Source organism: Pezoporus flaviventris, unplaced genomic scaffold (genome assembly GCF_033815535.1).
Source record: "Pezoporus flaviventris isolate CSIRO_AGI_PZ_B2104156 unplaced genomic scaffold, CSIRO_AGI_Pfla_v1 ptg000003l, whole genome shotgun sequence".
NCBI classification, from domain to species: Eukaryota; Metazoa; Chordata; class Aves; order Psittaciformes; family Psittacidae; genus Pezoporus; species Pezoporus flaviventris.
Genome location: NW_026892551.1, coordinates 7,575,705 through 7,647,793, shown reverse-complemented (window position 1 = coordinate 7,647,793; position 72,089 = coordinate 7,575,705). Strand labels below are relative to the sequence as shown.

At 39.3% G+C, this 72,089-nt stretch overlaps 1 protein-coding gene across 1 annotated transcript; it reads left to right on the top strand.

The window, feature by feature from the left end:
- The first annotated feature begins 17,840 nt into the window (after nt 1-17,840).
- NDFIP2 (Nedd4 family interacting protein 2) lies at nt 17,841-65,374 on the top strand. The gene is made up of 8 exons (XM_061445235.1): nt 17,841-18,014; nt 36,884-37,043; nt 38,508-38,635; nt 45,323-45,410; nt 54,687-54,811; nt 57,945-58,011; nt 61,545-61,650; nt 63,513-65,374. Exons 1-7 carry the CDS (start codon nt 17,979-17,981, stop codon nt 61,646-61,648), a joined length of 708 nt encoding a protein of 235 aa, XP_061301219.1. The 5' UTR covers nt 17,841-17,978; the 3' UTR covers nt 61,649-61,650; nt 63,513-65,374.
- Nucleotides 65,375-72,089: the final 6,715 nt, after the last annotated feature.

Below are 72,089 nucleotides of genomic sequence, written 5' to 3'. Positions count from 1 at the left end.
GTAATTGCTCAGAAGTGCTTCTTCCGTTGCCCATTTGTACATAATTTATGCACATGGAAAGACTTAGATCACCAGCAAACAGTTCTGACAAAAATAGCAACACGAATGACTTGATGTGGTTTGCTCCTTTTCCTTTACCCTCTTTATTCCAACACTGCATTTTCAAGCAGGTTTTGTCTAAAAAATAGTTGATGAACTAACAGCTTTCAGGCTGCCAATATGTAAAATAAATCCTCATGTGAGATGCTCAAAGAGGAAACAAAAAACACTGCCCAGCTTTCACTCCTTGAAGTGCACTGCTTCTTTCAGCTTTAATGAGCCATGACAATATCAGGGGGATAACTGGCACCTAAGTATTCTGATGCTCACCATTCCTCAGATTGCTTTAGTAAGAAAAACAGTTGTATCAGTGTTGTACAGCATAGCATCACACATTTGTAGTTCATGTTTTTCGTTGGTATGGCCATCTCAAGTTTTTAGTCCTGTTAAACGACAGATTCTTCAGCAGTCATTGCACAGTGATGATCCCTCAAAAATCCAGTGGAAAAATGTGCAGGGCAAGTGAAAGACTCAGCCTGTTCCTACAAAAATGACGCTTAAGCATGTCCTTTCTTTTGAACCTAGTGACCATTTCAAGGTATTCTGGAGGAAGGGATGGAAAAATTAAATTACAATTCCATTCCTGTAAGTTTAATGAATAAAAAAGTATATCACAAACATAAATTGGTACTTTATTTTATAATATACTGAATTGTCCTTCTTTTTCACATGTTCCATCCACAGAAAACAAAACTTTTAAGAATCTTTTATATGAGACAGTTGTCTGTAATTAATTTTTTGAGCTAAAATTATCTGATGAATAATTATAAGCATTCTGTCTGTGCACTCAGGCCTTAATTCACTGTCCCCAGATCATTCTCAGTTAATGCTTGTAGGCATTTACTTGCTTTAACTTACTGGTATATATGTTTACATGCTGGTGGATGATATAATTCATCAGTTTACAACAGTAAGTTTTTTCTTCTTGTTGATCTTAAATTTCTTTTTCTTCATCCAGTAATTCTTTTTTCTACATCTTACGTATCTCCCATCACAACCAAATTATAAGCATATCTAAAAAGATGGCAGAACTTTTCTGTAGTTGTGGTAGTCTGAAAATTCTACCTTCTTTTAAACCATTTTTTCCGTAGTCACTTTAAAGAGGATACTGTACATCCCAGAGTACTTGTAAGCTGATACAACACTGAAGAGGAATTTCTCTCTTTATCTATATAGTAAACTTTTCAGCTCCAAGCATCTAATTTTATCATTCAGATGTTTTGAGATGCCAAATGTTTCATCAAAACCTGAGGCTATTTTACAGAATGTCTTAACATCCTTTTTTTAGATTTGATAAAACCAGTATATTTAATAGCGTTTTCCATCTTTTTCTTGAGTAGCTGACAAATGTAAAACAGTTGATCCCCCAGGTACCTTTATTCTAAATCCCATATTGATGTTCTCTTCTCATTTCCTTTAGTTTTGGGATAATGTAATGAAGATGCCATTAATGGGAGAGATGCCATGATAATCTTTCAATTCAATCTCATCATGCTTTCTTATAAGTTGGTATGTGTTAGTATTCATCTGTTCCACTGAGATATCTTCAGACTACTAAACATAGCTTGTTATGTCTTTTTATCTTATGCACTTCATAATTAATCAAGAGATTTACCAGTATCTGTGATCTTGCTGTTCCAAAGCATTCTCTTTTCCTCTTCAGTTTATTTTAAAAAAATTTTCTCCCATATTTGCTTGTAGAAGTTGTTTGCTTTTAAGATAATTACAAAGCTTACTAAAATCTTCCCCCAGTTGTTCTGTAACTGTAGTCTTTGAGCTGAAGATGCCCATTTTCATTCTCCATCTGATCTTCTTCAGGTCAGTGCTATCTTCACACATTCCTGTTGCCCTACTCCATCTCCTTCAGAGAGTTACATACGCAGTGCTTTTATCACCAGCTCTGCTGGCTTTCAGTATCAGACCTAAGAGTTCTGAAAAAGAGAAGACCCAAGAGAACTATGACAGCAGTCTCCATAAAGAGTGTGGAGAATGTGAACAGAGATTAACTACTCAATGACTCTTTGAGACAAATAAATAAGGGGTATCAAGTAAAGGTGGTGGGTGGCAGACAAAGCAAACAAAAAAGCAGAAAAGGAAATACTTCACACAATGTAGAAATCTTGGTCGTGTGGCACTGGAATATTAAAATGTCATAAGAATTCAAAAAGCAATGAACAAATTTACTGAAGAAAAATCTTACTAAGGACTGGTAGGTACAAAGATGGTGCATACAGTTTGTAAGCCACAGGTTGCTGGAAGTGTCTAGGGATGTGTCACTATATGCTTGTCTTGTTCTTTCCCGCTTCTCTTTGCATCTACTGTTGGCAGCTTTGGAAGCAAGATTCTGAGGGAGTGGGACATTTTGTGTGACTTAGAGGCCAAAGACAGACGTGGCCTCTCTTATGTCTTAGCATATTTTTCAGGAGATTCTCTTTACAAAGACATATGATCTTTGAGGCACATCAGTTCTCAGCTGTTCTTTTCCAGACTTTATCAAAATCCTGTTCATATCACTACAGGTGCCATGCTATCCGACAGCGTCCTTGTCTGTGTCAAGGTCAGCCATAATATATGCATGGTGTTAAAATCCATAAGCCTTATTATCTGACATCCCTATCTTCATTTGGGTTCCTCCAAAACACTCTATTTTATAAGCAACTCAGCTATTTCTTTCCATTCTTTCTAGTGCTAAGGCCTGGAGTTGTGGCTTTTTTCACTGCCTTTCATTGCTTTACAGCTTCACAGTCTACTTCCCTTATTAGTATTCTGACAGACAAAAGTTAAGTGGCCAGCAGCTGGTGTCATAATTTTTCAAAGCATCTTCTAGACTCATCATTTTGTGTATGTAAAGCATGTCTATAAATTTGATGTATCTAAAATAGAAGTCAGTCAACATGAGTAATGCAGGCTGAAGATACTCCTTAAATATTAAATGGTTGAGAGGTAGAGGCTATTAAACCACCAATTACTGTCCATAGCTGTTAGTTTTCACTAATATTTGGTTGGAACGCAGTCAGATTCCTGGAAGATATATTATAGGCCCAAATTTTGTTATCCATCAAATCCCAGGGAAAAAAGGTATTTTCCAACTCAGCCAGATTATGACTAGGAAAGAATCTGACAGCTCAAGTCCTGGCTGTTCTCAGTAATCTTGATCTCTTGCTCTCTCTCCTCTAAAGATTACCATGTATTTGTTTTTTAAGGTATGTGTGGAAGTAGTGTCGTGATTTTTGTGACAGTTCAAGAATAGAAATGTGGCAAGACCTGTGGGAGAGAGATTTTTACTTACTAGATCACGGCTAGAACGGGAAAACAGGCAAGCGTAAAAAGTCCTTTGCCAGGATTCTGTCTCTCCCTACACAACTTTCCCCTTTTATGAACAGCTGCATAATTTAAAATCACCCATTATTTGTCTGGGCATTTCTTTGTGACAGCAGATTGCTAATGGAAATAGTTATGGATCTATACAGGATTTTGCTCATCTGCGGGGCCTTTTTGTCAGCTTGTTACTGTTTCAGTTTCTGATGATTTGTGTCTGTGATAACTGAAGCCAGTCTGCCCATTTTTAACCTTTTAGAACTTTTGGTGTTTTGGTGTGGTTTTTTTTTTTAAGTTATCTCAGATTAATTTTATTAATTACAAAATGAATTGTTACTCTGAGCTCCTTCTCACTTTTGTAAGAGCCTTCCTGAGATTAGTGGGGAGAAGGAAGAGAATTAGACAGAAAAGGCTATTTCAGTTGCCTCAACTTTCAGTTGCTAAGTTGAAGGTCTGCAGGTATCTCAGACAGATGCTACCTCAAACAGCTGAGGTATCTCCTAGGCTCAGCCAGCCCTATAAGGCTGTCTTGAGTATTCTCGGGCATTTCAGCTAAAAATCACCTAAATCAGTCTAAAATGATGGAAAAAGTGTGGGTTGGTTTCTTTGTTTTTAATCACTCAAATTGGTAAACTGTGTAGTACAATTGTAACGTGAAGGGAGCAAGGAAAGGAAATAATTGCAATAATCCAGCCTTACTTTCCCATGAACTGGATCAAGTTTAATAACTGCCATAAATTAATACCATCTTGCAGCTGCAGTTTGTTTTTTATTAATCCAGTGTCTGTGTTCTGATTCATGGGATACTGATTCTATTCCAGAAAATAATTATTAAAAAAAAAAAGGTTTTGAAGCAATACAGCAACTTGATGCGCCTAACAATTTATTTCAGAGGGGTCTACCAATCCTGCTTTTATAGCTGCTTCATGCCTCTGCCCATATCAAAAGAGCTAGGGACATGCAAAGTATCTGGCTGTTACAGTTCAAAGATGTTTATTTTAGCCTTGCTTATTTTAACATTAAGAAGTTATAATATTGTAGTACTAACCTGTTGCAGAAGGCACTATTGCCTTATTTTAGGCTCATTTAAAAAGAAATTATAGTGATTCACTGAATGAATTATTCATACTTGGCTGAAGTGACATGTTATTGTACCAAGGTACAGAAAAATATAAAGTTGTAGTTGTTCTTTACCTTTGGACACATTGGTATTTAAAAAAATCAAATACTAATGTGTACTTTGGCACAACATCTTAACCATTTGTGCCTCCCTCTGACAAAAGGTGATGCAAGAGCTTCCATCCAGCCTCTGTGCAGACAAGGATGCTGCTTCAGGGGAAGACCAAACTGTGTAGTAGCTCTTCTGTAGTAGCCAGGGAAAACATTTACATACAGTTAGCTGCTAAGTACCCTTGGTTTTATCCTCTTTTCAAGTACACAATTTTGCAATCACTGAGGTGAATGTGATCTTTTGCAGGAAATTGCATAGAAATTTACAGGAAGGAAATGGTCCTTCAGGAAAAAGTTCATTCCTGGGCCTTTATGAATTTGCTATACCACGGTTCACAATAACAGCAATTCCACTACATGTACCTGCAATTCAGAGATAACCTTAGACACTTTTTGCTGTCAACTGCACATATGTTTAGCTGTCTTAAAATCATGACAGCCAGTCAAGATCCTCCTATGGCCTAGAAGTATACTTTTATGCACTTTTAAAACCAACCCAAAACTCCTACTTTATCGTTTTGCATGCATCATAACCCCCTTCATAAGATACCTGGTGCTGAGGTGCTGCACATCAGCTGCCTCTTCTGTTTTGTCCTCGTAAAGGGAAACTGGACAGTTTGTATTATTGTCTGTGTGTTCCTATGACAGAAAATTAGATTTCACCTTTGAAGCAAAAGGAAGAGAAAGCCATGGCAGATTTTACAGTCTATAAGAGATACTGTGTCATGGAGAGATTATTCAAACATCACAAGCAATGGCTACACCCACTTTTGCTTGCTTCATTTTGTGAAAACAGCAGAGAGCATCTGTGGTTCTGCATCCTCCCTTGGCTATTGTGGATGTAAATTATTCACAGATATGGAGGCAAGAATCTTGAACTCTTCATGACATTCAATACAAAGTCAACATGGAGTGGTTTATTTTTCTGAAGAACCAAGTTTGAGCACTTGCCTATGAATATCACATCTGTGGTGTACATAGTACTCATATTTAAGGCCTATTCTAGTTAGCAACACATGTGTCCTGAATATTGCCAGATTTCTGAACATATGAAAAATGAAAGGAGCCTAGCCACACTGAGTGTTTTTTTTTTACCTATTCATGCTGTTAGGTAGTAAGCCAGTCATTTACTATTGGGGCCATCAACAGACTCTCACTCACTGCCATCTTTTCCCTAGTCATTTGCTTTTGTATAGAGAGTCCTTTCTTTTTTTCTTTCTTCTTGGTATACGTATTTAAACTAAATCTTTCAGAGTTAAGATCTCTTACAGCATGGCTGCAAGATGATGATCACATAATCCAATTTAATGGGGTTTACAAACACAGGCACTAAATGTGCTCACGTTTTGTGGCAACAGTAGTAACAGTGAAATGAATTAGCAACTCAATCTATTGGATATATTAATTTGCCAGATAGATTTAGACAAAAGTAGTGTAAGAGAGTGTGGTTTCGAGCTCTTTATAGGATAGCAGCACTGGTTTCCTGAATACCAACTGATTCATTATTGCTTTCTCTGACATATGAATCACTACATTTTTCAGTAATAAATGTCAGGTATAATGTTTAGAAATACAAGAGCAACAAGTTACAGCAAAGATCCATACTGCTTTTTTCCTTATTAAATCTGAACTGTGCATCAGTTACCTTTAGCTTCTGTAAGTAGCCTCCTCAGAATTAATAGAGGTTAATTCTGTGACATATCCCTACACTCCCAGTGAAAAATAACATCTCCCTCCTATTTAAGTCAAAAGTCTGAGAAGTTCTTTTTTCCTCTCTCAGCTCTGTTCTTATAGGCACCTGGTTCAGATAGAGTTAAGGCTCTTTTAGTTCATTCAGACATCGGGTACTATATTCATACCTTGGCAGGATTCCAAATATTTTGTGTCCATGGGGTTCTTTTTCTAAAAAAAATATAGGAGTTTATGTGAGGGGGAGCTTTCCTCCATTTGTTGCTTGCTCAGTTATGACCGTATCTCCAAAAACTGCTGAAGGAGGAAGAAAACTAATGCTGTATAAAAGCAGTACACTCAGGCAGACAAAAAAAAAACAAACAAAACCCCAAACATTTAGATTAGTATCTGTTCTGACACTGATGAACAGCACTTGACTATTCAACAGTGCTAGCCTGATTATACATTGAGCTCCTCAAGGCTTCATTAAGGCTTGTCTAAAGTTAGCAGAGAAGCTCTTCTTACAGCCAAAAGAGACAACAGAGTAAACATGGACTCTAGTTGAAAGAGATTCTCCATCCTTGCAGATACCCAGTTTTTGACTGGGCAAAGCCTGAGTAACCTGATCTAATTGGGCCAGCTCTGAGCAGAGTTGGACCAGCTGACTTTCCAGCCTACATGATTCTGTGAGTCTGGCTGTTGTATTTAGCATCCGTGAATCCACTGCTAATCCCTTGGTAGGAGTAAAACAAATCCTTCTCACACTTACCTGGGATCTTTTCAGTTATGCAATGAAAACATCACAATACAGATTCAGTAGCTTTATGAAGGTACACAGGGCACAGGTACGTGCCTACATACAGGTTAGATGCCCAAGCTCCTGTTACAGTCAGTGGAAATCAAATCAATAATCAATAGTTGCACCACATCTTAAGAATCTAGGTTGCCCACATTCTCCACAAACTTGTCACTAACTTGTTGTGTTTAAATTACAGCTTAGGTCACTCCTGCCAATTTGGTGTGCTACAATTTGTGCAGTTTATGTGGGTCACACGTTTTATGCAGAACTGGGAATTTACTGCTTGTCTAATTAAAGTCTTCTCAGTCTAATGAAAGAATGATTATTAGTTTGGGCACAATGATACTACCAATTATTATTCAAATTATCCAAACATTATGGCTCATGCCAATAGTGATACAGAGAAAAGCAAAATACTCAAACTTTGTAGTAATTGTTCCTTTCTCTGGAATTATGCTCACCCATCCACTATCACGCTGGTGACACACAAATCACACCCTAAGGTTGATGGCTTCTTTGTCATGGCAAGGCATCCATGGAGGAAGCATGATGCTGGGAGAGTTCTTCCTTCTCTTCTCTGGAAATATGATGTTGGTGTTGATAGTTTCTTCCTCCTTACTCTTGGGTCTGCTTAGTGCCATTATTGCCCACTTAATAATGCAGTCCACTTGCTCCTTATTTATTGGTTCCCAATCCCATATTACATCCACATCTACTATATTTGTTATGTTCTACATATATCAGATACCTGTTATTTGCTCTTTTGCTGCCCCTAAATTGTTTTACCCAGCTCCCAAGGTTGCAGCTTCCTTTGGCAGCCAGTAACAGACTAGTGCTGAGGTTTTTTACAACCCAGAGGCCTCTGTTAATCATCCTGTGTCTGCACTTTCAAGCCTCCAGTTAACATCCTATGCATGTACTTCTGTACACTGCATTTTTATTCTGTGTGATAAACAGATAACTAGCTACAGAAAAAATACATGGTGTATCAACTACTTATAAAAATGCGTATTACAATAACCCTTATACCATTTGACTGTACAAAGCTAAGCAAAGGCTGAAACAAATCAGGTAACAGTCACATGGTTATCAGACAACGGCTGTTACATCTAAACAAACTAAACCCAACCTCCAGACAGGTCAAGGCCAGTTGAATCCTGACTGTCTTGACTGTGTTGTCATCTTAACACAGAGCCTGCAGCCTGCTCCTTGTAGTGGTAGCACAGTATGCACTATGCTGTAAGGCTGAAGAGTTTGGAGAGCTAATCAGCTCACTGTGTAACAGATGTCTGCATCTGAAGAGTTCAGTCATGCTTATAGTGTCCTGAATGTGTTCTGAATCATGGCAATGCATCCTTGATCTTCGAGGACAGTGAATTATGAACATTTTCTTTGCCTAGTTCTGATAATGCTAAGATCAAACAATTCAAAAAGTCATCCTGAAAAGCACATATTTGGCAAAACTGTTTTGAAATGCAAATACCAATATCTTATCACAGTATCACAGTATCACAGTATGTTAGAGATTGGAAGGGACCTCGAAAGATCATCTAGTCCAATCCCCCTGCCGGAGCAGGAACACCTAGATAATGTTACACAGGAATGCGTCCAGGCGGGTTTTGAATGTGTCCAGGGAAGGAGACTCCACAACCTCCCTGGGCAGCCTGTTCCAGTGTTCCGTCACCCTCAGTGAGAAGAAGTTTCTTCTCAAGTTTAAGTGGAACCTCTTGTGTTTCAGTTTGTACCCATTACCCCTTGTCCTATCATTGTTTGCCACTGAGTAGAGCCTGGCTCCATCCTCGTGACACTCCCCCTTTATATATTTATAGACACTTATAAGGTCACCCCTCAGTCTCCTCTTCTCCAAACTATAGAGACCCAGCTCCCTCAGTCTTTCCTCATAAGGGAGATGCTCCACTCCCTTAATCATCTTCGTTGCCCTGCGCTGGACTCTCTCCAGCACCTCCCTGTCCTTCTTGATCTGAGGGGCCCAGAACTGGACACAATACTCCAGATGCGGTCTCACCAGGGCAGAGTAGAGGGGAAGGAGGACCTCTCTTGACCTACTAACCACCGCCCTTCTAATACACCCCAGGATGCCATTGGCCTTCTTAGCCACAAGGGCACAGTGTTGGCTCATGGTCATCCTGTCGTCCACTAGGACCCCCAGGTCCCTCTCCCCTACACTGCTCTCTAACAGGTCGTTCCCCAACCTATACTGGAACCTGGGGTTGTTCCTGCCCAGATGCAGGACTCTACACTTTCCCTTGTTATATTTCATCAAGTTACTCCCTGCCCAACTCTCCAGCCTGTCCAGGTCTCGCTGGATGGCAGCACAGCCTTCTGGCGTGTCAGCCACTCCTCCCAGCTTAGTGTCATCAGCAAACTTGCTGATAGTACATTCAATTCCCTCATCTAAATCGTTGATGAATATATTAAATAATACTGGTCCCAGTACTGACCCTTGAGGCACTCCACTAGTTACAGGCCTTCTGCTACTATATCCTGCACACTCTACAGGCCACCTGCCAGCTTCCTCATCTTGTGCGCTTCCTTTTTACATCTGAATTCATTTAGGAGCTCCTTGTAGGACTCCTGTTGCCTTCTATCTGCTACTTTTTGGAATGGTCCTTTCTTCAGCTTGAAGGAGGTGATCTCTTGTTCATATCCGAAGATCACTTTCTGCCACTGCAGTCCTAGCTCAACTCAGATGTTGACAGGTATGTCCACTCAGGTTCAGCGAACTAGGCATTGTTCCAAAAACTTACGTGCTTTTGAAAACGACAGTATGGGAAAGACTTGAACAATTTTAATTATTGTGACTGTGTGTTTGCATATCACTAGTTCCTGAGGTGTGTCTGGATAAAATTCAGACAGCTGCCTCTAGCTGACATATTACAGTGCATTCTGACAGTGGGACATGTTGTTTGACTGTCAGCATGCTAGACCAGTGAAAAACAACATTTTTCTCCATGTTTAACAAGTTGTGGTGCGCGATCATATTCAGAAACATAATCTCATGTGTCTAGCTAATAGGTAGAAATGATGCATGTCAGAAATCCTCTAGAAGTCATCTCAAGGGCTTTGCAAGATACAGAATGCTTACTCAATGGGAAACCTGAGGCACAGCACCTTAGACGTGATTTAGGCTGAGTTAGTACTGCAGCTGGCTAGGTCTGGTTGACAATATGGTAGTTAATGGCATAGCAATGCTCTGCTTTTGTTTATATTCTGACTTAAGTTCAAAGGCAACTAAGCTAGCATTACAAGGCACCACTGCAACAGTGCGACACTGTGGTTTTTAACGCAGTTGTATTGCAAACACAGAACAAAAGGGTGGTTCCTAATCCAAGGGGGTTATTATTTATGCAGAGCTTTATTTTAGATATAAGAAAATCAATTTGGGCATAAAGCCTGCTCAGGAGCTGTATATACGGAAAACATATATAATGATGAGCAGACTGAAAGTTATTTAGAACAAAACCATTATCAGTGCTCTGCAAAACAGTGTCAAAGGACATCTACGTTGAATGATCAGCATAATTTTGATACTGAAAAGATAATTTTTATTTTATAGCTTTCTCAAATAGATTTTTGTATTGTGTTATAAGCGTTAGGAGAAATGCCAATACATCAGACTTACTGACCTAGCAGTAATTTACCATAAACATACACTCAGCTTCTCTCTGTTCCTGTAGGACAGAGACCATGCATTACAGTTACTATTAAAGCAATACTGGCACTACGAGAGCACGGAATTACTTCTGCATCTATTACTTGGTCTTTCCTCTTCTAGTTGATTAAAAAAATTATTTTCAGATGACATCCAGTCCTTAACTGTTTGGTTTTTTTGTGTACAACCAGTTTAAAAAAAAAGTCACTTTCAGATTAATGGCTGAACAAATGTTTGAATAATCTTTTTCCTAAGAAATACACAGTAATATTTCTGCTTAATCATCTCTTATTGATAATCAAAAAAAAAAACAAAACCCAAACAATTATTGCCAAGATCAGAGTGGAAATGTCTTGTCCAAATAGGACTTCATAACAGCAACGTATTTCTTCTTGCATCATCCATCTGTATTGGCTTTCCATGCACAGACCATATTGCTACTGGTATTTTCTATCATTTCCTCAGTTTATTTATTTTTTCCAAAAGATCTCAAGGGTTTGTGGATTTTTTGTTATTGTTTTCTAACTGAAAGTATTTTCTCACAAATTTCCCACATTCCTTCACAGTTTGGTGTGTATTTACATTCTATAGCCGCATTTCTGCTCTACTGTCATCAGTTTTATCGACTCTGCCTTACTCCTGCACATTCCATTCTACCCCATTTGTTAAATGGAAATTTCAAAGCAAGATGGGGGTTTTTTTTTGTTTGTTAAACACTGTTTATTTCCACAGCAGCACTTTGGCTATTGTCAAGACTATGTTTTTAACATCAGTTCTCTATCTGAAAAAAAAAACACTGAAAAACTACACCATGTAAGTTTTACAGAACTGCAATTGCTTCTTGGTTTTGTTGTTTGTTGTTTTTTTCAGGTAGTGCCCAACATTGGTGTTTGTTACATACAAGTATTCAAATTATTATGCTTTATTACAAGGCATTTTCAAAAAAATAAGCTATAAACTTACAGATTTTAAAGAAAGGAGATAGATAGTTTTAAAGAGAACAACTTCAAACTGGCACACACTTGTGTTTACGCCTGGGATTCTCCTGCTTTGCACTGAATTCTCTAAAAGACCACATGCCTCTCCAAAGAGGTAGGATTTAGAAGGTCTTTCCTACTTAGCATCAGACACTTCCCTGTCACCTGTGTGAAATGGTGTCAGCCGTTGCATCCAGTCTTCACAGCGACATCCAGTCTGGATCGCATTATGTGGAAATATGAGTTTTTAAGAAAAATCTACTCTGAGAGACAAGCACATGCTGCCTCAGCATTTATTTATGGACTCTATACCATTTCCTCTAGATTCACAGCTTACTCTGCAATGCTGGCTAAGCACTTGTCTTCCAGTGGCAGCTCACTATGCTCTTTTTTTTTTTCTGCAAAACCACCAAGCTACACTGAAGAAGCTATGCTGCTGCTAATGTGACCACTAGCTCCCTGAATTTGTCTGAAGTGTAGCTATGTCTGCCAGATAATGTGCCTTCACGTCCCTGGTCTCCTGCTTTACAGCAAAAGTTATTAATGTAGGTTGTAAGAGAGACAACGGAGACACAGGGATCTGACCATGCTACTAATTTAGACAAAGTGCAGCCACACACTATGACAGGCTTGTCAGAATATACCTGAACTAGTTTCAAACTGTCTCTGTGACTAACAGGAAATAGCCATGGCAGTACAGAAATCCATGCAGACTGCAAAATCAAATGAGGACCAAGGCAAATATTTGAGAGGTTTCCCACCCTGAGCTCTGTGTTGCAGCAATGAATGATATTTAAAGCTGGTTCAGGTATATCAGCATGGTATTTGGGCATATCCAAGGACCAGATTTATTAAGACTATACACATGTACATACACACTGAACAGAAATATCTGATGACAATGTAATTGAAAATTGTAATTCAGTGTGCCCTCAGCAAATTTGCCAATGACACCAAGCTGTGTGGTTCGGTTGATACGCTGGAGGGAAGGAATGCCATCCAGAGGGACCTTGACACGCTTGTGAGGTGGGCTGATGCCAACCTCATGAAGTTTAACCATGACAAGTGCAAGGTCCTACACCTAGGTCAGAGCAATCCCATGCACAGCTACAAGTTGGGCAAAGAAGAGATTCAGAGCAGCCCTGCAGAGAAGGCCTTGAGGGTGCTGGTCGATGAGAAAATGAACATGGGCCAGCAGTGTGCGCTTGCAGCCCAGAAAGCCAACCGTATCCTGGGCTGCATCAAAAGGAGTGTGACCAGCAGGTCGAAGGAGGTGATCCTGCCCCTCTACTCTTCTCTTGTGAGACCTCACCTGGAGTATTGTGCGCAGTTCTGGTGTCCTCAACATAAAAAGGACATGGAACTGTTGGAATAAGTGCAGAGAAGAGCCGTGGGGATGATCAGGGGACTGGAGCACCTCCTGTATGAAGACAGGCTGAGGAAGTTGGGGCTGTTTAGCCTGGAGAAGAGAAGGCTGCATGGAGACCTCATAGTAGCCTTGCAGTATCTGGAGGGGGCCTATAGGGATGCTGGGGAGGGACTCTCCATTAGGGACTGTAGTGACAGGACAAGGGGTAATGGGTTAAAACTTAAACAGGGGAAGTTTAGGTTGGATATAAGGAGGAAATTCTTTCCTGTTAGGGTGGTGAGGCACTGGAATGGGTTGCCCAGGGGAAGTTGTGAATGCTCCATCCCTGGCAGTATTCAAGACCAGGTTGGACGAGGCCTTGGGTGATATGGTTTAGTGTGAGGTGTCCCTGCCTATGGCAGGGGGGTTGGAACTGATGATCTTCAGGTCCTTTCCAACCCTAACTATTCTATGATTCTATGAAAATCTGTATTCAGCTATGAAATCTTAAAAGTAGCCCCGTATTCCTATTAATGATGCCTCTGGCATTGCCTATGTTGCCTAAAAAAGGAAAGAAAAAGATGAAGCAAAGCATGCCAACCTCCTGCTGTTTCTTTCTAAAAGTTCAGTCCCAGTGGTTTCTTTAAGCCAACTTCCTGCTTAAAGTAGCTATGTAAACCCATACAGAGATCAGGTATCTTGTGCAGTTTACATAACCAAGAACATGGAATTAAAGAGTTTATAAACTGAGTTTGAAAACAGTGAGGTAAACAAACAGAGTCAATAAATTCAGAGCCTGGTTTCATGTCAGTCAGTGAATAATTTAGGTACATCAATTACATTAAGATACACATTTGGAAAAATTTATTTACCACCAAATTACCTGTATTTGAGGTTTGAAAACCAAAGCTTAAGATACAAAACAAATCCTGAAGAAAACTATTCAAGTATTTGAATAGACATTATATAGAAGCTTTTATTCTAAATGACTTACAAAGACAGCAGAGTAGGGCAGTAAGTGTAATATTTACTTAAGATAGTGCAGAACCGTAGAATAACAGAAATATGCAGTATGTTTTTTTTTTGTGTGTTTATTATGATAAAATGAACCTAGTTCTGGAATCTAAGTAAGTTCCATCAGAAACCTTAAAAAATTGAATAGGCTTATAGAGGCAAAGAATTGTAAAGTTCAATATAGCTCTTATTTGCTGGCCTTTGTCTCAATAATGAATGAAAAACAAGTTTAAAATCTCTTAGGTCTTGTACTGCTTGCTTGTGTGTGCTTATGTTCAGACTTGTCTGAGTTCAGATCACATCCTTCAAGTCAACTTTTCACAGATCTGAGTTGCAACAGCTGTTACTACCAAGATTCTCTTCTTGGCTTTTTTTCGTGGTGGAGCAAAGTTGACACTGTTGGAAACTTGCTGACCAACAGCAATTAAGTTTCTTCTTTTGTAAAACAAATCTGAAGCAATACTTTCTTTTAAATGCCATTTTGATACTTCTTTGTTTACAGGCTATTTAGAACACTATTTATATTTCCTTAAATACAGGTATTTTACAATAAACAATTTACTGTGTGATTACAGTGCTAACCATTACTGTCACTGCAGGCCTTTACGGTTTAAGAAGGTTGAACTGGAAAATTAAAACTAGTATTGAAGTGTTTTAGTCAACATGGGCTATTCTTTCAACAAGTCCTAACAGTTCTGAAATACACATTCAGTTCTCACGTTAAATATATATTTTGTACACGTGAGTACAAGAGAGACACAGACACACTGGAGAGTGTCCAACAAAGGGTCACCAAGGTAATAAAGGGACCAGAGCACCTCTCCTGTGAGGAAAGTCTCCGAGACCTGGGACTCTTAGCTTTGAGAAGAGAAGGCTCTGGGGGGGTCTTATCAATGTATATAAACACATGAAGGGAGAGTGCAAAGAGGGTGCAGCCAGGCACTTCTCAGTGGTGCTCAGAGACAGGAGCAAAGGCAATGGACAAAACCTGAAACATAGGAGGTTCCCTCTGAACATCAGGAAAAGTGTTTTGTTTTTTTTTACTGTGAGAATGATTGAGCACTGGCACAGGTTGCCCAGAGAGCTTCTCATGTCTCCATCCTTGGAAATTAGGCCAGAGGACATCAAGAAGTCACTTCTAACCTCAATTTTTTTATAATTCAAAGATGCCTTAGTGCTTGACCATTACTTTGCATGATAGGTTAATATTGTGCCATAGTCACAACCTCTGGAACCGGACAGTTAAATTAAAATATAGAAATAGCACTATTTTGAAAATACAAAGATCTGGCAGAAATTCAGGTCATCCTTTTTCAGCCTTCTACCATCACAATGACACAGCCTTCTACCTAGTTAAAAAAAAAAAAAAAAAGTACAATGTTCCAGAAAGAATAAGAATTAAAAGATGGGCATACTTAAAGCCTAAATTAGTCACATTGTCTGTTTGAAGGATGTCTCGTAAGTACACTTCCTGAAGATAACATTCCTGAAGAAAAAGAAGTTGGGTCTCTGAGTATCTCCTAAGCTGTATCACCAATCCAAAATTTGTCCCCAGATAAGGAACTCCTTCCCCCCCCCCCTTTATTACCTATACTAAATCTACCCCTGCCTCAAGTGACTCTTTTCCTAAGCTCTACAGAGTATTTTCTATTTTCCCTGTTACAGATACTCTGGTTCTTGCCTATTGCTTCTTCTTCCATTAAAAGTGATTTGCACAAGCTCAAAACTGAAAGTTACACCTCAATAAATGCTTGCTCAATTGTATTCTAACATTTACAGACTGCAGTGCTATTTGGCCCAAACTGGACTTTATAGGACAGTGTGTTCCACAGAGCTGAGAAACAAAAAAACACTTGCAAAAACCATGGAGGACAGGCAACATCTTCAGACTTTGAGATCAACAGTCCATTTATGATTTGAACACCACTTTCCTGGGCTCAGATGTTGCATGCAACACTTCAGAAATATTTTACTTTGGGGAAGTTTGTTTCTAACAATATAGGAGATAACAGAAGTTAAACCTATTACACAAATGGTCCAAATTCCATTTCCCATGAAATCTGGTCATATAATTTCCTTCTATTTGGTAAGTGAAGCACAGTGCAGTACTCTACAAACTATTCTTAACCTCAGTATGACCTCTACTAATAACTGTTCCTTTTAAACCAGAATAATTAAACACAGAAACTTTAATTATGTGGAGCGGTAAAGAGGAAAAAGGAGGAAATCCTGATAGGAAAATAATAACATTAATCCATTTCTAACCTGTATTTCTCTGCCAACTTTGATTCCTAAATGATAGGGCTTTTGATGTGTAGCAGAGTTCTTGTATTAGGAACATAATAAATACAAGCAGCAACACAGTAGGCCTGAACTTCCCAAACTTGTTTTGTTTGGGTAGTTTCAGTAACTGCTGCATTAGCCAGATACGGGCTGCAAGCACATGCAGAAAGCCCCACGTTTCTACCTCCTCCTCCTCCCTCAGAATCCTGCATGCATACACTCCCACCCTGTCTGGAAACAAAAGTGCAAACTGGCTCCCCAGTTCTCTGCCCTCCTACTCGCACACACTGGAACTTGACTCCACAACCCTGAGTCCTCACCCAGATTACCTGTAATGACTGCCTACACAAAAACACCCTGCTGCACAGGTCAGCCTCCATACTGGCAAACAGCCTGCATGAAGGTGCTTATCTGGGCCGTGGGATAAAGTTTTGCATGCGAGACGCTAGTGACAGCAGGAACTGCTTTTGTGCAAGCATTTACCTTGTAGATCCGTTATACTCCAGCACAAACAGCAGGAACTGCAGCTACAGCTATTGCTGAATTGTTTCATACCACAGTTGCATGTCTGACAGTTTGGGAACCTAGGGACAAGTCAATTTCACATGATATGCCACTATAGGTGGTGTTTTTCACTGATTTAGCCCAGGTCATAAACATATAAGCATTTATGGTTTTATGGAAGAAGCGAGAAGTCACACATTCTTGTCATACAGTGGTGTTTTATCTTCAACGGGACAGCAAAAGGGCTCATGACTCGTAATTACTTTAGGTAGATACCCATTTAAAATCAATACTATCAATACTCCCTGTCCCCAAGATGTCTTCTGTGGCATTATCCTACTTCTTGTCCCAGGGAGGCAAGTGTCTAGGCAAGGCATGGGTTTTGAGACACAACAGCCTCACGGGATAGTGCTGCACACGAAAGTGAAAGGGCTGACACACTCAGTCATGAGCTAGGCAGCACGTACACCACCTGGGAAGAGGCCGAGGGCAGCCGCCACCGTGGCCAGTGTGCTCAGCGCCTCACACCTCAGCACAGCACAGTGTGCAGGCCCGCGGCAGAGCCAGAGCCTCTAGTAGCCCCCGGCCTAGGGGATCGACAGGAGGCACAAAGCCCCAGTGCCCTCAGCAGGGGCAGTGAAGACGGCGATTCTCAGAAGCGGGCGATCGAAGGTAACACGGGTAGAGAAGTGAGCCTGGGACGGCAGACAATGGAGCAAGAGCGCTACCAACAAGAACATAACTCCTACTACCCCCTGCCCACACGTCAAGGCCGCGCTCAGAGCCACCTCCGCGCATGTGCGAGAGGCAGCGTCGTGACGTCACACCTGCGGCGTGAATCGGCAGGCAGCTCCCCTGTCTGGGGGTGGGCTATGCGCCGGCTCCGCCCCCGGGGCGGGCAGAGGGGCGGTCGCAGCGGGGCGGGGCGGGGCAGGGTCGGGCCGGGCCGGGGCGGTGGCAGCTCCGGTGGAGCGGGCGGGGGAGGGGCCGAGGAACGCGACGGGCCGCGGGGTCGGTGGGAGCAGCTGCGGTCGTGACGGTGCGTGTCGGCGGGCGGAGAGGATGGATCATCACCAGCCCGCCAGCCGTTACCAAGTGGTGAGTGCGGTGTCCCTGGCAAGGCCCCGCTGGCCTTCCCCCGCCTCCTCGGGTCGGGCTGGGGAGGGTGGCACGGGAGAGGGAGATCGGAGTGGCCTTCCGCCACCCCCCGGTTCCTCGCTCTTAGGCGTGGGGCTTTCTCGGGGACCCTTGGCGCTTCTCCAGCGACGCCCCAGCCCGAGAACGGCCCAGTCCCCTCCTCGGGCGGCGGGGCGCTGACAGCCGGGCCTTGCCCGGGTGGCGCGGCCCTGGTGGCCTTTCCTCTCCACCGTCCTCCCGAGGCTCCCGGCCTCTGAGGGGGCGTCGGGCCAGCCCCGGCCCCGCCGCGGGCCTGCGCGAGAAACTGGCTTCTCCCGCTCTCTCCCCCTTCTTGTGGCTGCCCCTCGGCGGGTAGTCCCGGTCTGGGGGCGGTGGGTTTTGCCCCGACGGTGTCGGGGGAGCGGCGGGCCTCTGGGGAAGCGCAGCCCGAGCAGGACAACGGGTCGCGTTTGCCCCCCTGCGCAGCCGGGGAAGGGCAGGGTTCGCTCTGCCGGTGAGCCAGTGTTTGCCTGCGAGCCGAGCGGCGGTTCTGCTCTGAGACCTGGTTACTCTTCATAGCTCCTGGGTGCCTGGCACAGGGACAGAGGGCGATGCGTGTACGTATGTTGTTATCTTTAAGCCGGTGTGTGTTTGTGTACACAAACACGTGTACACTGATTTACTTTAGGTTAAGTGGAGGGGCTGTGAAATGCAGGAGACTGGCCTTCAGTAACCCGCTTTGTGCGTGTATATGCACACGCACAGACACGAGTCTTGCTGTAAAGAACAGTCCTCAGTGCTTTGCAGTCCATTGCGTCCAATTTCAATGTCTGTGATTTCCTTCCTGAATTTTGGTACAGTAATAATTATTTAGGATGCAAAGGTTGTCCTCCTGCCCGAATTGAGTGTATTGCTTGTTTCTAACAGCCATTGATTTGACTTTGGTTATTTTAATCTTACAGTCATTAACTTAATGTCAGTTATACTCAAAATATGTAAGCTTTTTTGATTACTGGTCACAAAAAATGACTTGGGTGCAGTCAGACTCCTTAGAGGTTTCAGTTTTATACTTCAGTCCCTTGTGCTTCGTGGCTTTGCTGTGTGCGTAAGGGTGTACAGTAGATGTCTGAAATCTCTGCTGATGTCTGTAATTCAGATTGCTACTACAGTCTTCTGCTAAATCCTGAAGTTTTTATCTTGCTTACATTTTTACAGCTTGACTGGGGAAGCTGTCCATGGAAGTAATCACATTTACTTCTATGCGTGTATAGAGCTAAATACTGTTTTTTATATTCAGATTTTTCCTAGGTTATGATCTAAAAAAATACAAAAAAGTAAACCCCTTGTAATGGGTTTGGAATATTTATTTTGATAGCATTACAGTGTGGTAAATCTTTGTGCTTTTGCATGATGATACACTGAGACTGTTGTGTAGCTGATGAGCACCCTACAGCTTCTCAGGCGTGACGTATGATTTGAGCATAGTAGTCAGTCTCCAAGTGTTTTATGGGTCAGTGCTTTTCAGCATGGTACTCTTCCTGCACCATGCTGCCATGACTAGGAATCAGCAGAAGTCCTGAAGTCACTTCTCCTCCTTTGCAGCGGAGAATGATAAATGCTGGCAGAGCCTTTTCTTAAGAGCTTACAAATGCTATCTTCCCTGAGGCCTGAAGTAACCTGCGTATGGCTTAGAAGGCCTTAAGACTATATACTATTACACTTCAGGCAGATACAAGGGAAATTTTAATTACGTTACCCAAAGGAGTAGGAAAAAAAGATGGTAAGATGAAGCAAATAAATAACTTGCCTGTGTACTGTTTTTATGTTACATTTCATTTGGGACATCTAGCGGTGGTGCTGGTGCCCAGTTTGGGTACATGCTTTTTGGTGTGGCCTTCCAAAAGGGTTTATCTTCGTATTTTAAGATAGAAGTTGGCCTAGTCAGTTGCCTGTGAATGTTAAACTTTGTGGTCAATTTGTGTCACTGGATTTTGTTACAGAAGTGTTCTCTAAAGGCTTAGTAATTACACTATGTTAATTTCCATTGAATTTGTTTTAAATCACAGTGAAAGTGCTGTCTTAGCCTCTGATTTACTCCAGAGTTTAAAATACCATATTACTGATTCCTGTTCCATAGGAAAGAGTATGGTGTTTAATCTTCTGTCATAGCTGGCTTGCAGACATTGAGATTTTTGTGAAGTTACTGACTTTGTGTGTTGGGTCAGAGAATGGAAGGAGTAAGGCAATTGCAGATATAGTTGATTAGCACCTGATTATTCAAGTGTGTGATATTAAGTGTTATGATGTATTTGTTTCCATAATGGCTGTGATAGGTAGTAAGTAATAGGTTATTGCAGATTTTTATGGAAGTGTCCTAATTTTTAAGGACAAAATATAGAAGAAAAATAGGACTTAATGTGGTTAATACTGGTGTTGTTAATGGTCCACCCCCCTAGTGCTAAGTTTACAAAATCTGGGTGCTGTTATGCTCACTGTGTGTCTTTTTTTTGGTTGTTTTCTCATTAATGATAACAAATGCCTTTCCCTCTCCATCACCACCCCCCCACCCACCCCTTCCCCTGCAGTTTTGCCTTTACTTCCCATTGGTCTGTTTTACTCTATTCAGGGCAAGTCCTCTTCTAAATGGAATTATAGGCAATAGTATGTTATTATCAAAAGAATTACTTACTGACTTGCATATCTGTTCCTGGCAGTGACAGTAGCACTTCAGCAGGGTTGAAGAGCCATCTCACTGCTCCTCTTTTTATTTGTGGTTTCTTCAAGCAACTGAAATTGAAAGACTTTTCAGAACAGCAGGCAATTTAGCTTTGAGCTTTAGCACAACTAGCCAGTTTTATGGCTTCTTATGAAACAGAAAATGTCTATAATCATAAAGCTAACGCTCAGCTTCTCTTGGGTTTTATCTCTGTCAGAAATAGCTCTAAAGCTTTGTTCTGCATCTTACTCTTCCTTGCGTGCCTGTGATTTATTTAAAGAGCAGTATAAAAGTGTTGAAACCAGGCAACTGTTGGGGGGCTGGTACTTGGGACTGCAGCAAAGTGTGAGCAGAGAGCAGGCGGTACATCAGCATTAGGTAACTGCCTGCCACGGGTGCGTGTGATCTGTACTGCTTTCCGCGCCTCCTTCCTCGTCCTCTCTTCATAAGGCAAAAAACCCCAGCTAATTGTTGGGTAAGAATTTGTCATGCTTCCCTGAAGGAATATGACATCACAAGTAAATTAGCCAGCCTTTGTTCTCTTGCTTTACTTCCCTTTTTTTTTTTGCCCTTAGTCACTTACATGCTGCAGTCCTGTTGGTAAACATGTCTTAAATTTTACATTTGTTCCAGGTGTAGTCAGTTCAGTTGTGTCATTTCCTTATTGTATTTTTTTTCTTCCCCTGTTCTGCTTTTTGGGTAAGGGAGCTGAGGCGTGAACTTTAGAAAAATTCACATAAAAATTCTTCAGTGCTCGTTCCTCTTATTCTTTTTAGCTTCCAGCTTTTTGTCATCTGACCTTCATTTGTGCATTATTATCTTGTCTAAAATGTCTGCTCCTAGTCCACTTTGTTTGCAGAAATAGTGTTTTAAATCATGCTTTGTGAATCTATACTGGGAACAAAAAAAAAAAAACGCAGCTGTTTTCTGCAGTGCATAAAACTTGGTAAGCAACCAAGTATTAGAAGTCAAGATTGCCTTTTTTTTTTTTTTCTTCTGTGAAATGTGATTTTCCAGTTAACTGAGTCACGAGGAAAGGCTTCACGTGCATATGAGTGATTTAGACACAGAAATCACATTGAATGCTGCAGGATTTACATGCTGAACTGCTTAAGAATTATAGTTAACTTGCTGCTCCTCCCAGATTTTCCTGATTAAAGATTTGGGTTATCAGTGTGGGGTCAGGTAGGCATCATTCTTTGATTTACAGGGTGGTCAGAGCTAGGTAGGTAAGTGATAGAATGGGTAGGTAGCAAACTGGGACAGATGAAGCTGAAGACAGCAGTCCACACAGATGTCAATTTAGCTGTCACTGAACTTGCCATGCTAGTGTAGCAGCTGGTTTTGGTGTGATTTGTAAGTGATGTGTGATGTGCAGTCTTGTGTAAACATAACTTGTGTTGCTGGGATTGAGAGGTGAAAATTGGCACTGTAAACACTTTATTCCAGTCAATTTGCCTGCATGCTGTGTGTTGTGAATAGTTTTACAATTAAAAAAGGCTTAATTTTCCGTATCTCTGAACTCCGTTGTCATTGACTCTTTACTCTCGCAGTGTTACCTGGTTAGAAACCTTCATCGATGTCAAGTTGCCTTTGTAGGTCTCAAAAACATGAACGTCAGCCTACACAGGAAACGTGCACAAAGGACAATCTCTTCCTCCTTCTTTCTTTTCATGGGACTGACCTTAATAGTGATTGGCAAATAAAATAAATACTGTTTATTGTACACCCTTGATATAAGAGCCCCATAGAAAATATCTACCAGATTTTATATAGTAATTATTGTCTTTGGAGAACTCTTATGTAATCTGTGTTACTAAACAGATCGAGCTAGCATACATTAGGGAAATTCTGTCGCTTTACACAGATGCAGTGGTGATGCTGTAACTGGAAGATAAAATCAGCATCTAGGGGACTATGTTTATAATGCTGAAAAGTACTGTGTAAAGATGCATGAAGTGATAAGTGTTCCTGTTGCCTGTTTGTAACATTGCACTGATATATCTAGTGATATGAAGTTCTTAATTGTTGAAGATAAAATTTCTTTGTGCACTGACTTTTTGCATGTGAAACACCTAGCACAGGCCTTTATTAGTTTAGAAGGGCAAATGAGGGTCTTCTGAAATGAGGTAAATGATGCTTTAAAATAACAGGCTCTCTTTGCAGCTTAATTGATTTCTTTTAATCTAACGATAAGCATTTAAAATTTTGTGTTTCTGTAACATTTTCATCTGTGACAAATTTTTCTATTAAACATAGTGGATTTACTCTTGCCAGAGTAGCTTTACTAGTTTTATAAATGCTTTTCCCTATTTTTTATGAAGAATCTTGCCACAAATGAGGAAGACAGATTATAAATGTTGAGGTATGTTTGCATATACAGTAGTAATGCAGTTAGTGCTTAAAAGCTGGTATATTTTACTTTCTTTTTTTTTCACTTTTTAGTTAAGTTTCAAAGCACTTTCACATTTTATGCAAACGAAGAAATAAACCTCAAATCTCTTTTTATGTGTCTCCTAAGTCAGCGTGATCAGATACTATCCTTTCTGTCTATTCCAGTCCATTGTAAATTGCTCATTTAACTTCATGTATTGCCATCACTGTCTCAGTTTTGGATCTGTTTTGGGGGGCCATAGATATAACACCCAGATCTGCAACTGATTTACAGGGAGAAATGCTGGCTCACTAGTATCAGATGAGTAACAGCAGCTGCATAAGCTTTCCGGTTCTCTATGCGGGCACACGTTGTGACATGTGGGCAGTTTTTTTAGGTGTGGGCACAGAGGGACCTGAGATAGTTTACACACAAACTGGTTACGTAGGGCACCAGTTCTACCATTCTGAACAAGATAAAATGAGTAGTGAAACCCAGCAAAATGTACCTGTGTTGCTGCACTTGGGTATTTCTCCAAATGTCTTGGTAAGACAAAATTTAAGGTTGACTCTTTGTGAAGGTATTGCAGGAGGACAGGGTAGGAACAGGACTGTCTTTTCTGGTGGCAGCAGGCTGTTGTTGTGGTTGAGCCTATCTTGTGAAACTGGGATTTTTAGGCTCTCAGAAAGAGGCGCAAAACCAGATGAAAGAGTTACCTGATGTATGCAGTAGCACTAACTCGTAAAAGGACAGCTTCAGGCTGTGGCACGCATACATGCCACACCTAGTAAGTCTTCTAATCCTATTAAAAAGGGCTGAAGTTTAGTAACAGGAATAAAATACCTTCAAATAGCAGGGTTCTTAGCAGAAGTCATCTGTGATGTGGCCAAGCTAGATGTGGCTTTCATGCTACTTGGAAAAAAAGAGAAATTCTGAGCACTTAGCTTGTTCGTATCTGAAAATTGTGGTAGGAACCACTTTAGGATAACCTCAGAAATGAAGTCTGTGTTAATACGAAATGTTAGTAGCAGTCTTACTGATGGGGAAAATAAGGTACTTTTGACAAAATGACTGATTATAGGCTTATTTTGAAACTTGCTTCCCAGTGACAGTGTTGACAAAACAAGGAAGATGTGACAACTGGTAATGTCATCTCACCTAACACTGTGAGACCTCAGTGCTCAGTTTACAGTTGTAGATTTGAATGTTGTGTTGAGTTTCATAGCCTCAAACCTCCTTCTGTACTTCATGTGCATCAGCTGCCTTGGAAAGGGGAATGAACAAATGGATGTGTACCAGTACACCTACACTAGGTAAACCCTTTTCAGACAGAGAAGAAAAATAATGCTGAGAAATTATGGTTAAGAAAGCAATGAAAAAATTGGCAGGTTGTTAGGTTGGAGAGGCACTGCCAACTCTTCCTACTGAAACTGAGCTATTGCACAGCCAAGGCTGTGGGCTTGAGCTGCCTCAGGCTTAGGTCTCCCACTTCCTGGACAAGTACTGTCATAGCTACCTGGTTTTAGTAAAATGGGCACCCCTTTGGCCAGCTGTGTTTTTAGTGAAAACGATTAACTTCTGTTTTGTGCTGAAGTAGTTTCAGACTTGCAAAGCCAGGGCTCGCAGTACATGTCAGGATGTGGATGCGTTGCAGCTTTGAGTTTTACAGTGAAAGCGGAAAGTACATTTCCATTTTAACATTTAACTGTTTATTCCACTTAAGCATAATTTCCATTATCGCAGGCTAAGATTAGCCCAAAACTGATATAGTCTAATTTATTGCTTGTTCACTCTGTAGCCAAAATATTAGATACCGAGTCACTCCTCAGCCCCGTGTCAGGCTGTGCCTCTGACTGTGCTTGGAACAGACAGAATGATTTAGAAAACAATCCTCCAAACTTTGGGTGGTAGACATGAAAAAATCTGGTCAATAACATGTGTATTACTTTATTTCTGTTTGTAATCCCATTTTTCTGTTTATTGAGTTACTGATCAAGGTGCTTGGCTGAGATTCGTCACCTTCCTTCTTGTAAAATGTGGCTTTCTAGTAAGAAAAAAAAAAAAGGAAAAAAAAATCCTCCCACCTATTGTATGGTAACTTAACATATTCACAACCGTAGTTTGTCCATTTTAGCCTTGAATAATATTTTACCTTTAGATAGTAATTCTATTAATGTTGACTCATTGTGGGAGGGGTAAGAATCATGTCCTTGCTAAAGATGTATATTTGAATTATTGAATGTGGTTTTTGCTTTTCCCTGATTAATCTGAAAAGATCATTGAATCCTAGAACAGTTTGGTTTGAAGGGACCTTAAAGATCATCTGGTTGCAATCCCCAGTGTTGTGTTCGGGCAGCCTTGAGGAAATATTGATAAAAGGATGCTGACAGTATCACTTATCTGCTTATTGCAGAAAATAAGATGGGTCTTCTTTGTGTGTTGTTTGTTTGCGGGTTTTGGGTTGTTTTTGTGTGAAGTAGCGCAAGCTCATGTTTAAGCATTGCTTTGGTAATGGTTAGTGTAGTTAACACTTACCATCTTTGAGGAGTGAGTGATGCCTATGGTAAAGCATGAGACAACTGGGACAAACAGTCCTGATTGGTACTGAGGCCAGTTGCCCATTTTGATCACAGTACTTTGAATCAATTGTCATATTTTGTAATTTAAGGGAAACAGTACTTAAGGTATTTTTAAGGCATGTACTGAAGCATTAAGGCTCTTAATTGAAACTCTGGACTTGCGGTCATAAAATTGACTTCCATCAAATGTGTAGAATATATTATTAGGAAAAAGACTTGCACAAGCCTAAAGAACTGTTCCAAATTCTAGAGTGAGAATGCATAATTTGAACAAATGAGCTGAAGCTATGCAGTGCTGGGCCTCAGCTGATGGTGAGTGGTGTGGCCCATGTTCCTTTCTCATGTAAGTCAATTCGTGCTTCTGCTTGTGTTTTTAAATACTCCCTATGGTTTAGAGGTAGCGCTGGTGGGTCACTTTGTGCACTGTTCCAAAGAGGTGACCTTCCTGGACTGCTGCTTTTTCTGTTTTGGTTTTGTTTAGCTACCTGCTGGAAAGTGCCTTCTTCCAAAAGTGTGCATCATCTGTCTAGCAACTGAGAGGTTCAGAGGGTTGTCCTTTGGGCCACATATTTTGTAGGTTTGCTTTAAAATACTTAGTTGGCAGTCTTTAACAATAGGCTTGGAAAAAGTTGATACTATCTGTTGAGACATACACATACATTCTTTAAAGAAAGGGCCCTTAATGTTCATTGCTGTTGCGCGAGTTGTATTTGTCTTTGCAACTAAACTTTGTTAAAGCTGTGAGTCCCATAGTGGAAGGAAGAGAAAGAAGGCAAATCAAAATGAGAATTCTTTCCAGCAGAGCCTGTTCTTCTGCTTGTGATGCACAGTAAGTGTGTTCAGCTGGTGTTGTGTATGTGTGTGGGTTTTTTAAGCCTTTGAAATTTCTGTCTGTGCTATCTCTGTAAATTGAAGAGCTTGAGTACTCTGTTTCCAGCTATGAAGAAAATGAGTTATGCTGAGAAAGTCAGGCATGATTGACCTACTAATAAGAGTGTATTTGCTCTTATTGATTAATAATATCTACTGATTTATTTAATGTTTCATCTTGGGCTCCTCTGTACTGTGAAGTAGGAAACTGTTCTTGAGTAGCTTTATTCACAGACACAAGCAATAAAGCTTCGTGTTGTCAACAAAGTTGAGATATTTGAAGTTTTTCTTGGAGTTTTCCTGCAGAATTTTTAAGGACATTTACTTACATCTGACACGGGAGGCACAAACTCGAGTCCTTTTCTATCTGCTTCTCTCAAGTCAGGGACTTAAGGTGAAAACTGTATGTTGCTTCTGCAGTTCAGTTTCCGTGATATTTCTCCAGGAAGAAACTCATTTTTTTTTCTGTATCCCTCCCCCTGTAAAATGAATTTGCTATTTTTAGCATCCTCCTGCATTGTCTTTGTTAGGGAGTTCTGTGCATGAGCCCTCCTGCTGTACTTGGGCCTTTAAGTGAAACATGCATAATGTATTTAGAGAAATATTCAGCCCTTCCAATCAACATTGAATTTTTCAGCCCAGATCAGTGTAGACTGAAATGGAAGCTGGAACTGACTGTTGAATATTGAGTTGCTCTTTTCCATTTCCTAATTTTACAGGTTTTCCTATCCTCCTATTTTTAAAGTTTACATGTTTTGCATGTTCTGTGCAACTTTAGAGTGACTGGGGTCTATGTTCTGTGCTGATTCTCTAAATCTGCTGGTAAGTAAAGACATGATCTTTTGACTTGAAGTTCTTGGAGCTGTCACTGGTGGTTAGCTGAAGCTGTTGGTTAGTGGCAGCTGCCAAGCAAATCCTGATGAAACATTATCTGTCCTCAGGAAGATAGTGAGAATGGACATGAAGCATCACAGTATGAAACCTGGGACCTGCCTGCATTTTGGGCACTATATGCAGTTTTGGCCTCTTACAGGAGGAGCTACAGAAGGTAAAGAGAAGCAGACTTCCAAAAAATGATGTCTCAAATATGTGGTGGGTGTTGGATGTGATCATCATTTACAGAGTTACCAAGCAGTGGATAAAGCAGTTGTGGAGCTGTTCACCAAATTGTGCAATATTAAAACTGGAGAGTGCTTAGTGAAGCTTGGTTTAAGTAACGGAAAAGAAAGTACACAAGGGGAAGCTAACATATGTGGTTTGTTAATACACAAGATCATTGAGGCAGATAGTACTAGCAGATTCAGGAACACAAATTGAAGCACATCAGATTTGTAATAGATACAAATGGGGTCGGTAGAGATGTACACTTTACCGGTCATAACAGCTGTGAATATCAGGGGAGTCTGGGGAAAATAGATGGGAAATACGTGACTGAGGCTCATGTGCTGTCCATGTACCTCCTGATGGAGACAGAACACTTCCATAGACGACTGCTGGTCTCAGTAATGTACTTTCTTTTTATTAATGGATCTCTCACTTCTAAGCAGAAAGCATTCAAGGATTCAGAAAATTTGTACTTTGTTTACAGAATTTACACAAGTTCCTCAACCTGTTCTCAAGTTACCATTTGACAAACAGAAGGCTACATGGTATAGGGTAATCTTTTGAGTAATTTCTGCATTCTAGAGTAGGTCAGGGTTGCAGTACCTCATTGTGTACAAGCTTTAAAGTAAGCTTTTACTAGCTCTTTCTCTAGAAATATTTTTTTATACTCATGCTTGAAGATTTGAAAAATACTGGTCTCGGACATAGTCTTTATTAGTATTTATAGACATAGCTTTTTTTTTGTTGACAAATTTCATGATTAATTCCTATAGCAATGTAATAGGAAAAACTCTTGGAAACTATGCCAGGTTCATAATTTTACAGTAAATATGAAGACTCTTTTTGGATCATGTCAGAATTCCAGTATTCAGCATTATTTCTGAATAACTTAGTAATAAGAAAAAGAAAATCCAATAGGTTAAAGATCCGTAGTTGAAGAAAACTGACTGGAGTGATTTATGAAGCACATGTAAAACGCTGTCACTTGCTATGGATCGTTTATGTATGAGGAGCCTCACTTTGGCAGAAGGGCTGTTCTACCGCAACATAGAAATTTGCCTCCAGAGGTTGTGGGTTTCCATAGTACCTAATCCTTATTTAGCAGACACTTGGTATTTCTACACAGCTGTGGAATGGCAGCAGCCTACTTTTGTTCTGCTTTCCTGCTTCTAGTGCAGCTTTAACACCTTTGACCTTCTAACATACTGACTACTCTTGAAAACTTTGTGCAGAGATGCATTAAGAAAAAAAACCCAACCCACTCCTGTGTCATGAAGGGCTAATGCTAGATCTCGGTACATTATAGCTGATGCTTGCCAAGTGATGGGATGGTGGGGAAAAAAATGATGTGGATCTTGTCTATACAGTCAGGAATTCTGATCAAATTTGATTGCATAGTTTTAAATACATGAAAGCAAAAAGTATCAGTTGCTAGACATTTGTGGTTTACTGGAATGTACTTCAGTGCTTTATAAGGTTGATTACTTAGATCTTCAGTAGAGTATTTATTAATCTTGAGGATGATGTTTCTCTGGAGTGTTGCGGCTGTGGCCAGGACTGTTTTGGGAGAGAGTGCATTTGGTGAAAATAGCTGCCTTCCTACTAGCTGATCTGCACGGACTTGTGGTAGGTTGGTTTTACAGCAGACATCTGAAGAAAAAGGCTTGATGATTTTGTAAACTACCTTAGTGACAGAGCATAAGAACTGATAGGAGAAAGCTAGTAAGTTAAAATACAGTGTGGTTTGAGGGTTTTGTTTGTGTATTTGTTTGGATTTTTTTTTTTTTTTTGTTCCCCTCAAGAATTCTTTTATTTTACAAAATTGTGAAATACTTCTTTCAAAGGCCGTTGTGGAGATGTGTTTTTCCTGATAAACAAGAAAATTAAAACAATTACTTTGCATAAGGATTTATTTATCTCTTCTGTTCTTGTAAATCTTGCTTGAGAGTAACTTCAGATTATTGATTCTGATTATTCAGTGCCTACTAGTGACCTAAATTAGGGGTGATTGATTTTAGCACTTGAATGGTGTTTATAGGTTAATGGTATGGGCATTAGGGGGTTTTCTAAAAACAAAATGTAGTAATCCATAGCCTGAGCTGTTTAGACTATGAAGTCTCATTCAGAAACAATAGAGAGGGGTAAACAGAGGTCAAAGCTGACACTAACATGAAGTGTTTTTATATCGGGTGCAGAATTAAATTTTATTTCCAGATTTCCTTATGTTTTTTCCCTTGAAAATCCCAAGATTACTCTTTTGCTATTTACAGATGAATAAACCTATTTTTAGCCTACTAAATCTGGACAAATGCAAAATGTGGTTACAAAACAAGCATTTAATACACAGCTTGTATTTGTTCAGTTGATTTTTTTTTTTTTTTTAATGTAGGTAGAGAATTCTGCTTTCAAGTCTCAATCTCAAGCCTTGTTTGTAGGGAACAGTTTAGTACAGGTGTACAAATCGCTACCAATTGGCAGGTATAAAAGGCCTTTGAATTTTTCAGCAGATAAAAATATTGGATGTGACACAGAGGGGTGAGAAGCTTCCTGAAAGCTTAATTAATGTGATGGCAATTTTCTTTTTAACCTACTGTTGGTTACACCTGTGGTACTTACAACACCAGAATTTCTGTGGAATAAATACCCCTGTACCAGTATGGAAGGTGTCATGGATCTGCTGCAGAAATGTTAGAATGCTTTTTGTGCGCTACACTGGCAGTTTTGAGATGAGTCTGTCTTCAGTCCCTCTGGCACTGGAAGCTGCAGTAAGTAGGTGTCGTGGTTTAAACCCAGTCAGGTAACTTGTTCACTCACTCCCAGTGAGTGGTGCCAAGCTGACAACAATCAAGGTCCGTGTTCGTCTCCCCCCCCCTCCCTGCACCGGGGCTCTCCCCTTCCCCGCTCCCGGAGGAACGGGGAGGAGGATCGAGAGAGTGCAACTCCTACGGGTTGAGACAAGAACAGTCCAGCAACAAATCACCACCGCTACTATCAGCTAAAACAATGATAAGGGAAAGGTTTCCTTGTACGGAAACCTTTCTTTCACAGCTGCCAAGAGCCTCCTCCAAAGGCTGAGGGACTTTTTCTCTCTTGCAATTGCTTTGTCAATTCCCCCTTCTCTAGCAAGTGATCCCAGCTGCTTGGCTTCTGTACCTTCTAGTTCGTGACCATCGGCCCCATTGTCCCAGCATCGGAGTAACCAGGTGATGATGTGCTCCCCTGGTTGACGGGTAAAATCTTTTCGCATATTCCGCAGCTCGGTTGAGGTCCGAGGTCGAGAAGTTACCTCTTCTTCTTCTTCTTCGTCATGTGAGGATGACTCCTGATCAGATTCTGGACCGGGTGGTGAATTCATTGGTTCTTCATCTCGCTTCACCCTTTTTGCCTCCTTTTTGCTTGTTCTCTTGCGTACAGGGGCAACCGATATTGGTACGAATTGGTCCTCTGGTTTGGCTGCAGTGATTATCACTGTGGTTTGAGTAGCGACTGTACTTGTTGCTGGGGGTGGTGTAGCTACCGTGCTTGGAGCTGGGGTAACCGCGCTGTCTGTTGCAGTTGAAGTTTGAGCAGCTGCTGTACTTGCCACTGGGGTAGCTGCGCAGTTCATTGCAGCCAAAGTTTGAGTAGCGACTGTCGCTTTGCCCTCAAATCCGCCGACATTCTTTTCCTTTTGAAGGTGCTGGATAGTGTTGAACAAGGCCCTGTAAGCATAGGCCAAGCCCCAGCACGTTGCCGTGATTTGTCCATCTCTGGTATGGCCAGAATGACCACACACCTCATTTAAGTGTTTTACTAATTCTTCTGGATTTTGCAGTTGTTCGGTAGTGAAATTCCAAAATACTGGGGGGGCCCACTGACCTAGATACTTGCCCATACTATCCCACACACCCTGCCACTCATGGCTGTCCAGCCTCTGGGAAAATCTCTCGGTCCTCCTACATCGTCGTTTGACCCCAGACAAGACCCAAACCTGAATCTGCTTAACTCTTGAAATCAGTAGTGGGCAAAACACACTCTGTATGCGTGTTAGCATGGTGATTCCCATCACCATCAGCAAACAAGTCTCAAGAGCATTAAAAGGCCATTTAAAAAATTCGAAACTCTCAAATGTAAATGGTCTGGGGGGACGACTAGGAGGGTAAAAGGATGTCTCCTTCACAGGTTGAGCACCTGAGAAGGAGAAAAAAGATGTGTAATTGCTAAGCACCTCCATCATATACCTCCCAAAGTATAAAGGTGGTGACCACACTGGGAACATAAGCCAGATCAGTTTCATGATCAATGATTCTATTGTATTACAAGTCATTACCATAAAGTACAATGGGATAAAAACCTTAGCCCAAGCCCCACACTTGAAAAACACTAATACAGCCAATACCGGATGGACGTAAGATATGGTATACTGAAACTGTGAGATCAAGAGGAAAAACCTTGAGAGCCAATAAATCAGCATTGTGACGAGTGACTATCAATCCAGTCAGATCTGTTCTTATCTCAACCCCTCGTGCCCCACGTTGGGCGCCAAAAAAAGAACTGTCGTGGTTTAAACCCAGTCAGGTAACTTGTTCACTCACTCCCAGTGAGTGGTGCCAAGCTGACAACAATCAAGGTCCGTGTTCGTCTCCCCCCCCCTCCCTGCACCGGGGCTCTCCCCTTCCCCGCTCCCGGAGGAACGGGGAGGAGGATCGAGAGAGTGCAACTCCTACGGGTTGAGACAAGAACAGTCCAGCAACAAATCACCACCGCTACTATCAGCTAAAACAATGATAAGGGAAAATAACAAGGGAAGAGAATACGATACCACCGGCCAAGAAAACGAGTTCCACCCGGAAGCTCCTATCCTTCCGGGTAACTCCCAGTTACCCCCCACCCCGGGCATGACGTGCTGTGGTATGGAATACCTCCCCGGCTAGCCCGGGTCAGGCGCCCCGTCTCTGCTTCCTCACAGCTTCCCCTCCTCCCTGGCAGAGCATGAGCCTCACAGAGTCCTTGGTCAGGGTAAACATCACTTAGCAACAACCGAAAACATCGGCTTCACCAACGCTGTTCTCAAAACTAGAAGTCAAAACACAGCACTGCACCAGCTAACACAAAGGAAAAAACATGACTGCTACTGCTGAACCCAGGACAGTAGGTATTTTGGTTGACCTTTTGGCATAGTCTGAAAAACTGACTGTAGAAGACCAAAGTGGTAACTTCTACAAAGTAAGATGATGAACCTCTGTTGCTCAGAGCATTGCTTTTTGCGGAGGGAGTGTATCAACTGACTGGTTTGCATAGAAAGGTTAAACTTTCATGATCTGCATAGTTGTCTCCTCACTTTTACGCAAGGCAGGATATTAAGTCCAACTACAGAGTTTCTGTGCATTGTATTTGTTTAATGTTGTTTGGAAGAACCCATGAACTGATCGGCATGAGGTCAAAACTGGAGGAGCCAAACTTCTTGAGAAAAGTAATATCATTGCAAAGGCTGGATAGGAGGACACTTTACTTATAATTTACATGAAGCCCCGGGCAGGACTGTCACTACTAAAACGTACATAAAAGCTTATGTAAAAGTCAGGCATCATCAAGGTGAACTAGTAATTAAGGTATAAAAGAAAACACAAAAAGAAAGCTGGCTAGTTGTTTGGAGTTTTTTTCCCCATGTGGCAGTATCTTCTGCATAATTTTATGTTTCACTTAAATAAATTATATAAATAGCATGAAAATAGTGTATGTTTATAAAGAAAGCCTTTTAAAATGCTTTCAGTGTGCTGTTGAAGTTAATTATATTCCAGTGATTTTATAATGTATTGATTTGTGTGAATCATGAAATGGGAAAAGAGCAGCTTTTGAAATGTTCATAAAATGAGGTAACACAAATAGTACTGTTTGTGTTACATTATAACTACAGCGTGTGCTGCCTTAATGCACTTTATATCAGAAAAAGTTGTTTTAGCCTTGTATATGTATGGGGCAGGTGACGTAAGACTTATGCCATTCTCCCCTGATTTTTTTTTTTTTACTTTATTGGCATATTTCAGTAACTTGCCTTTATTGCCACTCTTGAACATTTAGGTCAGACAAAATTACTATCTGCAGGTAAATGAAAAATGTGAAGTAGAGAAAGAAATTGTCTGCTCAGTTTAAGTTTTCATTTTGAAAAGCTGAAACAGTAAAAGCATCTGCATCAGTCCCCTCAGCAAAGGCTTCTGTACTAAGGCCTTTCCTGTGGTTCATGTTCTTTGTGTGGTACCAGCTGGTTTAAGGCATTGCATCAGATTACTTTGGAAATAATTGCACAAACAAAATAACAGACTTAAGGAAATAAATTGCAGGAGGAGGTGCAGTACTTCTTTAAAGAAATTATTAATAATTTATTTCTTATATATATATATAAGAATAAAGGTAGCTGTATTCTCCATAATATTTTGATGCCAAAAGGTCTGACATTATTTTAACTTCTGGAATGGAAGTGAATCCTTGTTTTATGGAGCTTTTCCTTGGAAAGAAACTGAAGATAATATAGGGTGGAAATCATATAAAGGAAACGAATATTTCTTTCCTTTACTGTATGCTCTTTAGTAGTTACCATGATGAGATTTTGAGTCATTGGTGGCAGAGGGCCATCTTCCTTGATTGAACTTTGAATTTTAAGTGTCCAAACATAGATGTATCTTGAATATGAGCATCATGACTTTTGAGCCTGAATGTGCTGTAGTTTGCGGGCTGTGAAAGCCGGAACCAAAATGTATAAACAGTTTAAGTGTACTCTGTTAATGAAATGTTCCTTTTTTTTTTTTAATTGTAAAGCTCCATATAGTCAGCCAGATACCCTGAGTGCAGAGTAAGATGTGAAGGCAGAAGATGTCTTTGTGTCCTGCTATTAAAATGTGAGGGTGGGTCAGGGAAAGGCACTAACTTACAGTTGTTTCAAGTTTAATAGGTCCTGGCAGTTGTTTTGACTGTAATCTGGGCAAAAGCATCTGTATTACTTGCTGCTGTGTAATGGTTCATTGGGGGCTGGAAGGATAAACTGCGAATTCTTGTTAGTCCTTTAATTTAAAAAGTGGGCAAAATAGTAAGTGGGGGGGGGGGGGAAATTTTAACATTAAAAACATTAAAAATATAGAAATAGTATCTTAAGTGCTGTTTCAGGTAACATTTATGTATATAGCATAAGTAATTCCTTGAAACAGACGTTTTCTCTTTTGAGTGTTTTTAGCTTGGTTTCTATGGCAGTGAAGCCTGTGCAGAGTGTCAGTCTGCTTCTTCCCCTGTCTCTAAAAATAACTTCTAAATTTACCAGCCAGTATAAGCCAAAATTAAATGGGAAGGGGGAGGCTCAAAGGTAGTTGGATTCCTGCTGGTTTACAGCAAACTGGTGACTGCTCAGAGGAAAGTCAGTGCCCTGTGAAGACAAGGCCGAGTTGTGATAAGACAAAAGGATGTAACCACTGCTGTCTGCCTTGCTGGCACAGGCACAATTTCCAGTTTTCCGGGCAAGTTTTGCTGTGGTTGTGGGGTTTTGTTGTTTTGGTTTGGACCTTTAGGAGAGAACAGGGCACTTGAGTGAGAACTGTTAAGCTGGTGTATATTAATGGAACTACCTGTGTGTTAATTCCAACTGTAAACAATAAAGCTGCTTAATCCATTTCTTGTGATCTTTACAATGGGATATTCTGTAAGAAGCCACATTTTTAACTTGCTGCGTTAGGATAACCTTGATGCCTTTCAGAATTTTCAAAAGGTCTGTACAGTAAAAGACAGGATTGAAGTGGAGGGCAGAAGGAGAGGAAGAATGGAGTTAACAGACAGAAATCCACTAACTAGGCTTTACTTCCCATACTCACAGACCAGATCACTGTGGTGGGTTTGCCAAAGCAACCCACACATCCGAAATGAGGGTGGGTTTACCAGCCATTAGTGTACAAGTACAGCAGCAATGTTCTGCTGTCTCTTTGCTACTCAGTTGACCGTTTTATTTGAAAGTGGTTTGATTTTGGCCATATCCATTGCAATGCTAGATATTTTCTTGTGTGTGATTGTACTTAATTTAGAACCATAACATTGATAGCTCTGAAGTTGTTTTTCTGACCTGCTCAACCTTTCTAGTGTTTTGTATTTTCACTTGCTTTCTGTGTCCCTAAATATATTAGGTTATTTTGAAGTGGTTTTGTGTTCTTTGGTCTTAACTGCTCTAAATGGCTATACGTATTTCTCGTGTCACTATTTCTTCTGGAAATTGATTAGCCGTTGCATGACCTGATTGCTCAGTACCCAGAACTCCTCAATAGCCCCTATCAGTTCCACTGAAGGTGACATCTTCTTAATAATGTATGTGTGTGCATTGTGCTTCTGCGTATATATATGCTTACGTATGTGTATGCATATATGCGTAGTTTAGAGATAAACCCTTTAATCTTTAAACTGTAGCTCTTTGAATACTGTGCTTGGAGGGAGTCCTGAAAAAGACAAAAAATTCTTTAGCAAGTAGCTTTATTACTCAGTCTAATTTGACACACTTAAAGAGGAGAGTGTCGTAGAAGCCATATAAAAATTACATAAAGTTGTCCTATTGCTAACTTCTTTTGAAGCATTTTCTGTTTTCTTGTACTGTCTTTTTAGTTTTCCTGACTACTATTTCAATGTTTTCTATGCATGTAATTGTTGCTGTTATCCTTAATATTTTGTTATTCATTTTGCTTTAAAGGTTCTTGATAAAACTTCTTGTGGCAAATGCGTAACAGGAGTCTTTTCTTTTTTCTCCATTTATTCACTGCTTCCTTTGTCATGAGGTTGTGCCTTTTCTTTGGGGTGTTGGAGACTTAACAGCAGGCAACATCAATACACATTTTATGAACATATTTTAGAAAAAAATGCAGGGGTGTTAAAATACTAACATAATAGAAAGTATTTTATAGGCAGCATTTTTTCCATGTAGTAAACGTTAAGCCCCCCAAATTTTGAAGACACTGAAATCACTGGTGAGAAGATATTTAGTTGGGGGTGGAAGTGGGAAGGGAGGTGGGAAAGTTAAGATAATCTTAAGTTGTTTACTTAAAGGGATTTAACTGGGCTACTTAAAGTAGTCACCTGCTGTTTTGTAAATGTTTGTTTTTTGAAGAGTAAGCTTCTCCCCTTTTGAAGATGTTTCTGCACATACTGGGTTGTCATGGAAAGTATTCCCTGAATATGTCTGAAATTTGTGTGTTTTTCTTCTAAGCTCCACAATGAGGATGACCCCCCAGAGCCTTCAGCAGCTGAGCAGCCCTCCACGTCTACAACAGAGACTGTGCAGACACCCCAGACAGCAGCCTTATCTGAAGCAGATACTTCCCCTCCACCGTACTGTAGCATAGCTGTAGAAGCAGCTGCAACCTCAGGTATTTTTTTACATAGCAGCTTGTCAGGGAGGAGTGTGTATGAATCAGAGCTTGGTTCAAAGTGGTGTGATGCTGCGGTATGGTTTTTGGTGGGGTGTTTTCTTTTTTTCCCTATATTCACACAGTTGCAGCAAAAAGCTCTGCTTTCATGCACAGTCCTTTGTCTGGTTATTTCAAAAGAAGCACACTACTAAATTACGGTGATTGTTCCAAATTAGTAGGCTAAATGGATGTTCATTAATTAATGTAATAGGTTTTATTTAAGTCTGCGAGTAGTTCAGTTCCACATTTAATCTACATCTTTGATTAGTGGTCCATTATTAGACCTCAGTAGCAATTACCAGCAAACCCCCAAACCAGCAAAGCACTGAATTGTCAAAACTCAAACTTTCTAAGTGCGTGCCATCGGTTGTTGAAAATATTGCAATGAAAAGATTCATTTTGCTTTAAAGGTTCTTGATAAAACTTCTTGTGGAAAATGAGTAACAGGAGTTTTTCTCCATTTATTCACCGCTTCCTTTGTCATGAGGTTGAGACTTTACAGCACGCAACATCAAAGTCCCTGTTCAGGAAAATTGCTTAAATTTGCCTCTCCCATGTGCCAGATAAATATTTTAGAAGTAATCGTCAACGTAATTTTTTTCATGTTGATGAAAGAAGCAATTTCCTACCCCTGTTCTTTGAGACAGTGTTTGCAACTTTAAAGCATAGCTATGCAGAACTATTTCTATATATAATGTTCTTGTGTTGGTGTGCTGACAAATCTTTTACGAAATGACCTCTGCTGACATATCTTTATCATGTAAGCAGTCTTGTTACAGACTACTGCTAGTTGTAGGAGAAAGCTCAAGGTGTATTTTAAATAGTTTTTATATTTTGTTAATAATTCTATTCTCTGTGATGATGTTCTCCTATTTCAATATATAAGAATGAATTCTGTGGTCCATTTTGATAAAAGGAGCTTTTCTAAAAGAGTGTGGTGAAATTGAAATCTTGGAAAAACTGGTTTTTCACAGAACTGGAGTTACTAACAAAGCCATTTTTATACAGCATGATTATTACTGGACTTAAGTAACTAGTTGATGTTGACAATTGAAAGCATTTTCTAGGATATTTCTGTGCATGTCTTTTATATGATTTGGTAAAAAGCCGTCAGTTGGAATGCCTAGGGATGTAACTCAGATAATATGAATTCTTTTTTCCATAAATTTGTTGGCTCCTTCCAGCATCTAGGTTAAGGTTTCTGCCTTAACCTAGCAACTAAAAGCACCATAAAACCATTCACTATTTTATTTCATTAAAATTTGTTTTTTTTTTTTTTAATTTACAGTAACTTGAAATACAAATCTCAATTTCAGCCTCTGTTGAAAAATTTGTTAAAGCTCAGTAATTATGGGCATATAAAATTTAATATTCTTGACATCTTTCTGGCTTAAAAATGCATTACTTCTTTATTTTGAACAGAAACACACAATGAATTTTATCCTGTACCACCTCCATACAGTGTAGCTACCTCTCTTCCTACTTACGATGAAGCAGAGAAGGCCAAAGCTGCAGCAATGGCTGCTGCTGCAGCAGAAGTTGCCCAGCGAGTAAGTGATAAAGTTCTGCTTTATTTCAGTTTTGTGAAACGTTAGGCTAATCTATTTCTAACAAATAACCTATTTATTAAAATAATAGTTGGCTGGTGATTTAAATGTTTTGGATGCTTAAGTTTTGTATAGATAGTGCAAATTAGTTGTAAAGTGTTATGAAAAGTGTATAGTTTCACTCCTTTCTGAAGCATACCTGGTGTCTAAACAGCTTTAAAAGCCAATTTTTTCCCTCGTTTTAATAGTTTGTCCAGTATTTCGTCATCTTTTAAGTAGTCATTGCTAATGTTACTTTGTTGACTTATTGCTCATATTTCGGGTTTCAGATGTTAAAAAAAAAAAAAAGCCAAAAACTAAACAAACAAAAACAAAAAAATCCCTCCACAAACCAAAACCACCCTGAATTAGAAAGGAAGGAGAAGTATAACAGTCTGGGAGGGGCAAAGCCCCAGATAATGTAGATCTTCTTAAAAGGATCCATAAAGGCATTGACACTGAAGTTCAGAGAAATGTTCCAAGTACTTAAAAAAACCAACACCCTCCCCCCCACATGCTATGAATTACACTAAACACTAAATTAAGTAATAGGTATATATTCAGTGTTTATAGTTTTATAAGAATGAACATTATAAAGAATACAGTTTTCAAAATAGGAAATCGATATTGCAGTTAGTGGCAAACATTAGCTTTGTAGGCAAAGTTCTTCCCTTTTTTCTCCCAAGTTTTGGAATGTGGAAATCCTGCTGTTTGGTAGTACTGGATATAATGTACTACACCCAAATTAGGCATCCAGTGCTTTCACTAAAATTCTCCACCTTGAGATCAAATGTGACTGCATTTGAGATGCATTTAAAATCTTATTGATTACAGTGTGCTTGTGACTGTGGAAAAAAATTCTGCTCACTCAGTGGGAGGCTGTTCCTTCCTTGGCTGCTGTGCAGTAATCACAGTGCCCAGCAGTCACTGTAAGGTATGCACAGCTAAAGTTAAATTGGATTTGTGTATCATCGTCAGTGAAGGCAAATGTGTTTACTGAATGCAGTAGGGAACCAGAGACATTTAAATGGTTACTTGCCAAGTTTCTGCTATGAGGTGATGATATCCAAATGTAACCTTTTAACTGTTTTAATAGGAGCATGGGTTCTGTGTAGTCTGTCTTTACTGCTTATCATATAAAAAACTCTGCTGAAATGCTGGTCTGAATGGAACATTTAACCTGAAATGATAAACCTTGAAACTTACTTGGAACATAGCAACCTAAACCTTAACTTCAAGGGCACCATTACCAGTCCTGTGATGCTTCAGACAGGTCATGTGCAACTCCCTCGCAAGATTCTTGTTGCTTTAAACTTTGTGCATCTAGAACCCTATGAGATGGAAGTCTCAGACATGCAAGCAGTCTTCCTTGACCTGAATTTTGTGGGGAAAACCAAAATCAAGGACAATTTGAAAAAAAAACAAAACAAACCAAAAAAGGACAGTAACTCTGAACCTCTACAGTTTGTGTTGTGGGACGACAATCTGGGTTTGGTTGTGCAAGAAGGCAACTGGCTCAAAGTGAATGCAGAGGTCAGAGAGGATGGGTGTAAGTCAAAATAAGAAAAGACAAAGGTGAACGGAGAGCAATGTTATGAAGGGAGTGCATAGAGATTTAAATGGGAAGCGGGAGAGAGGGGACTGCGACTGGTGGAGAAAGAAACCCAAGTGGGGACAAAATGGGTTACTTGCTGGGAAACTGGTATGTGAGAAAAGAGATTTAGGGAAGGAGGGGAATGTGGAGTTAAGAGAGTTGAATATGGTGACAAAGTGAGAAATAAACTTTTTTATGATCTGCTTTTCCAAAACGTGGTAGAACTTGACATCCAAGTGCTAGGTGCTGACACCACAGGGATTTTGCTCACTTGAGAAAAATCAGTAGGAACACACCATCATTCCCCCAAAGCAGAGGTTGGCTAAGAAGTTACAGACTTACGGCAGTACTAAGTTAGTATCAAAAGTCCACTCAGTGTACCAAACAGCCACATCCGGCTGGCAGCTAAAGATCTCAAGTTTGAGAGAGTTTCTGCTCAGTTTGCTTCTGTGCATTTTTTTTTTTGTTGTTGTTGTTGCTGTTGTTTTTTGTGTTGTTTTTTTTTAAGCGCATGGATGCACACACAGAAATTGTAGTAAAGAAATAGAATTGTAGTTAAGGTTGCAAAGCTGAGATTTGGGAAAAAAGAAACGCTGAAGTTGAGTTCCAGTTTCATAAATTATATTAAAATTATGTGCCAACATAGTTTTAATTAATGCCATTTTAATTACCGTACTACATGATGCTGCCATAAAATCTCTGCCTTATTTAATTCCTCTGATGGAGGAATCCACTAGGGTGGATTAAGGCTGTGTATAATAAGACTGTCTTCATCTGGCAGATGACTGGATTAAAAAAAGGGTCATATTATGGTTAGAGTGGTGTTTTGCCATCTTGAGCAGAAGAATTTTGATCCTTAGCTCTGAATACCTGTGGAGGAGCAGTTAAGTGACTTAAACTTTGCCCTACTGGTATGCAGTTGATTGTTTTCTCACTTTCATTGTCATGAAGATCACAAGCAGTGACAGCTGCAGGCAGTATCTGACTTGTATGTTATCTACATTGCAAAACATAAAGTTTATAATATTTTGAGTTTTTATTTTCAGCCTCTTGAAACCATTGCTCTTAAGAATGTGAACTCTGCTGTGCTTACCTCTTCACTACAATAATGTGAACAGCTGGAAAAGGTTAATTGTCCTTATGTTACCTTGAGTAATACATGAAGCTGATAATTGTTTCATGGTATAATCCAAAGTGTGCAGTAAAGAAGGCAAAAACCTCATTGAGCAAAAGAGAGGAAAATGATATAAAAAGGCAGATGTTTAATAAACAGCATTCTTTTTTTTTTTTCCTCTTGGATCAAGTAGGGATCTTAAAAAGCATCAATGTGATCATATTAAAGATATCTCTTCATCATAAGCCCTATATTACAGATTTTATGAACAATCTAAACTTAACATTTACCAAAACTTCTAGTACTTGTTTTTGTAGTTCTTTGTGTAGCTTGTCTTACAAGAATAGATTGTATATAAGCATTTATTTCAAATGCTCCCAGATAGCTCGGTGCATCAAAGAAATTGTAGCAGTCTTATGTCATCAGTTAGTTACCTTGGCTTTCGGTGTTTTCCTTCAAATTCTCAAGGTCAATTATGAAAGGTCAGTTAACATGGGCAAAAGTATTGCTAACAGTTAAAGGACTTGTTTGTATGTTTCAATGGATGGCTTTTACTTAATGCTTTTCAGTTGCATTTGTCTTATGTTTCTCTGTTTTTACATGCTTAGCACGCCCAGTTTAGGGAGTCTAGGAGTCTGTTTGATTCCTCAGTCGTCCAGAGGTATGGTATAGTTCTCTCTAGTTTAGACTTAACTATGAATTTTTCTGCTGGCAAACAAATGCTTCTGGGTTTCATTGTGCCTTTCCCCCACCACTATTAAATCTATATTGTTTTGTATGCTGAATGGGGTTTATTGAGTAATTTGACCCTTTCCTCACAAGTTTTTCTCTGTAAATCCACTCCATTGAAAAGAGTTATGTCAGTCTAGTTATCCCAGGGGTTCCTGAAAACTTGGGTTCTTTACTTAATTAAAAATAGTTTTGTCTCACTGTACACCATGCTAGGTTTCAATTTGAAAGAAGTTAAAAAGCATTTGAGGGAAAAGAGAGTCCTCTTTTTTTCAGAATACTACAGGGAGAGCACTATAGTTTCAGAAGAGTTAATAGGTGTAACTTCAGGAGATGATGTGTATCATTTGATGTTCTTTTCCTTAGAGCAGTTACTCTGTGTGACATGCCATTTATGTTGATAATGTATTTTCATGTTTCGATCTTTCTCTGGTCATAGAAACAGCAAGTTTTCTTTTTATACAGATCTCAGCATATTTAGCAAATAAGAAATACTGTCTATGATCCTTAACCTGGCTAAATTTGTCAAAAATCAATATGTACTGAAACAATATCATGTATTTTATGAATTTGTGTTTTGTTATATGACATTCTTCTAATTAAAAAGAAATATAAAGATATAATTATTCTTATTGATAAAAATATCCCTAATAAAATTATTACTATGGAATTACACTTAGTTCTGAGCATCAGCAGAGAGGGCAGTCATTCTTCACTGTCTATTTTCCTCTATGAATGGTGGCAAACAGTTATGTTTTGAAGAAAGACTGGGGCAGTTGACACCAGCTAGATCATATGAGAGCACTGTGAAAGACAGGCAATATTAGAGGCGCTTGAGCAGTGGCCAGTTAGTGTCTTCAATCTACAAGGACTGATCATAAAACTATATAATACTAAATCATATAGATAGAGGTTGAACGGGATTTAAGCACAGGAAACAATTTATGATACTTTTCATATGCCAGTTTTTGGAGACAGTAAATAGAACTCAGTTTAATACAATTTCCTTTTGACGTGGACTGTGATAAATAACAACTTGCTCACACTTACTACACTAGTGCCTACTTGCAAATGTCTGCTCTCATGTCTGTGGGATGTACATTGACCTGTATTCCTCACATGTGTGAGCCTTAAAGAAACCTGTGCATATAGAGAAACCTGCTAAACTTGTTACTGTAGTTAAGCAAAATTTTCTGAAGCAACATTTTGCATAGAGCATAGTTCACTAATTGGTTTTGAAATGCCAGTATGAACAGTTCAGTAGTTAGCAATTAAAAAAAAAATCCAAAAATAATTTTAAATGGAGTTATGGGTTTTCACAGACCTTCTGAAGTTGAAATTCAGTATTTTTTTGTTGTTGTCCTGACTTGAAAAAGGAATGTTTGTGACGTATTTTAGAGATAAGCACATTAAAATGCAGCTTTTTGTTTAATGCATATTCAGCTCCCCCTTTTCTTCTGCCCCCTCTTCCTGCACCCCGGCTTGTAGCTGCAGCAGCGTTTGATTAAATAAACTAATGCTTTCATAGTGACTTAAGATGACCGTTTTGGGAGATCTGGAATTATGTGGAGTTGAATTATAGCCCCTCAAGATTGTTGTTCAGCTAGCTTTTTGTGCTTTCCTTGGAATTGTGTATGTTAATAGCAGTATTTTTAAAGTAAGTTATCCAGTACAGAGTCTTGGCTAATTAGTCTGAAGTAAAAGCACAGCTGGAATTTCACGGCATGTTACAAAGTTGGCTGCCTTGAGTTGGTATAGCTCGTTCTAGCATAATTGCTATACCCTGGTAAATTATTTTGCTGTGTTGACAAAGGTGAACATGTCAGTTATATGACAGAGCTTTAGATCACTGTGACTGTTTAATGCCCATTTAGTTACGAGCTTAATATACAGGGCGTCTCTGCCCATGGCAGGGGGGTTGAAGCTAGGTGATCTTACGGTTCTTTCCAACCATAACCATTCTATGATTCTATGATAACATTTGCCATAGTGACTAAATAATGTGTTAAAATCAGAATTACATCATTTCAGTAGTAATTGTTTGTGATGGGTAAAATAACTAGATAAATCTCACGTGAACTGATTTCCCTTGATTTGATTTTTATTAATATGACATTTCTTCTCTTAATTCTCATACATTATGATTTATTGGAGAAAAACGGGAAAAGAATGTTACTCAGGAATGTTACTCAAGGTTTGTTTTGTTGTTTTTTGGGTTTCTTTTTTAAAGACCAGATTACTGCTGCTACTGACAGTATTACTTAATTTGTATCGTCCTACATTGTTTTGATGTTCTTCATTTAAGCATAAAGATGGCGTGTTTCACTGGTTTTACAGTTTCCATCAAGCTCTCTTTAGTAGGTGCTGTCATTATGAAAACCTTTACATTTGCCAGTTTGCAGTTGCAGCAATCTATAGTTATGCATGTAACTGCATACCTAAGATCTGCCAAGTTCTTTTGAAAAAACAAGTACTGAGAAGGATAAACCCCTCATACTGTCAGTATTTTAAGATCTAGTATTTTGACATGATGGGTGAAATCTCTGGATCGTTTTGGCTGACATCTTTGTTTGCTTTTGTTTGACCTTAACTCAAAAAGCGCACTGTACTTTAGAAGACTTTTAAATGCTTTCAATCTTTTCGCGCCCTCTAGTGTCCCTAGCGGTTTTCTTTTTTTTTGCCTTTTTTTTTTTTTTTGTGTGTGTGTGTGTGTGTTACAGGATAGTCAAATTGTTTGGTGCAGCGCTGTTGCATCAGCAGTTTATTTTAAGATACTAACCTTACTCTGTATTTTGGGAAACATTAAAAGACTTTTCTGGCAGGAAAAAAATAAAACTTCCTATGCAGTAACTTAAAAAAAAAAAAAATAGTTTGGCTGCATGTAAAGATAGCTACAGTAAGAAGAGGTTTCTTTTGGTTTTGATTGTCAAAGTGCTCATATGAAATAATTTCTAGCTTAATTTGAAAATGAATAGGCAATATGTACATATCTTCTACAGAAACATATACAGAAAAATTTGGCTCTGATAAACAACAAATAAGACTTGTTTTATCAATACGAATTATTTTTCCTTTAAACTTTCTTGATGTGGATGTGTTACAGAAATGTCAATTTTCTTCTTTTAGCTTTAGAAACATAATTAATACTTTAATCCTACAGATAGTTATTCTAAAATAAACTTTTCACTAAATTATCACTAACCTGTAAATCCAGGAAGAAGAGTATCCACCGCGGGATGATTTCAGTGATGCAGATCAGCTTAGAGTGGGCAATGATGGCATCTTCATGTTGGCATTTTTCAGTAAGTTATCTTGTATCCCAGACCTACTGAGGTATATCTTAATTGTACCTTTTTTTCTATGGAATGTGAAAGATAGCTGTGATAAATTGCATTAATGTACTGTAATGAATGGATTTATTTTTTACCTGTACACAGATATAAATGCTTCCTGTTCCAGATTTAGCAAATATATTGCACTTTTTTTTCTGTGGTATCTGCCACAGATAAGGGAAGAAAGTAAAATCATATAAATGTTTTGAGGCATACCAAGGCTGCACTGTTACCTGTGAGTTGGAGATTTCTTGCATCTTCTAGTTGGACTACCAATTAAGCCGTTAAACTCTGGTTCACAGAAATCTGGCAATTGATTTTTTGAGTGGGGGGAAAAAAAAAGAGATGTGCCATATAAAGTTGCTGGTGCTAGTGTAGAGAATTAAGTAGCTGTGGGTGGATATTTGGAACAAATCCAGCCATGCCCATTTTCAGGTTGAACTAACCACTATCATATGAAAATGTCTTTGGTAATGTCAGATTACAACCAGCACTACATATAACACTTCTTCAGGTACCGTGTGTGCACTGTGCATGTTTTGTAAGTTATGTACTGCCTTGAGCAAAGTTAAATTTAGCTGCTATGAGTTGCTTCTAGAAAGAAGCTGCTTCTGTTTTGCTAATTGCGTATTTCTTCCGAATTTCTGAGGATATTTTCCCTTTCTGAAATAAATGTGTTTGGCAACTTGGATGGAAGCCAGGGATGGTGTCAGGGATGTAGCTTTTAAGTATTCATCAGAATGAAAGCTGATTGAGATGCACTGAAATCTCCTTTATGTCCTTCAGCATAGATCTCACCTTAGTTCTTCTTTCTTTATTGTCTTTCACAGCCTCTTTATTTAACTGTTACAGGTGCAGGTTACAGAACTTTAGCAGAATCCTTTTTTTCATATTGGCCTATGATGTACTGGGACAACGGGTGTTTGCATCCTTGGATAAAAATATGTGTCTACCTCTCGTAACAAATACATAAATACATGTATAGGGTAACAAATGAGTTCTGTAGTTTGACTTCTTTGTGTAGTTGGAGCATAGAAAGTGGATATATTCTTGTGTCAAAGGCAGGTATGGCTTCATTTCTTTTTCCCTTTTTTCACCGTCCCTATGTGCTATAACTTTTTGTGTTTAACCTATTTAGGTTCTGCATTAGCACTGTGCTTGGAGGTCAGGTGCATTGTTGGCTCTAACGTGTTTTAAGTTCATAAAATCAGTTTTCCAAAACTATGAGTGCAAAACATTGTGTCCACCTTCAAGAGTGCAGGCATTTACTTGGATAAACTGATAACTTTCTCTTCAAATAGCTGTTTAGCTGAGACTATGCAGAGCACTGCTCTTATACATTTGACAAAATACTTTGTAGATCATATTTTTTTTATTATTCTGAAATTGTTACTGCAAACTTTGCTTGCCTATGAATGAAATGTATAAAATGAATGCTTACACATTGTAAGATACTTATGCACGTGTATGTGTAATTGGGATCTGTGTTACCTGCTGTGAGAAAATGTACTTGTTTGTGTTCATGGTATGAGTTCACAAAAAAACGGAGCACTTAGCTGTACTACTAATTTTTAGTAGCTTCTCATAGGGAAACTTCAGAACTAATTGAAAAATGAGGTTAACTTCACCAGGGTAGATCGTAACTAATGGGTGATATATTCCTGTCTCTCTAATAAAGGAGATCTTCTCCTCTAATAAGGAGATAAAAGCCTTTGTCAAGTTGATGTATGTAAAATTAAGAGAGCAAGAATTAAAATGAAATTTACAGTATGCTATCTTTTGGGTTGCTTTTTCATGGTGGGATATGTTTAAATGCTGCAAGTAGAAGTGGCACATCACAGATAGCCTAGAGTAAGCTCCCTTAGTTAAAGTGCAGGAGAACAGTGTCAGAAACTGTTGTCTAGTGAGAAAAGCGTGGAATGAATGACTTGTTCCAGATGTGCTCTCCCACCTCCTCCTGTGAGTGACTGTTATGTACAGTATTGGTAGAAAGATTTTGGGGGGAGGGCTGGCAGGGGCAGGCTGCCTTTGTTTTAAATATAACATAGTGAAGTTAGCATTTTTCAATTACATTTTATTCAGTTGAAGTATAATAAAATAAAACCTTTTGCTGAGCTTACCTGTATATTGCAGCCTGGTCTAATGGGAAGTGCCCCTGCCCATGGCAGGGGTGTTGGAACTAGATGACCTGTAAGGTCCTTTCTAACCCAAACTATTCTATGAGTCTGTTGCAATGTACTCGTGATATGTAGCTACCATCTAGTGGTAGCTGCCCAACTTGCATAAAATTGCTGTCTTGAGGCCATCTAGTGGCCACGTGTGTTTGTTAGGGGGTTTTGTTTGCATTAGGAGCTGAGTGCATGAGAGTTACAAACATATTTCCCATCTAAGTTATAAAGTACTGTTCTGTTGAGCATAACTAAATAGAATGAGCCAATATAAGGAATCAAAAGTCCTTCATATGAACAAGTGGAGTTTTTCCTTTAGCATTTGATTCAGAAACTTCAGAAAAGATTAGAAAACAACCTATTTTATTTCTTATATATGGTAAAATCACATATTTAAGAAATTGTTGCTCATGAAATCCGTGATTATGTTGATAAGCAAAGAATCTGCTCTGTAATGGTCAGGGCTGCTGCTTGTCCATTTCTGATTTTGAGGTAAATGAATATATTCATTAGTTAATATATCAGTGACTATATTAATTTTGCATTGAATGTGAAATGCAGCAAATATTGCTATTGGATAACTTAATATGTTTTTCTGTTATGTATGTTTAGCTCTGCTGTGCTTTATACAGCATAGTAGACTCTTTCCAGAATGTCAGAGGAATTTGTCAATAGGCGAGTTTCTCAGAATGATTTTTTGATTGATATGCACAACAAAAAGGAGGAAATTCTGTGCTTTTTCTTCATTTTGAACATGGCTATAATTGTTATAAAGCAAGTAATTCGTGACTCAAAGGGTTTGATTTTCATGCTGAATCTGCCTGTAGTGGAAGTCATCTGATTGTCTTATCCTGGTTCATTATATGAAAGAGGTTTTCTGTGTAGTGATAAAAGGTATGGTTTTCCCTTAAACATAAGGAGAGCTTGAGAAATATCAACCAGCTTTTTCACCTGTGGGTCCCAGAAGGAATTACAGGCCTCATCTGGATTCTCTGAAACCATGGAAAGGAGTTTTGGGTTGTCCTTACAACTTGGAAATAATGGATATTAGTTTGAACCTCATAGGTTAATAAGGAGGAAGAAGTGGATAAAAGTGCTTGATGATACAGCCAAAGTTTAAGTTATCATACAGAGATCTGATTTGTTCTCTTTGAACAACATCTGGACAATTTAAACACTATATACAACTCTCACCAATAAATCTCATGATGTGGAAAAAAATGTACATACTATCTTAGATGCTGTATTAGAACATACAATAGCTATATGAAAATTTCATAAATGTTCATACAGTTTTCAAAGCTATAAGATTCTTTAAACAGTCAGTAAACTGCACACAAGTTAGGATACCCACTTAGGGGGTTTCAAGCAGGCACAAGTTGGAAGGCAGAGTTGTAGCACAGGCTCAGGGTTAGCACAGCCTTGGTTGTATGCTTCCTCAGGAGTGGTAAGCATGGTCTAAATTTCTGGTGGGTGGGTCCTTCTTGCAGATGTAGGAAACCTGACTTCTGTATATCCACATCACGAATGTTACGCAGGTTTCCCTCAGTCATGTAGGAGAAGGGGAAGGGAAGTAATTTGAAAATGCAAATGGTGGTAGGAGATGAAGGAGCTGGTTTGGGCATGCTTTTTTCCCTTTGGTTATCAGGGGTGCCTGGCTGACTTTCGTACACCATCACTTAACATTTCTTAACGTAGAAAAAATTTTACTTGCGTGGTTGCTCCGTACATATTGAATATAATGCAAAATAATTGGAACAAGGAAGCTTCTAGATGGGCATTAAGAAGAGGTTACCAACAAGGGTAATGGAGCAGTAGAAATAAATTGCCTAGGGAAGTTTTTGAACATTCATCACAGAGTAGAAAAAAAAATTGTTGGAAGTTGATAGCAAATGCTTCTAGTGATCATCTTCAGACTTAAGGTGAGCTCTTCAGAAAGGAGCAAAAAATGTGTACCACTTTAAAAATGGAGTAAATTCTTTGAAGGAATGGAAAGAATAATTTCTAGTGGTGCATGAAGATGTGTAAGTATTAGTTTATTGCCGTATGCTTAGTAAACCTAGGCCAGGTAGGAAATACTAAGCTCTTTGGTGTTTGGTGTATATTAAAATAATAAGTCATTGGACAAGCAAATTGGGGAATAAAGGATGTAACTTAGCATGCTTTTATTTATTTTTATATATATATATATAGTTGCCATTATAAGCTTATCACAGGCTGATCACAGCCACTGTTAAAATTTGGAACCAACCTTAATCTTCAATTTTATTGGCTTCTTTTCATGATACTGGATATAAACTTAAAACAGGTGATTAATGTGTAGCTGTGGAAAGCTAAGTAAAACAAATCAGCAAATGAAGTGCAACAGCAGTTGAGGAAAACAGATTTGTTTTAGTATGCTTGTCATTATTGTTACATCTTCTGATGTATTGCAATATGTATTTCTTAAAACCTTGCACAAGATTGCTTAATAACTTGGCAAACTAAGCGATTTTTGTTTACTGTACATTGTGGGAGTGTAATGAAAGGATGTGTCTATATTGCTTTGCAACTGAATGAGAACTGACAAAAAGCTAGCATGGATTAATAAATTATTAATGACTAAGTACAGCTTTCTACATAATCTTTGCCTTAACTCTGCAGTTATTTGAGAATGAAGAATGGCAATGGCTTGTTTGTCAAAACCAAGTAGAATTATTTTACTCCAGCTTCTTTGGAATTGCTGTTAGACAAAAGACTTCTGATTTCTAACTTTATTTTTTGATATGAAAAATCCAATGCTGGTTGCTGCCCCTTCGAAGAGGGCTTTTGCTGTGTATATAGCTGATGGATAGCCTCATTTTGCATATCGGGTTTAGAACATCCCATGCTTTGTATTTTGGCTGGGATTATTTTACTGCAAAATCTAAGGAGAAATACAAGTACAGTGTAGTTGTTGTGAATGCTATGTTGGCTATCAGGAAGACTTTATTAAAAAAGACCCTTTAGTCCAACCCTCCTTCTCCCAAAAAGCAACTATCGTATCTGTTTTTCACTGAGTTGTGTTGTTATAAGGCAGTAACTCTAGTGGTTATGTTCTCTTTATGTGAATTACATTAATATAGACCTACTTTCTCCTCTTGCTGTCTTCAGGAATGTATAAACTCAAAAATCTTATGTTTTTCAGTACCACTTGTCTGTATGGTGTTAGAATAGCAAAGAAAGATACCAAGATCATGATGTCAGTGGCAGTCACTGTGAGTTTCATCTAAATGTGTGAAACTTGTGAAAGAAAAGAGGACAATAGTTGAAAGCTGGGCTGAAGTATGAATCTAAATGCTAGCGATCTCTGGCATAGGAAATGATTGTTGTTACAGAGAGGTTAGTCTTGCAATAGGAGTCCAGAAGATGAACACAGAACCCGGCTGCACGGAGAGGATGGTCAAACTAAAGTTAAGAATGCTTTTTTATTTTAAACAAGAATTGGTGTTGGGACCGGTCTTGTTCAACATCTTTGTCGGTGACATGGACAGTGGGATTGAGTGCGTCCTCAGCAAGTTTGCCGATGATACCAAGCTGTGTGGTTCGGATGATACCCTGGAGGGAAGGAATGCCATCCAGAGGGACCTCGACACGCTTGTGAGGTGGGCTGATGCCAGCCTTATAAAGTTTAACCATGCCAAGTGCAAGGTCCTACACCTGGGTCGGAGCAATCCCAGGCAGAGCTGCAGGTTGGGCAGAGAAGAGATTCAGAGCAGCCCTGTGGAGAAGGACTTGAGGGTGCTGGTCGATGAGAAAATGAACATGAGCCGCAGTGTGCGCTCGCAGCCCAGAAAGCCAACCGTATCCTGGGCTGCATCAAAAGGAGTGTGACCAGCAGGTTAAAAGAGGTGATCCTGCCCCTCTACTCTGCTCTCATGAGACCTCACCTGGAGTATTGTGTGCAGTTCTGGTGTCCTCAACATAAAAAGGACACGGAACTGTTGGAACAAGTCCAGAGAAGGGCCACGAGGATGATCAGGGGACTGGAGCACCTCCTGTATGAAGACAGGCTGAGGAAGTTGGGGCTGTTCAGCCTGGAGAAGAGAAGGCTGCGCAGAGACCTCATAGTAGCCTTGCAGTATCTGGAGGGGGCCTATAGGGATGCTGGGGAGGGACTCTTCATTAGGGACTGTAGTGATAGGACAAGGGGTGATGGGTTCAAACTTAAACAGGGGAAGTTTAGATTGGATATAAGGAAGAAGTTCTTTGCTGTGAGGGTGGTGAGGCACTGGAATGGGCTGCCCAGGGGAAGTTGTGAATGCTCCACCCCTGGTGATGTTCAAGGCCAGGTTGGACAGAGCCTTGGGTGACATGGTTTAGTGGGAGGTGTCCCTGCCCACGGCAGGGGGGTTGGAACTAGATGATCTTCAGGTCCTTTCCAACCCTAACTATTTTATGATAATAATGTGACTGTAGCAGCTTGTTTGTCTTTCTATCTCACTTTTAGGTATGGCTTTCTTCTTCATGAAAGCCTGTATTAGTGTCAGACCAGGAGCATTGTCTGTATGAGAATGTTATGGGAAGCTGAAGTCTTATGAAGGACGAGGTCATCTCTTTAACTCCTGAGCAGTGCCATTTATATTTCACAAAGTGAGTGGATGCGTACAAATAGTGGATGTTGATACTTCTAGAGAAGATAGTAGATACTTCCTCTTACTAGTCTCTCCCCCCACCCATGCTATTTTTAACCTTAGCTTGATGGAGAAACTTGTTGTGAACAGTGTTAGAACATGCCAACGCCTTTTCTTTCAAGAGTTGGGCAAATAATTCAGTGTTAAACGTCCATCTAATACTTCTGCAGTGACTGTAGATTCTATTTTGAATATTCCTTTAGAGGAAGGGTAAAACTGCAATTGTGTTCAACTTTGATTTCCCCTCCTATAGTTATGATGGGGAAATCTATTTTTATATTATATATAAAAATATATATTATATAATTTTTTTTCATATATATATAACTATTTTTAAGTATTCTGGCAATTCCATTAGTTTGTGTAGTCCATTAGAAACATGTCTGTTTTCTGTATTTTTTAGCATGCCTGTTACTGGAGTCATAAAGTCACTCTTCATAGCTTGGCATAGTGGGGAGAAAGGGGGAGAGCGGTAGCTGTTATGCTGAGACAAGAACAGATATGAAATAAAGAATGGCTTCTGAAATACTACTCTTAAAAGGATGGTGGATTTTGAGAGCTTGCTTGAGATAGTGAGGTCCTCCTTCCCCTCTACTCTGCCCTGGTGAGACCCCATCTGGAGTATTGTGTCCAGTTCTGGGCCCCTCAGTTCAAGAAGGACAGGGAGCTGCTGGAGAGAGTCCAGCGCAGGGCAACAAAGATGATTAAGGGAGTGGAACATCTCCCTTATGAGGAAAGACTGAGGGAGCTGGGTCTCTATAGTTTGGAGAAGAGGAGACTGAGGGGTGACCTTATAAGTGTCTATAAATATATAAAGAGGGAGTGTCACGAGGACGGAGCCAGGCTCTACTCAGTGGCAAACAATGATAGGACAAGGGGTAATGGGTACAAACTGGAACACAAGAGGTTCCACTTAAACTTGAGAAGAAACTTCTTCTCAGTGAGGGTGACGGAACACTGGAACAGGCTGCCCAGGGAGGTTGTGGAGTCTCCTTCCCTGGAGACATTCAAAACCCGCCTGGACGCATTCCTGTGTAACATTATCTAGGTGTTCCTGCTCCGGCAGGGGGATTGGACTAGATGATCTTTCGAGGTCCCTTCCAATCTCTAACATACTGTGATACTGTGATACTGTGATTACATCTTCATGTGGATTGCTGAAGGAATTATAACAAGGTTTTAAATTAAGAAAAAGAGGTGGTTTATAGATAATCCTCCGAAATTTACTTTTACTTAAGAAACCTCTTGATCAGTTTTCTGTTCCTAATGTTTTGCTGTAAGTGTTCAAACTTTTAGTGAAAAGACAAACTATTTTTTTATATGGTGATTTAATGCCTGAATTTGATGTGGGTTTTGTTTTTTCCCTGATTTGGGGGCTTGAAAACATTCAGGATGTGTGTGCAGGGTTTTTTTCCTCTGCCACCCTTCCATTCCTCCTTGCCTTGGCAGTGTTTTTTGTGTTTACTGTGGGCTTCCCTAATGTTTTCAGTTTTCCACTATCTTGCTCTTTCCAGAGCTCTTGAATTGTTGTCTTCTCCCAGTGCTTTTGTTTGGAGCAGGGTGTGTGTCTCTGTGTGTGGGGTGTGTGTGTGTGTTTGTTTCTAGTTGCCCTCACCTACTTCCAAAGCTGGGATATCACTAGAGTTGGGAATTCCCGTACTTTGACCTAGTGCACGCAGACTGAAGTCAATACACATGATCTTGTTGACTGGCAAGTACATATGAAACTTTAACTTGTAAAACTACTGGGAGTATAAAAGTGTTAATTGAAGGAACGGTGGTAGTCCTGCTAAATGTCCTTTTTTGTTTCTTGATTTCTTAAGCTTCTGTGTAAAATTTCCAGGGCTTCTTATGTCTTATGCTTAAATATAGATCTAAAAGAGAAGACAGTAACCAATGAACCATCAGCTTCTCAACTTACCGTAATTTCTGTACTATGTTTACAGAGCAAGAGCGGATACTTTTATTCTGTTCGATCCAAACTGGATAAAGCTGAATATGCAGCCTTGATACATGCACGTATGTGTGCATATAACTATATTTTTGGTTATAAAAATGTAGCAAGGTTTTTTTTTCTTTGTTTTAATCCAAGTCTTTTATGTTACAGTCCTTTGTTTGCATTTACCCTTCATGTCTACTGTCAACTGGTTAGATTTTTGTAGCAGTGTAATATTTCCTTTTATGTTGGAATTTTCTCTTGTTTAAAGTAGTAGGTTCCAGCCTGTTTACCATTTACTTTGTTATTAAGTGACTATACCATGGGGGATGTCTGGGTTCAAAGTCAGTCTCTCCAAGCCTGAATTACCGGAAGGGAATTACTGACTGTGTAAGCATGTCCTTATTAGTTTAAAAGTAAAATTAATGTTAAGTCTGTTTGCTTAGCTATACAGGTTAACAGAAGCTACTGTTTTTCTTTTATTTTATAGTGGCGTTTATTTTCAACTGGATTGGATTTTGTTTATCCTTCTGTATAACAAATACCATAGCTGGAAGGTATGGTGCAATCTGTGGATTTGGTCTCTCCCTGATCAAATGGATTCTCATTGTTCGGGTAAGTTTCATGATTCACGCTGTACAGACTCTGTTTGTAGAACAAAACCATAACAGTTTATTCAGGGATATATAATAATTCCAGTATATTCCAGTGCTTAACAGAGTGCCTAGAATTTTGCCAAATTCTACTTTAGCAGAAAATTTACTTTTTTATATTCATATATGCTTACTAAAGATGAAGTTAATCTATTTTTATCTGCATTTTAAATTCATGTTTCCACTAAAATAAAATGCAGAATGACTCATTCTTTGCATAACTACTTAAGGCCTACAGAAGAAGTGGAGCAAGTACCTAAAATGTCACTGTTATTTTGGTGTTCTGTATGAAAGATTTATAAATGACTTATCTGGGGGAGGGAGTGGTTCAGAAAAAAAATGTCTTCCTTGTATCTGATTCTTTTATTCCTTGTAAGATGCATACAGAATCAAGTCAAAATTGAATATTAACTTTGTTACATTTTTACCATCCAAGATGCTGAGTTTCTGATATTTTCACTGAAAGACTAGATGCTTTTCAGAAAGGTAGGTTAGCCAGATGGAAGTTACTTAGCATGATTATGTGAATGCTAGATGAATCACAATGATTCTTTCTGAACTTCAAGTCTATATGTCTGTGAGTCACATAATTTAAAAACTCTTCCTGTTTGATGAAGAAAGAAATCTTGGATCACTTAGTTGTTACAGTGAAGATTTATGACATTCCTGTGTTGTCTCTCTTTCTAGAGACACTAGCAGAAAGCTCATAAAGGTGTGTAACAACAATTTTGTTTTTATGGTGATACACAAGCACACGTGTGTGCACAAAATCGTTCTGTTCCTTTGTTTCAAGCTCCTCCAAAGGCTTGTGCTACCCTTTCTCACTCAGGATCAGTAGTACAAAACGTTATAGTGTTTAAGCAGCCTGAGTTCATATATGCTCTCTGTGCCAGTTTTTACTTTGGGGTGGGGTGTAGAGCTGGGGAGAGAGCAAAAGCACAATTTTGCCCTCAGGGAGGTTTTGCAGCTGTGGCTGCTTCTGCCTAAAGGAAGTGTAGGAGTAATGCGCATGTGCCAGTGTTGGATTGCTGGTTTTAGTAAATCTTCTTTCCAGTTAAATAAAATTACAACTTTAAAAAAAAAAAAGCATATTGAGATATTGTTGTAGTTTAAACCCTAGCCAGACAGCTTGTTCACTCACTCCCAGTGAGTGGTCCTGGGCTGAGAGCAATCGAGGGCACACCCTCCACCCTCCGCCCCGGGGCTCTCCCCTTCCCCGCTCCCCTGAGGGATGGGGAGGAGGATTGAACGAGTGCAACTCCCACGGGTTGAGACAAGAACAGTCCAGCAACCAATGTACAACACAAATTGCCACCGCTACCACCAACGATAACCATAATAAGAGAAAATAACAAGGGCAGAGAAACAATACCACTGGCCAAGAAACGAGTCCCACCTGGAAGCCCCTGTCCTTCCAGGTAACTCTCAGTTACCTCCTGGGCATGATGTGCTGTGGTATGGAATACCTCTTTGGCTAGCTTAGGTCAGGTGTCCTGTTTCTGCTTCCTCCCGGCTTCCCCTCCTCCCTGGCAGAGCATGAGGCTCACAAAGTCCTTGGCCAAACCAAAACATCATTGTTATCAGCTCTGTTCCCGAGCTGAATGTCAAAACACAGCACTGCACCAGCTACCGAGAAGGAGAAAAATGACTGCTACTGCTGAACCCAGAACAGATATATGTTTAGAGAATTAAAAATACTGGCTATCAAGCCAGATGGGATTAATAATGTTGTCAACTTCCTGGGAATTGAGTATTCATTTAATACTGTAATGAAGAGTCAAAATTAAAATGCTTACTCTGCTAAATATAGAAGTGCCAGTATTTATATAGGGATAATGCAAGTACCAATTTTTCAGTTCAACTTGGGAATTCTGTTTCTTGCTACTTTTTTTTCTTGGATTGCTCATATAAATGAAAACACCGCAAGATTAAACCTCTAAAGAATTCACATGATCTGGCAAAAACATGTGGATCTTGGTGCACAGTTACTTGAAATAAAATCAAGCTATACCTAGAGTTCTCTAAATGTCTTGGATTTTTATCTGGTTGCATGTGTGGCCCAGTCTCTTCTCTCTCTCCTTCTCTTTTTTTTTTTCTTTTCTCTCTCTTTTATTTAAACTGAATTACATGCCTTGATTACTTGATTTCTTGGTTGATACTACTGTAATGTCCTAGAAATGGCAAGCGGGAAGCACTGTGGCAGGATGCAGTAAATATACTGAGTGATAGCAGGACAGGAAGCATATGAAAAGTGTGCAAAGCTATTAAATAGTTATGTTATTCCTTTTGGCAAGTTTTCACACATCTCCCCATTTCTACTTCTTATGTGAGTTTTGGAGACATTTGATTAGCCTTTTTATCAGTGAAGCATGCAGTCTGGAGTCTGGTAAAGGCACAGATACCTGTCTCCAATGCCATCACACCCTGCCCTCCAGCTGCCTCCCACATCACAGGGAGGACAAAACTGTCTACCATGGTCACTAGCAGGAACAGTTGAAATGCCACTTCAAGGTTCATTTAGTTGCGTTCAGCTCACTGCTGGGAACTGAATGCTGGTTTGAAAATGAAAAGACTTTAATGAGTTGGGGGTCTTTATGGGGCTGGTATTCTTGGCAGCTATTAACAGTAGGGGGTATACAGAAGGTCAAAAGCTCTTCTTTTGAGGGGTCAGCAGAACATCCCTGTCTGATAAGATTAAACTAATGTGGCTTTTCGTGTTAATATCTAAAGCAGCAGGCTGCTGTAATGTGTTTGGGATGCAGGCACTGGGGGGAAAAAAGGAAAACAACAAGTGGTGATTCATTATAGTAGAAAATGTCAGATTACTCGCCAGTAATACAAAGTTTTTAATACATGTATATACACATACGCATACTTTTTTTAGAAGTTTTAAAATGACTGCCACAGACCAGCTGACACTGGAAGCGTTACTTGTATGTTAAATTGCTGCAGAAATACCCGTTTTGCATTTTAGTTGAATATATTACTTGTATTTAAATTTGCTTTTTCCTCTGTGCTTCCTGTATTTGCATAATGCATTAAATATGTCTTAATCATATCTCATACTGCAGCTAAGCTTTGTGTATGAATTTCAGTTTTCAGATTATTTTACTGGATATTTCAATGGGCAGTACTGGCTCTGGTGGATATTTCTTGTACTTGGTAAGTGGTGGTTGAAAACATTTGTTTTTTGATGTAGAGGTATTTAAAGATGAATCATGTCATTGTAAGTAAGAGTTCTGTATCATGTTTAGCTGTGTGCTTTTCTGAAGCTGCTGATAGTTTTGTGTGTTACTTTTATTTCCATAGTATTCACGAGGTTATTGGTTACCATAGTGGTGTTATTGTGTGAACTGCGGAGTATTCAAATAACCTACAGCTCAAAAATTTTTTTGTTCATATGTAATTATGAGCATAACTGAGACTTGTAGTTTGTGCTTTTTAAGCTTCTTCTACTGCTCTGGGGTTGCAGAACTGTATAATGAAACTTCAGCTTCATGTAGAGAACATATTAAAAAGTGAGTGTTCTCTAATACTTGCATGTATAAACCTGAATGGCAAGTATTCAATATTAAGAAACGTGACTGATCCTACGAAGGCAGTCTGCTGACTTGTACCTAAGTCACAAAATGTCCTTTTCTAGTCCTTTGAAATGCATACTGTGTCAGTAGTTTCTCAGCCAGACAAGAGAATGGCTTCATGCTTCCTGATCACAGTGCTCCTGTCATGTCAGCTTTCTTCTAAGAGGTCTGTCTGCCCATGTTCTTATATACCTCAAAATCTGCTCTTCTGTCTGTTTTTACTTAGGATATACCAAACCCCAGCCACTGTACCTTTTTTTTTTACTGTGGATTTTATAATTTGAATATGGAATCTGGAGTAAATTTGTTTCACAGAAGTGAATGCTACTATCCATTTTATTTTCTAGCTCTGAAGCATAGTTCAGTAGGTGGCACTCTTTCCTTTGAGTCAGTTGACTCGTGGCTAGCAGCAAATGTTAGAATAAAATGTTGAGTAAATTTAAAAAACAAACTAAGAAAAAAGCCTGACATAATGTTTGTGACTCACTATTTATCTCACAAGAAATGCCTGAAATCTTAAACTATGTTTAAAACTTTCTCTGTCTGCCCTTTAGTAAAGTTCAGGGGCATTCATCAGACTTCGTGATACTCAGCTTGCTGTACTGTTGAGCACAGTTTGACACATTACAGCATCAGTCCCTTGAATGCTTTCATACTCTGAGGTGATTGTATTTAAGTCAGAGGTGAAATAACTCTTCAGGTACAAACCTTCTGATGCCTGAGATTGAGATTTGACACTTTTTTCACTTGGATGAAAATAGTGTGTTCTTCCCCTAACATTTTCCTCCACTGTGTCTGTGGCAAAACCTGTCCATTTGTAATTCCTCTTTCTACTGTCTTTTGCATCACTTTTTCAGAAGGTAGCTCTCTTAGATTTGGGAAAGCCTTCTTTTCAGTCTTAACTGAAGATTTTTTAATTTAGTTTAGTTTAACTCACAAATTTGTAATATATCATGGAATAAAAGGCATTGTGAGGCATGCAGTATGCATCCAACAGTCAAAGTTCGCTTCTCTTCCAAATGTTTTGCGTGGAAAATAAAGCCAGCAGTGTTTTTAAACTGATAAAATGGATATAACGAGATTGCTAGAACACCATAGAAGGATTTAACCCAACAGAGCTACTTAGCAGAACATGGAGGAGTATTGTCAAGTCATGGGAGCACTGCCAGCCAGATCTGTATTTCGTTGTTTCGGGTAACTTTCCCATTAGAAAGTAGCATGTCCTGTGTCTTTTTAGAGGTGAATTAATTGAGTTGGATTCTTTCCTTTTCGTAGTCCTTTGACATACTTGAGCCCACCTATTGCCATCTTCTCCTCTCTTCCGTCAGCATCTGGAAAAATCTGCTTGTACTTCATGGCAAAGTGAAGTGGTCTGCTTCCAAGGAGCTGTCATGTACAGTTAATAAATTGGAGAGAGACAATTCTAACTTTAAAATTTAAACGTTAGCCAGTGTTTCTTTTGAGGAGCACAATGGAAAATGGGGTGGTGTTTTTGTGTTGTTGTTGGTTTTGTGTTTTGTTTTTTTTTTTTCTCCCAACTACAGAAATATAAAATATGGGTTGAACTTGGACTGGTTTTCCAATGTGTGTAATGCAGAAAATATGCTTTCAAGTACTGTTAAGAGCTGCCTACCCACCTTATGCTGTTTCAGCTGCTTTTCAGTTGGACATGGGACTATCTCCGGTAGCATTGGGGTAGCAGCTTTTGTAACAGACTTTTGATGCAGATCTTGCTGCCTTCTTCTCCAGACAGAATTCACTTTAATCACAGAAATTTGTTTTGCTTAGATCAAAGTTCCACTGATTAGCACACTGTTTTGTGTTTGTTGGGGTTTATTAGTTTGTTTTGGTTTGGGGAGGGTTGTTTGTTTGTTTTCATTTGCATGTCTGTTTTAATGAGGCTTTGGTTTAAAAAAAAAACAACCCAAAAGGTTAAAAAAAAAATCACAAAAATCATTTAGGGATGAAATGATTATAGGAAAAAGTCAGTGTCTCAGCCACTGAGCAGCAGGAACAAAACGTGCATCAGGTAAGAAAATATCAGTGTAACCAAAGAGATTGCTTATTAAGATGCAAGAGAAAAGGATGAAATCTTTTGCTAAATTTGTTAAGTTTAGCTTTTCATTTGAACATTGGAATATTAATACATAGGTGTATGTATCCATATAATCATATATGTGTTCATTAAAGGAGGAGAATTGCTCTATATGCTCATGTTTCTCTCCACTGGATGAGGAATTCATATCTCAGCCTCCCACTCTTTGGGAGGATTGTTTTATCTCTGTTGAATTCTTCCTGATCCAGCTGATGAATGGATTGTTCTGAAGTTTACTTAGTCGCGGAAAATGGACCAGAGAGCTGCATCTGCTATGCAACAATGTGTTTTTCTAGGTTTGTTCACGTGTCCAGTGAATCTCTGAATTGGTAAAATGATGCTGACAGCATCATGTTAGTGAGTCCCATTGTTGCAGCTGTAACTTCTGTGTGACTATTCTGTATCTATTGTTCCTCTCATCAGAATGGAAATATTCTTTCAAATTAAGTTTTAAATATTTAAAAATAATTTGAAATGTGGAGTTGACAAAAAAATGTAATCATAAAGTGTTTACTAATTTTCTTTGAATTGACTGTTGTTCTTCCTCTTCTTGAACAGGTGCATTTTCCTCACCAGTTAAATCTCAAGCCATAATCTAGCCTAATTTGTTACTGGCTTGTTGCTACAGCAATCTGTACTGTCTGTTTTGGTTTTGTTTTTCTCTCCCCCTCCTTTGACTTTCAAAACCTTTATCTTAAACATTTTAAAGATATGTTTTGTGGTTTGGGTATTCTAACACACTGGTAACTTGTTTTAAAAGTTCTACTTGAAAAGAATGTGCAACATCTATTCTTTTTTCCCCCTCATTCTTTTGAAGTATTTTCATGAGTCTTTTTAGCAGATGATATCCTTATGTCAGAAGATAAAAGCAGGAGACTTGCCTGTTGAATTTGTAAATGATTCATAGAGACCTTGCTTTACTTTGTATAGTCTAGATTTTTAATGACTTAAATAAGAATACTGTGAGAGTGTGTACTTAGATTGATATTCTTCATTTTGTGGATTTTCTACATTTTTAGGACTCCTCCTGTTCTTTCGAGGCTTTGTTAATTATCTCAAAGTCAGAAATATGTCTGAAAGCATGGCAGCTGCTCACAGAACAAGATTTTTTTTCTTGTACTAAAGGTAAGCAATTTTTAGTGGTAATATTGTCTTTCCCAGGAAAACAATAACGAAATACTTAATAAATAATCAAACTTCTGTCACCTAACAGAAGTTGCATGGCTTTTGAACATCTGTCATGAATGTCGTATATATTCTACATGGACTTGGAAATATCTGCAGTCTCTTAAAGTCATGGAATTTTAAAGTAAATAGAGCATCCTCATTGCCTCCAGTTCTCCCTGGAACTAACATTCAGTAACAAAACTGAAGAGGAAACTTGTTTTTCCTAAGCAAGAAACAGTATCTGCTGCCTGCCAGAATACTGTCCTTTGTCTTGAAACACTAGCTTTAGTAGTCAGCCTTTTGTCAGCAAGTTGGGAAGTGCTAATCTGCCTGCATATTAAATCTGATTGACATGGTTCTGAACATGCAAACAATAGATGAGTTTTTACAGGACTGGATTAAGACAGTTGTATACAAGTATGATTACTGTGAATGCAGCAGTGTGCTTCATATATTCTTTAGGTAGCTGACTAATTAGTCTGGCACATACCCACTCAATTTTTTTCTTCTTTTTTAATACTTTTTATCCTGTAGCTGGACGTATTGGACGTCACTATGTCATTATGTCATTTAAACCAGGGGTCTCCATCTGTGTTCAGCTTTATTTAAGTTGCATGACAAAATAAATTTAAGGCTGGAAATTAGTATTGTAGCATTTACATTACTCTGCACTCTACTTAAAATGCTTAAATACTGCATTTTGGCTTAACTGAGAAGCTATGTTTGCTGTAATAAAGCAGGTTTTCATAGCTTTTCTCCAATATTGCTCACAGGATTGATATGAAGTAACCAGAAACACATTATTGAAGCCTGAAAAAAATTTGAGATGCTATTTGGCTAGAAAAAAAATCTCATTTTATATAAGACAGTGATATTTAGAAACAGCTGATGGTAAATATCTATGCTATACAGTATAGTTCTTGATAATAGAAGAAGTCTCTTAATGTAACTGTAACATAGTATTTTTTTCTAATGTGCTGTTTGGTCAAAATCATACAATAAGTTAAAGTTAAATAACTGGGACTTAAAATGACTTTTAGTTGCCAATTTAGGTTGGTTGCTACATGGCAGCATTTCCTATTTACAGTAGTTACGTATTCCTCCTTTTCCTTGTAATGTGGTAACCTCTTTAGAATACCAAAGTTTTAGTGACTAGATGGAAAATATCTGTTAGCTTTCAGTACAGTAAAACTTAAAAGTACTATCTAAAAAGCAATTGTTAGGACTAATTGGTATTTGAAAATTGTAGCTTGAAGAGAATGAGAGTATAGGATAATGAGGTGTGTGACTCTGCTCTCCTGCGGTTACAATTCTGCTTTGGGACTAAACACTATCTAATTCAGCATTATTTGAAGTTAATGAGTTGTACTGTCTGAGTTCAATGTCTTTGAATTTTTTCTTTACCTGTAAGCATCACTGACATGTATGGGCTGATAAGGTCTGTGGAGGGTTGACAGAGCTGGACCCACAAATATGTGTCCATACCTCTTTTTTGAGGCATCTTTAAGTGTTGAAACAAGAAGTTCAGATTAATTGCTGTCACACTTAGATATCCTTGTTCTTGCATAGACAGGTAACTTCCTCTACAGTGACTGTTATTTTTAATGAATAACAAATATTACCTCTACATGTACAAAATATTTTCAGGTGCTCTTTTGAAATGACAAAAAAAAAACCAGGTATTGCTTTTTCTTAACTCTGACAATGAGGGGGGGAAACAGGTTGCTGCTTTGCTGCTTCTAGGTTTAACATCAGTTAGCAATGCTCCTTGTAGTGAATCACTGCAATGAACTGAAGTACAGCTCTTTCTTTATCTTCAGACTGCATCGAACAGACATTCCTTTCCTATACCAGTGTGAAGCTTCCAGATGATCTATAACCCTGCAAGTTAATAGGATAGAAGACTACTAAAACCAGAAGACAAATTAGGGAAGATACGGCTTCAAAAACAAATGACGGGATTGTTTATGCTCAAATACCAGTTCTGGTCATTCTAGTAAATATTTATAATTGCTGCCTTTTGTTTTAGCACATTTGTATATGTGCTTATTAAAAAGTACTCAAGTAAGAACAAACCATCTGTTACTATAGATTAGGTACAGTCAAACTTGGTTGATCTGTGCTTGTTGTGTCTGAAAGATTTAAGTGGTAACTTGTTTCACAGCGTCTGTGTACCACTGACTTATTGATCTGAACGTTGAATACAATGAACTGCATTAAATGATTCAGATTAACCCATTTAGACAGGGTTTTTTTATATAATTTAGATTCATCTAATGCTCGTGTAGAACACTTTTCAAGTTTACTAAACCCCAAAATTCCTTGTTGTCACAAACTTGTATTTGCCAATATTTTATCAAATTCAAACCAATATACTGGTTTGCTTAAAATAATACTCCACTTTGAGTCCCCTGTAAATAACTGCATAAATGACTGTTTGAATTGCTTCTTAGGAAATATGTCAAAATATATTTTGTAACAGCATATTCTCTAAATTTTGTTTAATCTTATAGCTATATACTTTTTTTTGTTAATTGGCCTATTAAGGGTATAGTTACTATTAGATGTAATTTTGGAGGTAAAGGCATTGAGTTGTTTGTCTCATCCTAACTTTCCTCACATGCATTGTTATTAACTGGTTTGGGCTTGAGCCTGAAGTATGTTATTCATATGCATGATCCCATTAAAATCATAGAATTGTTTAGGTTGGGAAAGACATTTAAGATCATTAAGTCCAACTGCTAACCTAGCACTGCTTTGTTCGTGTTAGCAGGGCTGGGCAGCCTTACATGTTTAGTCCTTGGTCATGCAGTTGAATCCCCATAGGTGCACCTTTGTTCCTGAGACAGAGTATAACACGGGTTCTGTTTAAGAAGTCTTGAGCTTAGTATAAATACAAAGCCCACACTGAGGGCTTCTCTAAAGAAAAATCATGTAGCTGTCTTACAATGCTTGTTTAGAATAAATACTTCACCATTTCCTGAGAATAAACTAATTTAAATGTAAGGTAATTTTTGAAATAATCTACAAAAAGGTAGAAAAAAAATTATCTTACTTTTAAAGCTCTGAAAGTAGAAAATGTGTTGCACCTCTCCTTAAAATTCATTTAAGGTTTACCATTAATTTCTTATAAATATCATCTCTTTAAGGGGTACTGCCTGCTGTTCGTGCATGTGTGGTTTCCTTTGAAGTTTGTGAAATTTAGGATTCTCCTTGAGTAGGAGAATACATCTCTCAGTCCTTTGCACAACTGGAATCTCAGTTGCAAAAATACGTTGGCTGTTGGTTGCACCTTTGAGGAAAAAATTACAAATACTTCCTCCAGTTTTTCTTTTTATTTTAGAATTTTGCCTTTTTATTACTAACTTTAAGAACAGTGAGGTTTATGTTGTTTTAAGCTAGTGCTGTATTCAGTTTTGTATCTATAATGAATGTTTAAAATATACATATAGAAACTGGTCACATTATTCATTTTCTTGATCTTTCAGAGATACTGACGGAGACTAAAACTTCAAGGGCATCTCCACTTCCCAGGTTTTTATGGAAAGAATAAAATTTAGCATTATGTTCAGTATTGGATTGGGATTTCCTTCTAAACTCATCTGTTTATTTCTGTTTTCTTTTGCATTCATTGTCCATACAGAAAGGAAGTGGATAATAAAACATTGCTTTGTTTTACTAATTAAGACTTATATTTTCTGGGATTTTCATATTTCATATTGAAAAATACACATTGCAATATTTGTGTCAACATGGAATTCTAGACAAATCACTTGGCAAATGAGTACTAACCAAGCCTCTCTACTTTTCATCTCATTTTATGCAACCAACTGTAAGGACATTTCTTCTTAATGAATTGATACAACTGTGTGAAGCACCCAGTATTGATTAATTTTCTATGCTTGCTAATATCAACCAGTGCTATTTCCCAACTGTGTCAATTTTCCCAAATTAAGTAGCAGTCGTCTGATGAAATTGTTTGCTCCACTGTTTTACAGAAAGCTTCATGGTTTCATTGTGTTTTGTTATTTTTCTGGACTACTGGGGAAACCTTATTTGGACAGAAAGAATATGTAGGGTTAAAAAGTTATGCATGTTATATAATCCTTTGTAGTTGATGCAGCAGTTTGGTAGCCTGAAATCTCATCAGCAGGAAGAAGGGAATTGGGACACTGTTTTCAAAGACAGCAATCTATTCCAGATGTGTCAAATGCTGCATATTTTCCTTGCTATTTCCTGTGGTTTAGAGACACCTGGCCAGCGTTGCTTTGTGTCTTAGTTGGGGGGGAAGGGGGAATGGGCAACTCCTGTATCGCAATGAAGTTGACTGTAAACAGATTTTGTATGAATGCAAATAAGACTTTGAAGTTTGGGGCAAAAACAGTTGGAGAAGGGAGGTGGGGAGAGAAACTGCCATTTTATTCAAGCAACTGGTATGTACATAATTTCTTTAGTTTTGTCATCTACTTTATTCATGTGGACACCACCGGAAGATGGACAGCTTGAATATGATTCAAATAGCCTGTGACTCTGTTAATGCATTTCAGAACTGATCCATCGCTCACACTTCCACCCCTCTTATGGAGTGGAGGTTGTGACCAAGCTCTCACTTCGCTGTCTTACCTAGAGTACTGACACAGCCCTCATCCTGCAACACATTTTAACCTGGTTTCAACACCCTACTCTTTCTGGGTGTGCTTCTCTCCCTTTAAATGATGACAGCAGGTGAGAAAAAAGTGGTTTTATTAACATGCTGTCATAACATCAAAAAGCTTTTAATCTCTTTTCCGCTTTCTGAGAATGTTTTCCCATAGTACTGCACCGTAGTCTCTCCTGTGTGGCTGCTTGCGTTGTTCAACAGAAAGCTCATCTCATGAAATTAGTATTACTTTCTTGACTTCTGAAGGGAAGGTGAATCTCTGGTTTGGAAATAAATGTATCTCAATAAGGAAAAATATATTCCTATAATCATGCTAAAATGTGATTAGCATATCATAGAATCATATAATAGGGTTAGAAAGGACCTGTAGATCATCTAGTTGCAACCCCCCTGCCATGGGCAGGGACACCTCCCACTAAACCATGTTACCTAGGGCTCTGTCCAACCTGGCCTTGAACATCACCAGGGGTGGAGCATTCACAACTTCCCCTGGGCAGCCCATTCCAGTGCCTCACCACCCTCACAGCAAAGAACTTCCTCCTTATATCCAGTCTAAACTTTCCGTGTTTTAACCCGTTACCCCTTGTCCTGTCACTACAGTCCCTAATGAAGAGTCCCTCCCCAGCATCCCTATAGGCCCCCTCCAGATACTGCAAGGCTGCTATGAGGTCTCCACGCAGCCTTGTCTTCTCCAGGCTGAACAGCCCCAACTTCCTCAGCCTGTCTTCATACAGGAGGTGCTCCAGTCCCCTGATCATCCTCGTGGCCCTTCTCTGGACTTGTTCCAACAGTTCCATGTCCTTTTTATGTTGAGGACACCAGAACTGCACACAATACTCCAGGTGAAGTCTCATGAGAGCAGAGTGGAGGGGCAGGATCACCTCCTTCGACCTGCTGGTCATGCTCCTTTTGATGCAGCCCAGGGTATGGTTGGCTTTCTGGGCTGCGAGCGCACACTGAAGCTGGCTCATGTTCATTTCCTCATCGACCAGCACCCTCAAGTCCTTCTCCACAGGGCTGCTCTGAATCTCTTCTCTGCCCAACCTGCAGCTCTGCCTGGGATTGCTCCGACCCAGGTGTAGGACCTTGCACTTGGCATGGTTAAACCTCATGAGGTTGGCATCAGCCCACCTCACAAGCGTGTCAAGGTCCCTCTGGATGGCATTCCTTCCCTCCAGCGTATCAACCAAACCACACAGCTTGGTGTCATCGGCAAACTTGCTGAGGGCGTACTCAATCCCACTGTCCATGTCAGCGAGAAAGATGTTAAACAAGACCGGTCCCAACACCGATCTCTGAGGGACACCACTCGTTACTGGTCTGCAGCCGGACATTGAGCCATTGACCCATTGACCACAGCTCTTTGTGTGCGGCCATCCAGCCAGTTCTTTATCCACCGAGTGGTCCACCTATCCAACTGATGTCCCTCCAATTTAGAGAAAAGGATGTTGTGTGGGACAGTGTCGAATGCTTTGCACAAGTCCAGGTAGATGATATCAACTGCTCTACCCCTGTCCATCAGTTCCGTAGCCCCATCATAGAAGGCCACCAAATTGGTCAGGCAGGATTTCCCCTTAGTGAAGCCATGCTGGCTGTCACCAAGCACCTTGTTGATTTTCATGTGCCTTAGCATGCCTTCCAGGAGAATCTGCTCCAAGATTTTGCCAGGCACAGAGGTGACACTGACTGGTCTGTAATTCCCTGGGTCATCCATTTTCCCCTTCTTGAAAATGGGGGTTATATTTCCCTTTTTCTGCTTGTCGGGAACTTCACCTGACTGCCATGATTTCTCAAATGTGATGGCCATAGGCTTAGCAACTTCATTTGCCAGCTCCTTGAGGACCTGCAGATGGATTTCATCATGTCCCACAGACTTGTGAACATTCAGGTTCTTAAGATGATCTTGAGCCAGATCCTGTCCTACAGCTGGCCCAAAGTCTTCATTCTCACAGTCCCTGTGTCTGCCTTCCAAGGCTTGGGTGGTGTAGTCAGAGCATTGGGCGTAAGCTACCCCAAAACAGTAGAGCCCAGTGTACTGTTTGTCCTGTGTATGTTGTTCTCCACTGTCCCAAGACTCCACCTTTTTTTCTGATAATTCTGAGGATAGTTTTACCATCTATGTCTTTACTTGGCAAATTCTTTCCATTTCCACATCCCTTTTCCTTTCTCTGTGCACTTGCTGTGCATCCCACAAGGACAGGCAGAGGGCAGCTCTACTGCATGTTGTATGCAGTTAATAAATAAACCACCTGGCAATTATGAAGTTGCTTTTTTTTCCTTCTCTGCAATGATGGTTTATATTTTCATACCTCCCTATGTTACAGGTAAGCCAAATTTTTTAAATCTTTGTCTTTCAGACAACTGGAAAATGCTTAAAATACACCTGCTATAAGTATTTTGTATGCAAGTGGAATTAAAACAGCAGCAGAATATGGTTTAAGTACATCTTCATTTATCTCCCCAAATGCCTGCATGATCAACTTGAAACATTTCTCTGATATATAATTGTTCATAAAGTATTGCAAACAGTATCGGCTCCCCAGCTGTTGTTCTTTTTCTGTTTGTAAAATGGAAAGGTATATATTAAACAATCTTAAAATGCGTTGGTTCTTTCATCCTGAGGGATGGTTACGGTTATCCCCACGTTTTTTACATCTGTTCTTGTGGTCTTCACTCTTAATTTTTCTTGTGGTTAAAGAAACACTGTGTGGGGGTATCCTTAGTGTAATATGAGAAGTTGTTCATTGATTCATCATTATACATTGCTGCACAGATGCCCATCCTTCTTAATTTTCTAGGTTGGTGTAGTCCCATGACTTCCAAATCCCCGGTTTCACATGGACAGACTGCTGCTATAAATTGTTTATTAATAAAATAACTATAAGGTATACTTCGTTTGGATGTGTTCATTAATTGAGACTTGTAGTTCAATGTAATTGCAGTAGCGTTGCTGGGCTGCTGCTGTAGGAGCTGGGGAATGCTTGCTTCTGGAGCCTGAAGTCTCAGGTGTATTTTTTGCATTAGTGGTGACCAGGTGTTTGAGCAAAGTCTGCAGGTCTTGCTGGTAGAAATGTTACTGGAATAAAGCCAGTGTTATTCATCATGTAATTGGTAACATGAGCACTTGCGGGACCATTGCTTAGCTCTTCTTTGGTCTCTGACTGACTTCTAGTTAGTGAATTAATTTGACAGTATCTCTTGCAACTTTCACTGGAAGTTTCTATATGAATTTTCATCTTGGAGGACGCCAAGCAATTTTTGATGCATCAGATCTACCTCTGTGCCTCTTGGAACAAGTATCTTCTGAAGCCAGCCCTATCAGTTCACTTCTCCATATACACAGACTGGTGGAAATAAATTCTGCAGATTAAATTGATAAGCGAAATACTACTATTTCTACCTGAAATGTGAACCACATCCCACTTAAAAGCTGTTACTTTGAGAATAGTCTTAACACTATGGTTAAGCAAAACAAGGAATTTTTATTGTAAGTAATTATTGGCAGCCAGTTGTAGTGTTACTGTACTTTGAATTTTCAAGTTTTGTTATTTTTTCCTGAGGAGTCAAAGTTTTGGGGTTTAGGTTTTGTTTTGGGGTTTTTTTGGTAGGAAAATCACAACACTCATTCTAGTTCTGCTGGTTTTCGTTGTAACATGGGCATATGATAAATGCAAGAAACCCTGACAGCATAATCCTGTGATTAAAAAACGTTGTGTTATGCATTCAGAAACTTAAATGTTTCTGAATTCTGACTGAAAGCTGGTGTGATGTGTTGGACTTGGCAGGTTACGTATGGCTTGATCTTACTCCTCCTATGTAAGAATGGTGAGTGGTGCTACACTGTGGGCCCTGACTGTGTCACGACTTCAAGATGAGAGTGCTGTGTATTAAGCAGAGATTCACTACTTTCACAGAGGAGGAGGAGTGCTTGGACCTTTAACTCTGGGTTTGCATCAGCTGGCATAGTCCATGTTTCTGGTGAGATGATGGGAGCACATCTGAGTGCAGTGCTTATCCCTTTTCTCCCCAGTTGACCAGTCGCTTTGTGCATCTATGTTATCTGTGAAAAGGGCCCTTAGGTTTTCTTCTCTTCCTGAAGACAGCTGGAATAGCAAACTCTCCTCCACTTGGACAGGGCAGGAGGGCACTTGGCCAGCAGTTGTTAGTGTAGCTGGCCCCATGGAAATGCCTCTGGCTGTTCCCCTGCCTTGCCAGCAGAGATGCAGTCTGCAGCGCTGTCTTGGATTACACAATCTGCCTGGCACATGTAGCTTTCCTAAGTTTTACGGCACCGAGGTGTACATTAACGAAGAAGTTAGTGTTTTCAAATTTGTATTTTGTCACAGATCTCATGATGCTGGGCAGCTTTCTTACCATTTCACTTATGGATGGAAAAACGCATCCCTCCCAGCATGCGTTTTAAAATCTCATAGATGGATGTGATGTGTTCATGAACACTTGGTCCTGGTCTTGGATGGACCTCTTTATAACTACCTGGTACAAAACAGTCACTAAGATTATCGACTGGCTTCTTAAGAAGTACCATTTTACTCATAAAATTTGTGCTTTTTAAGAGAAACTACTGCTGACTAGAAATGTTACATATCTACAGCAACAGCAACAGCTGTAGGAGGAGCGTAGCCCAGAAGGCCCAAATGTGTCAAATTAATTCCTACTTCAGTGAATAAAATATTTCAAGTACCGTATTAAATTTTTCATGTTGGAGTGTTTTGGGTTTTTTTAACTTTTTTTTACATTTAATTCATTTGAAGTTTTTTTTCCTTTGGGCGATGTAGACAGCTAAAGGGTGAACATGGTAGTTCCCAAAGGCTGAGTCATTTAATTTGGTTGCTCTTAGAGGGTCATGCTGCTTTGAACTGTGAACGTGAAAATTACTTGGGGAGGTTTCAGAAGTGATAGATCATCAAGAGAAGCTGTGGCTGCCCCATCCCTGGCAGTGTTCAAGGTCGGGTTGAATGCAGCTTTCAGCAATCTGGTCTAGTGGAAGGTGTCCCTGCCCATGGCAGGGGGGGTGGGAACTACATGATTTTTAAGGTTCCCTCAACCCAAACTATTCTATGATTCTATGAACTTAGTAATTCCTACCTATGCTGCCAGCAAATGTTATCCAAAAAACATTCTTCTTATGTATGTTTGTTGCTATTTCCCTGTGGCTTTTGTGCAGTCTTCCTCATAATTATATTTGGGTTATATAAGTACTATATGTAATATTTGATCTCTGTGGTCCATGCCTATAAAGTGACTTGCTGTATTTTATGTGCATACATGTTTCCGTTTATATCAAGAGAAAAGATGGGGTGTGGTGTTGGATATTTTTTGTTTGCTTGGGTTTTTTTAATCTACGGAGGTTTGGTTTTGGTTTGCTTCAGAAGTGTCTGCAGACCATTTACTGCTTCTGCATCTCAGCCATAAACTGTAAATTTCAGTGATAATGGTGATTTTTTAATCTTCATTTATTTAGGAGGTTTTTTCTGTTTGTTTTTTTTTTTGAGGCCTGTGTTAATGCTTGTGCAGTGTTTAGTGTAGTCACACTCCCCATCTTTTATAGAGCTTCTAATTTTACAGCATCTGTGTTACAAAAGGGATTAAACAGCTCGTGTGATTTAATCCAGATCTGGGGCTTATGAAATGCATAAAATGCAATCCAGTAGTGTTTGTGCTCCTAATTAATGCAGAATAGTTTTGCCCTTCAAATGAAAAATGCCACACTTAACTC

Coding starts and splice junctions, on each gene's coding strand:
- NDFIP2 (XM_061445235.1), top strand. CDS start 17,979: ATGGATCATCACCAGCCCGCCAGCCGTTACCAAGTG. Junction 45,411..54,686: donor CTTCATGTTGGCATTTTTCA/GTAAGTTATCTT, acceptor TTTATTTTATAG/TGGCGTTTATTTTCAACTGG. Junction 54,812..57,944: donor AATGGATTCTCATTGTTCGG/GTAAGTTTCATG, acceptor TATGAATTTCAG/TTTTCAGATTATTTTACTGG.